Here is a 72,089-nt window from a genome sequence, read left to right on the forward strand (position 1 = left end):
AGAATGATGCTTTTAAACAACACTAAACCGCCATTAGGTGTCGCCAGGCATCCATCTTAATAAGCGAGTCATTGATTCATTCGTTCAAACGATTTGTTCGAATGAGTCGATCATGATTAAGACAGATGTTTATGGATTGATCATTCAATCTTTGAGTCAACCGATTCGTTAAAAATGCTGAATCGTTCAGTTATGAGAAAACACGTGATGCGTGATGGTTCTGCCGTGATCTTTGTTTAACTATTTTCGCTGCTGAAACAGAACAAAAACAGTCAACATTGCATCTAAAATGTAAGTGACTTAATTGTAACTGTTTATTAACCTGTTGTATGAAATCTAGGGGTGGGAGAAAAAATGTATTCTTAGATGCATCGCGATGCGGACGTGGACGATTCTGAATCGATTCACAAATGTCAAAAAATCTATTCTCTAAAAAAATATTTTTCTAATAACGTAATATTGACGGAAGGCAAAAGGCGGAACTCTAAGCGGACGTGCGTGCAGTCTGTGGCGCGCACATAACAGAGAAGTTTCTTCTGCTCACCAAGGCTGCATTTATTTGATTAAAAATACAAACAAAAACAGTAATATTGTAAAATATTATTCCAATTTAAAACAGCTGCTTTCTATTTTAATATATTTTAAACTGTTATTTATTCCTGTGATCAAAGCTGAGTTTTCAGCATCATTACTCCAGTCGTCACTGTCACATGATCCTTCAGAAATTATTCTAATATGATGATTGATACTCAAGAAACATTCATTATTATTTTAAATGTCGAAAACAGTTGTGTACAGTCTTTGATGAATAGAAAGTTCAAAAGAACAGCATTTATCTGAAATCTAAAGCTTTTGTAACGTTAAACACTACCGCTCAAAAGTTTTGGGTTAGTAATAATTAAAATTTTATTTTTTGGGGAAATAAATAAAATAAATCAGTACTTTTATTTATGAAGGATTAGTTAAACTGATCAACAGTTACAGTAAAGACATTTATAATGTTAAAAATATATATATTTGAAATATATGCTGTTCTTTTGAACTTTACATTCATCAAGGCATTTTGAAAAAAAAAAATTCTGTACACAACTGTTTTCAACATTGAAAATAATAATGAATATTTATTGAGCATCAATCATCATATTAGTATGATTTCTGAAGGATCATGTGACACTGAAGACTGGAGTAATGATGCTGAAAACTCAACTTTGATCACAGAAATGAATTACTATGTAAAATATTTAAAAATTGAAAACAGCTGTTTTAAATTGGAATAATATTTCACAATATTACTGTTTTTGTTTGTATTTTTAATCAATAAATGCAGCCTTGGTGAGCAGAAGAGACTTCTCCTAAAAACATTAAAAATCTTACTGACCCCAAACTTTTGAACAATATATATATATATATATATATATATATATATATATATATATATATATATATATATATATATATATATATATACATATATATGTATGTGTGTGTATGTATGTATGTATATATATATATATATATATATATATATATATATATATATATATAAATATAGCTGCGAGCAGCGATGGAGGGCCAAAGCCGGCGGTACCGCCACCCCGGTGCCTTTAGGTAACTAAAGGCACCGGGGTTGCGGTGCCACCGGCTTGGGCCCGTAATCGCTGCTCGCAGCTATATTTATTATTATTATTATTATTTTGTCAACCTTTTGGGCACTTTTGGGGCCCTTAACATGCTCAAAAACTCTTGAAATTTTGCACACACGTCAGAACCTGCGGCCATTAGGGCCGGACTGAAGCTGGTACCCGGGCGTGGCACGGGGGCTCGACAGCGCCCCCTGGAATGGTGTCTGAAAACTTGGTCCATAAATCAAACACGCTTGCATGTAATAATATGAAACTCAGTACACATATAGATCTCATCGGTCCGAACAACTTTCGTGCTCTAAGTTTTACACCAGCCCAACAGGAAGTCGGTTATTATACGTTGTTTGGAAAACGCATACAATGGAATGTGAAATACTCCTCCTAGGGAATTCATCCGATCGCCACCAAACTCGGTGTGAATGAAGTCAAGACATTGAGGATGCTAAATTGCGAACGGATTTTTTATATCTCGAACGGTTTGGCCGTGGCGAGGAAACGAATTTATGGCGAATAATGGGACACAGGAAGTGTGTTATAACTTTTGCATACATTAACTGATCTTGATGAAACTTCAGCAATGTGTTCGTGGTAAAAGGCCGATCAGATGGATGTAATTATTGTGAGTCAAAGTTATAGCGCCACCAACTGGCAGCAGGAAGTTTGTCACTTTCAAAATGCTTTGAAATCACCCTCTTAGTTTTACCCGATTTGCTTCAAACTTTATGTGTATAATGTAGACACATGGCAGATGTAGACCTGTGAAAGGATTATTGATATCTTAGATACTGTTGCCGTGGCAACGCATCAAACTTTAATATTCTTTTCGGATGCGTTTGAGACTCTTAGCATGCTTGAAATTGGATGAAACTCGACAGACACATAACACTTATTAGCCAGTAGACATGTGAAAAGTTTCAGAAACGGGCGTGGCAGGGGGGCTCAACAGCGCCCCCTTGAACGGGGTCTGAAAACTTGGTCCATATATCAAACACGCTTGCATGAATTAATATGAAACTCGGTACACATATAGATGTCATCGGGCCGAACAACTTTCCCTCTGTCAAGTTTCACGCCAGCCCAACAGGAAGTCGGCTATTATGGGTTGTTTGGAAAACGCTTGCTGTGGAATGTGATGTACTCCTCCTAGAGAATTCATTCAATCACCTTCAAACTCAGTCAGCATGTAGTCAAGACTTTGAGGATGCTAAATTGCGGACGGATTTTTGATATCTCGAACGGTTTGGCCGTGGCGAGGAATCGAATTTATGGCGAGAAAAGAGAAACACGAAGTGGAATAACTTCTGCATACATTAACTGATCTTGATGAAACTTCAGCAGTGTGTTCGTGGTAAGAGGCCGATCAGATGGATGTAGCTATTGTGAGTCAAAGTTATAGCGCCACCAACTGGCAGCAGGAAGTGTGTCACTTTCAACATGTTTTTGACAAAAGTGGGGGGGTTAGTTTTAACTACAGTAAAAAAAAAATTGTTTGTATATTGTTCTCATCAAGCCGGACAACTTTCTAATTTACATTCATTAGCTCCAGCCATCAGGAAGTCAGATATTTTGGTCTGAATGTGGATTTTTTTTGCTAAATCAGCCTCTGAATTTTTAGCCACTCCTCTTAAACTATTTATTTTATTCCCACCAAACTTTTTCAACATGATGAAAATACATTACATATGCTAAATTGTGAATGGATAATAAATATCTTAAACGGTTTTGCTATGGCGAGGGATTAAAGTAATGTCCAAAAAGGAAACACTAAAAATCTTCTAAAAATGTAATTATATACCATTTATTTCTATATAAAAGTAAACAAATATCACAACTAAACCCATTTTATTCTGTTTTTGCAATTCAAGAAGAATGAAAAAGTTAAAAACAGGCTATTTAGTGCTATTTGGTTAAACAAAAAAGCAAACATAGGGCTATACTGCCCTCTTGTGTCCAAAAGGACATCAAAATAATATATAAAACTTTTTACCAGCTAGGCCAATAATGTATTTAAATATACATTTATTAGGTATGTGTCTGAGGATATTTTCCCACCGATTAATCGACGTGTGACACCGCTGGGGGCTTTTGAATTGCCAACTTAAAAACGAAAGTAAAATATGTTAGTCCGCACTGACATTGATAGTGGTTGAGCGAGCGTTTCAAATGAATTCCTATAGAAGTAGGAATTAACTGAAAAACGTTCACTCTGTTCTGCTCGTTCCTCACCGTGGATGTGCACCGTTTTAAATAGCTAATATGAGCATTTTAGTTTCATTTTAAAATTAGCACCTTTTGGGGGGAGGATTGCTTGAAATTATTTTACAAAAGCACAATGTTGTGTTTTATTGCAACTGTACACAAATATAAGTTAACACTTTGCAGTTTGAATGTCGTCCTGTATAATGACGGAGTATGTTTTTTTTTTTCAATCGCACCCACGCCACACACACACACACACGGTTTACTATCTTTGTTGGGACTCTCCATAGACTTAATGGTTTTATACTGTACAAACTGTATATTCTATCTCCTCACACTAACCCTAGCCCTAAACCTACCTATCCCAGAAAACTTTCTGCATTTTTACATTTCCAAAAAAACTCATTCTGTATGATTTATAAGCTTGTTTACCCATGGGGACCTCTATTTAGGTCCCTACTGTGACACGAGTCCCCATGAGTCGGTGTGCATTCAGGTTGAAGTCCCCACCGGGATAGAAAAACATGAACACACACACACACACACACACACACACACACACACACACACACACACACACACACACACACATTACAGCATTGTAATCTTGACATCGCAGCCTGTTCATTATAGCCTTCATAAAATATAATAATAAAATAGTCAACCTAACATATAAAAATTACACTGCTCTAAATAGTCAGTAGTACAATTCATACATTCACAGTAAGCACCGCTCCACTGTGATGTTTCCAAGCACATTTTTGCGCTTGTGAAGAGGATGATTTTTTCCATCGATATTGGAACATGAGTGAAGAACAAAGCCTATAATAAAGAATAGTTTAGCATCCAAATACATCGCAAATGTTGAAACAAGAGGGTTACGTGAGCCCAACACTGCTTTCTTTCATTTTTATTTTTACATTAAATTTAAAGGATTTGTTGTGGAATATTTTGAGTGTATCATAAAATCAGAATAAGGTAAGTCAAGTAATATTTTTGGTCTTTTATATATATATATATAAATATAGCTGCGAGCAGTGATGAAGGGCCAAAGCCGGCGGTACCGCCACCCCGGTGCCTTTAGGTAACTAAAGGCACCGGGGTTGCGGTGCCACCGGCTTGGGCCCGTAATCGCTGCTCGCAGCTATATTTAAACATTAAAATTCCGAATAAACTTCGACTATTCCCACTAAGCAAAATGATGTCCAAAACATGTCTTTTCAACGTCTTTGTCACAAAGAAAGTTATGAAAGTTTTTATGATGTCTTTTTTTGACGTGTTCTGCACGTCCGATATCTAGACGTTCATCGAACACGTCAAAAAAAGACGTCATAACAACTTTCATTCTGGCTCCTCAGTGGACGTCTTTTCAACGTCCGACTTTTGTGACAAAGACGTTGAAAAGACGTGTTTTAGACATCATTTTGCTTAGTAGGTTGGTTCTTGCTCTGCTGAGTAAAACTGTGTGCGCTCTTTGGCCACGCTGAGCAGCCAATAGCAGCGTTGCTGATCAATGTTTAACCAGCGCATGAACGCGCAATTATCTCAGATAACTCAATCCAGCGATACTAATCATATCCAGCAAGTGTGTTCGAAGAACCGAGTTAGCCAGATCATGATTTGCACAATGATATCATCTTGGATGTGTCATTTGATCTCGGATGTAATAAGCAACGTACGAAGAACGGACCCCAGAGGCCATATTTTGAATGGATGTCAATGGAGGAGAAGCTTCATAACACTGAATTAACCGCTTTTGTGAGGAAATAGCTTTTAATGAATCGACAGCCCATCGGCTAATCTTCAATATGTTTGCTCTAAAACATAAGTTTAGGACGGATCTATTTTTAGACTTTAGAGTAATACCTGTATGATATTACACTGTTGCCACATATTATAGGCTTCATGAAACTTCATGAAAATTAAAACACCTTGAACTCTGCCATGGAAACTATCATGTATAAACCTTAATTTAACAACTTATTAATCAATAAAAAGGGAATTTATACCTGTTTTATATTATTGCTGTAGAGACATTGGACCAGTGGTTTGGAAAATGCATGGATGGATGATTCAGTTGCGGCGCCATCTTCTGTTCAGATGCAGGAATTAAAGCTGCTGTCGCGTATATATTGATGGAAACGCAACAAGTGTCTGTCGTTGTTTTAATATTTCTATCTTCCCCTTTTCAGTGGGAGACTACACAGTCACGTATGTAGTTCTGCAGTCAGACACATCTCGTCTCATATGTGCTCGTTCAATCCCTCAAACTGCCACCAGAGGTCACCATCTCCTGCGACTGACATCAACCTTGATGAGCTTCACCTGTAAATCACTATCATTCATCTTCATTCATCTTCATTCTTCTACACAATTATTCATCTTTAACTTACAGAAAAAGATCATAGTTTTTCTTTAAGTAGGTTTAGTTCAGTAATGTTGTTCTCTTGTTGAGGGAGGGACATTTCCGTCGCTGGTCAACCACACAAGTGTAAACCACACAAAGTCCTTCCCAGTAAAGCTAAAGTGCTTGTGTTAAAACAGTCAGTCATTTGGTTGCTGTTGATCTGATGAGCTTCAACACGGTAAGACAAACACTCTTGCTTAAATGAAACTGAAGATTATTGCTCATATAACATACGTGTCTTTACATGAGAAATGTTAAGAATAGGGTGATGTGCATGTACTTGTTAAAGTGATGATCATATTAATGCTGTATTATAGATATATGTTATGCTGATGTGGGTCAGAATGGCTCCTCCTCTTCCTCTGATCTTCTTTCTGCTCATGATTCACGGTGAGTCTCTCTTACATTCACATTAGAAACACTCTGATGTTTTATTTAAGGCCTCATGAGCGGCTGATCTGCACTTTCTTCTGTCCTGTTCTCACATATTTCTCTCTGAAACAGGAAGTTTGTGTTGAACATGTCAAACGCTCGTCCCTTTTAGAAATGTCCAATAGTCTTTTGCTACTTTAGTCAGTGTCACGTGGTTTAGGGGGAGGGACTTTCTCAATGTTCAGAGCATTTGATTGGACAAAAATCACTTCACTCTGTCTGTACATTTACTTCAGCTTTTTCTTGGCTCATGTTCTCGGAAGTGAATGTGTACATGTTAAATATTTATCATGTCAAAGGAGTTCACTAGCGTAAATGAGCTCTGAGCTGATAGATAAGAACTAAAAGCCAATATTTTGATGTCATTGGGTTTTTAATAAATCAACTTTGATTATTTTATTCATCTTATTTTTCATATATTTCATTATTTGAGAGTGCGTCATGTTGTTCGTGGCTGATTTCTTGGTTCTCTCTTCACTCCTCTGTCTCTGTACATTTACTTCTGCTTTTCTGCAACACCGTCCATCAAAGCTCATCAAAAGATCACTGTAGGACAGGGCTGCCAACTTTTGAGTTTAGTTTAAAGGGAGAATTATGAAAGGGGGATTGATGGGGTGTAAAAAAAAAAAAACTTGCATCACAATAAGTATATTGTAATTGGCAAAACATTTCAGAATTGTATTATTTAGCCATAACTCAGCCTGGGACGTCAGTTTGCCCAAATAAAATTGGTGAAAAGCTTCTTCATATTACAGAAAAAAATTATGTGGTGGGAGCAGAGGAATTGATTGAAATAAATATAAGAATTTGGGGAGAACATTCATTTTTAATATACTGAAACATCCAATCTGAGAAATTGGTAGGGATGACCATTTATTAATTGATTCAGTGATTAATTTAGTTGTATAATTATAATTGCTGGTGGCCAAATTATTTATGCCTGCGGTGATATTAATACCAAGATATTTAAAACCTTCATGAGCATTTTTAAAGGGGGTCTGGAAGGAGGGTGTGAGACGCTCTTATTCTTTTAGAAATAGGATCATAGATTTGGACTCATTCACTTTATAACCTGAAAAAGACCCAAATGATTTAATTAGGCCCAATAAAGAAGTCACAGATGTACTTAAATTGGACAGAAACAATATAATGTCATCAGCATATAAAGCTATTTTATTTTCAAGACCGGCAATTGTAATCCCTGATATATCTCCATTTCTTCGTACTGCAATAGCGGAAAGCGGAAATGATTTAGAGATTATATTATCAGTCAATATCTCTGCTGTGGGATTTGAATATAAAAATTTTATCCATTTTATAAAATACGGACCGATACCAAAACAAGAGAGGGTATCGAAAAGATAGTCCCACTCCACCCTATCAAAAGTCTTCTCGGCATCTAAAGAAAGTAAAGCTGTATCCGAGACTTCTTTTGTAGAGTGTATGACATTTAACACACAGCGTATATTATGAAAAGCTTGTCTACCTTTTATAAAGCCATTTTGATCAGGATCAATCAGTAAAGGTAAATACTTATCAAGTTTACTGGCTAAAAGTTTAGCAATTATCTGAGCATCTGAATTTAAAAGACTAATGGGTCTGTAAGAGCCATATCTCGTAGGATCTTTCCCTGGCTTAAGAATTAAAGATATGAGGGCTGAACGCAAGGAAAAAGGAAGTTCTCCATTACTGAATGATTCATTCGTCATGTCAATCATTGGGGTTATGGATTTGTTGTGAAAGATCTTATAGATGTCTATAGGTAGACCATCGGGACCTGGTGCTTTTCCACTATTCATACTGCATTCAGGTCTGCTTCTTCAATTGGTTGATCCAATACTTTGGAGTCTTCCTCAGACAGTGACAGAATCTGAATCTCATCCATAAATGTTTTATAATGATGGGTATTTTCCGGAGGTGTTGATTTATAAAGATCTTCATAATATTTTCTAAAAGCATTATTAATTTCGGTTGGGACCGTGGTCATTTGTCCATCTATAGTTTCTATTTTATTAATCCCCCCTTCATTTTGTTGAGCCATAATTCGCCATGCTAATAACCTTCCAGCCTTTTCTCCTTGGCCATAATATGTTTTTATAAGCCTATTTATAAGCCGCAGCTATTTATATTAGTCGCAGCTTTATTAGTAGGGATGTCATTCAATTCTGCTTTAAGTAGCAAAAGTTTATGTCTCAGTTCAGGAGTATCTTGTTTGAAAATGTCTTCTTCTTAATCCTTGATACTCTGTTACAATTCAGTCATTTTAAAGGCAGATCTGTTTGTCTTAGAACTAGTAAAGCTGATCATTTGCCCCCTAATATAGGCCTTAAATGCCTCCCATCGTATTGAAGCAGACGTCTGGTTTGTATTAAACTCAAAAAATATGTCAATTTGGTTTCCGACAAAATCCACGTCACATTTACAAGCGCCAAAACAATATTTATGCTTTTAATTTTGTAACAAAATGTACAGAATCTGAGGGCTGAGAATTTGTTTCTTATCAAAAGTAACCAGCTCTGTCTTGTCTGTCAGTGTCAGAGGTGGAAAGTCCAGGATCAGAAAGTAAAAGTCCTCCTCAGTATTTTGTTCACCTGGATTTGTTAATTCAACAGGAGAGAGATCTAATTAGTGAAATCAGCTGACTGAGTTCATGGGTGGAATAAACATATGGCAGGACTTTTACTCTCTGACCCCTGGACTATACACCTCTGATCAGTGTTGGTGCGATTTTTCTCTGCGTGAGGAAATGTGTGTGTGGCGTGAGAGTGTGTGAAACGTGTCGATTAGAGTCTTAGGCTGAAAGTGTGACAGTTCACAGCCCTGCCCTAGCACTAGATCGTGAATATCTTTTGCTCTTGTTCTCAGAAGTGAATGTGTTAAATATGTATTTAGTCATATTGCTAAAACACTAAACCCACTTCTCTGAACCAAATTCTCAATAGCCTAAACCAATTTGTCAAATAAATCACTCTTTCTGTAAAACATTAAACAAGTTCAGGAAGTTAAAACACTGTTTCTCACATTGTTAAAACACATTCTCACTCACTAAAACACATTTCTCACTGTGATGCACTTATGTTTCAAAACGCTAAACACAGGCAGGCTAAAGTCAAACACAACTACAACACAGTGTCATCGTTTACACACAACGACTCAAAATTGTTCAGACTTATTTCTAATGATGAGAGGAAACCAACTGTACAAAATACAAGACAGTTTAAAGTGCCTAGAAATTAAATTAAATTAAATTGACTCAAAATGTTGCACTGAATGTTGATAGCAATAATGGATGGAAACAATATAAGAGGGAGAGGAGGAAGAGTGTGAGTATAAGAGGAGGAAGAGTATGAGTATAAGAGGAGGAAGAGTATGTGTATAAGAGGAGGAAGAGTGCGTGAGTATAAGAGGAGGAAGAGTGTGAGTATAAGAGGAGGAAGAGTATGAGTGTAAGAAGAGGAATAGTATGTGTATAAGAGGAGGAAGAGTGTGTGAGTATAAGAGGAGGAAGAGTGTGAGTATAAGAGGAGGAAGAGTGTGTGAGTATAAGAGGAGGAAGAGTGTGTGAGTATAAGAGGAGGAAGAGTGTGTGAGTATAAGAGGAGGAAGAGTGTGTGAGTATAAGAGGAGGAAGAGTGTGTGAGTATAAGAGGAGGAAGAGTGTGTGAGTATAAGAGGAGGAAGAGTGTGTGAGTATAAGAGGAGGAAGAGTGTGTGAGTATAAGAGGAGGAAGAGTGTGAGTATAAGAGGAGGAAGAGTATGAGTATAAGAGGAGGAAGAGTATGTGTATAAGAGGAGGAAGAGTGCGTGAGTATAAGAGGAGGAAGAGTATGAGTGTAAGAAGAGGAATAGTATGTGTATAAGAGGAGGAAGAGTGTGTGAGTATAAGAGGAGGAAGAGTATGAGTGTAAGAGGAATAGTATGAGTATAAGAGGAGGAAGAGTGTGAGTATAAGAGGAGGAAGAGTATGAGTATAAGAGGAGGAAGAGTGTGTGAGTATAAGAGGAGGAAGAGTGTGAGTATAAGAGGAGGAAGAGTGTGAGTATTAGAGGAAGAAGAGTGTGTGTATAAGAGGAGGAAGAGTGTGAGTATAAGAGGAGGAAGAGTGTGAGTATTAGAGGAAGAAGAGTGTGTGTATAAGAGGAGGAAGAGTGTGTGTATAAGAGGAGGAAGAGTGTGAGTATTAGAGGAGGAAGAGTGTGTGTATAAGAGGAGGAAGAGTGTGAGTATAAGAGGAGGAAGAGTGTGAGTATAAGAGGAGGAAGAGTGTGAGTATAAGAGGAAGAAGAGTATGATTATAAGAGGAGGAAGAGTGTGAGTATAAGAGGAGGAAGAGTATGTGTATAAGAGGAGGAAGAGTGTGAGTATAAGAGGAGGACGAGTGTGTATAAGAGGATGAAGAGTGTGTGTATAAGAAGAGGAAGAGTATGAGTATAAGAGGAGGAAGAGTGTGTGTAAGAGGAGGAAGAGTGTGAGTATAAGAGGAGGAAGAGTGTGTGTAAGAGGAGGAAGAGTGTGAGTATAAGAGGAGGAAGAGTGTGTATAAGAGGAGGAAGAGTGTGAGTATAAGAGGAGGAAGAGTGTGTGAAAGAGGTGATGAACGAGGAGGAAGAGGAAGAGGAAGGTGTGGAGAATGTTGTCAAGGCTGGATCTGCTTCAGGGTTTTTCTCTTCTCCTGCAGAGATGATATTCTCCGGCCGGACCGACATGAAGACGTGAAGCTGAAGCAGAATAAATCTCTCTCACTGACCTTGATTCTGCAGTTGCTCAACTCTTCTGACTGTACTTTACACTAACATGCTTTTCATTTACAGTTTTTTACTGTAACCTTTTGGGCTTCTGCAGTTGGTCACTGTATTTCACAGTATGCAAATGCTGAATATACATTCAATACTATACAATATTCAGTACAATCCACCTTATTCTGCTCAGTCTAAACAATGCGCGCTGCCATGACGACGACTCCGGTTGCCTACTTCCGTTCGTAGCGCTTGACCTGTACTAGCAGCGAGAGAATAAGTTCAAGCTCCTCATGTGCAGTTGTTGGTTGTTTTAACAATTCAAAGAAGATTTCAAACTTTTTAGAAACTGAGTGTTTCGAGCATAAGATAAGGAGATAATAATTTATTTTTAAAAGAGCCGTGAGTCAAAAGAACCGGCTCTTTTCAGTGAGCTGAGTCAAACGAGCCGAAATGTTTACTTTTCACATCACATCGTTTTAAAAATAAAAACAGTACAGTATACAGTAGTCATAACTTAGAATTTTATTATAATTGTATTTCATATAATATACAATAATGTATTTTTTACTTGTCCATAACAACCCAAATACTTGCTCGCCTTGCACATCTAATTAATGGGCAAAGTTTTCCGACTTTTTTTTCTTATGCTTCAATCTTAACGCTAACCACTCTAAACGTTTACTTTATTGAATGAATCTGATACGGAACCGGACATGGGCATTATCTCCTTCTTATCTTATGCTCGAAACACTCAGTTTCTAAAAAGTTTGAAATCTTCTTTGAATTGTTAAAACAACCAACAACTGCACATGAGGAGCTTGAACTTATTCTCTCGCTGCTAGTACAGGTCAAGCGCTACGAACCGGAAGTAAGCAACCGGAGTCGTCGTCATGGCAGCGCGCATTGTTTAGACTGAGCAGAATAGGGTGGATACTATACAGTACTTGCAGTGCATACAGTATTTATTCACTCACCACTGTCAGGTGTCAGTACTACTTTATTACAGAATTGCAAAATTTGTTTACTTTCTTACAATAAATAAATGAATATTTCTCCTGTAACTGCATGCTTTGGATTCTGTGTTCTCCATTCTTCATGTAGTGTCTAACGAATGATCTGTAGTGTTTCTACACTCTAAAAAGAGATGTGTTGAAAAACAACACACAAGATGTGTTGATGGTATTTTGACACATGTTGTGTATATTTTTAACACACAATGTGTGTTAAAATGTAACTCTGGATAGAATAGCACTGGGTGGAGGAGAGTTTGTTTTTATGAAAGAAATTATAGGTATATTTTATATGGCATCCCATAAAATGCTCTAAAATAAATAAAGCAATACATTCAAATAAATAAATTAAATCTTAATTCATGAAAACTTAAAGATTAACAGGTGTTTTTTTGCAGCCAATCACATCATGCCTCTTTTTCAATGTCTTTTTCAAATGCTGCTTTCACTTGTTATTAATAACCAGATTAACTTTATTTCTGTCAGACTCTACAGAAGCTCTTATTGAGAATTACCAGGTTTTGGTGTTGAAGATTCATTGAATGTTTCATTTAAAGTCACCAGAATCGTGATTAGTGTCAGCTTTATATGAGCTATTGACTCTTTAACATTAGTTTCTCTGATTGCTGTAAATGTGTATTTAATCTGCACATTTGAAACAGCAGAAATAATCATGAGAAAAATATGCTCAGATGACAATATTCAGCGAACATGAACATGTAAGATTGTTCAGCAAGAGCTCAGAAAGAGTTTAATATTTGATAGATAAGTGTAATACATAAAAGATTAGCATAATGCAATTAACTTACAACTAATTAATAAATACACAGTTCGAACAGAATCTTACAGTCTGGTATCAAACAGACATCAAGAATCAGCACATGAATCTCAACAATGGTGACAAACAAAAAGCTTCATGCCGCAATGCATGCTGGGTGCCACCATAGTGCAAATCTCATCCATGACTCCCAGCATGCATTGCGGAATGAAGCTTTTCGTTTGTCACCATTGTTGAGATTCATGCGCTGATTCTTGATGTCTGTGTTTGACTAGTTTCTGCCGCAGATTAAAATTTTCAGAAAACATTCATTTTATTATTCTGCTCTGCTGGATAGCATGATGTAGTGTCACAAGATTGTTATAACTAATAGCACATAAATAAATTAAAAGCACACCATCCATTTACTCATAAACTTGACCAGATCAGCACTTGCTGATTATGACATCATCAAGAAACATCTGATCATATTTTCTCTCACCTTAACAAAAGTATTTTATTAAATACAGTTAAAGCAGCCAGAGAAACACTAAAAGAAGAATAAAGGGTCAAGAGCTCAAATAAAGGAGCCATTAATCACGATTCTGGTGACTTCAAATAAAACATTCAGTGAAACATCAACATCTAAACCTCAGTTAATTCTCAATAAGAGCTTGTCTATGTAGATTCATGATGTCTAAACCATCCAAATGTTCAAACAAACTCTTTATTAAACGTCACTGGACTCCATAAACACAAGTTAACAATACGTTTCAGTTTTCATCCAAACACTCAGTTGTAAAAACACAGGAAGTAACTCTGGCAAATACACACCGACTACAGTCACATGTGACACATATCTGACACAAGTTGTGTAACTATAACACATTAGTGTGTAAAAGGTTTCAACACACTTCTGTGTAAGAGGAATAACACATTAGTTGTGTTAAAGATAATACAAAATGTGTAGTCCTTATAAACACAGAGATGTGTTAAGAATCGACACAGGTTGTGTGTTAAATTTGACACAACATGTGTTGTCCCTGAGCACACACACTACATGTGTTAAAATCTACACAACATGTGTTAAAATCTACACAACATGTGTCATTTTTAACACATCTCTTTTTAGAGTGTAATATTGACTGATGTGTGTAAGATCTGAAAGCATTGTTTGATTTTGCCAGAAGAGTCAGAGATTCTCTGAATGAGTTTTGAACATTTGCTTTTGTGTTTAAGGTTTTGAGAAAGTGAGTGATGGTTTCAAGAAATGTGTTTTAGCAATTCAGAAAAACTGTAATTGTGCAGCTTGTTGTTTTTGGCTGATTTCTTGGTTCTCTCTTCACTCCTCTGTCTTAAAGTAATTCACACTGAGATTATTTATTCACATTTATCTTATATTTCCTGTAATGAGTCGCTGTTTTCATATAGTAATAAAGTATTGTCATGTTTTCATGGCCCAATATAACAGATAAAACAACATTTACAGTTTGATGAATTCTGTGTTTCAGGGGTTTCTAGTGCTGGTTGGGGTGTGAGTTACAGTCCTTCACACATCTGTGCACTAAAGGACTCAACAGTGATAATGAGATGCACTTATAAATACCCTACTGGACATCAGATCATGAAAGTGTTCTGGACCAATAAGTATATGAAGGGTGTAGATCCTCTAGATCTGTCTGAGGACCCTGAATACAGTCAGAGGCTTCAGTATCTGGGAGATAAACAGCAGAACTGCACCGTCAGACTGAGTCATGTGACACTGAAGGATTCACACATGTACTATTTCAGATTCATCACTGATAAACCTGATGGAAAATATACTGGTGATCCAGGAGTGACTCTTACTGTCACAGGTGAGTTTGATGAGGTTTATCTCTTCTTCTGTGCATTATGTTGAATAATAATCAGTGTATGACAGCAGCACTAGATATAATGTGTGTGTTGTGTTCAGATCTTCAGGTGGAGTCTCCTGAGAGAGTGACAGAGGGAGATTCAGTCACTCTGAGATGTAAAAGCAGCTGCGCTCTGACTGACAGAGCAACATTCATCTGGTACAGAAACTCACAGCCATTAACTGAGAGAAGAGACAGAAACAATGAACTCCTGCTGCAGTCAGTCAGAAGAGAGGATTCAGGCAGATATAGCTGTGCTGTAGACGGACACACTCACATCTCTCCTGATGTTCAGCTCAATGTCATGTGTGAGTACAGATTGACTTTTCAAACATTACAAAGAATAAATATCTGAATTTATGATTTATAAAAATGTTTTAACCACTATTTTTAAGACTGCCCCTCCCCGACACCCGTGGGACATTTACTATTGTTATACATTTATAACAATAATATCTTAGTCTAACTAAAGTAATCTTGACAAACTATATAGCATTTGAAAGCGTTCAGACTGTAGTTAAGATCACTTAATCCATATATGGAAATCGAAGAGTCCTTATATGGTCACCAGGGGAGTCTGGATGTCATCTAGTGGAAAAGTTTGGTACTGCACTCAAATTTTTTACTCATTTCTACTTTAATTTTTTTAGATATTAACCTAAAATTTGTCACTTTTCACTTTTGCAAAATTCACTTTTACATGGTGTTTGAACATAAATGTATCAGCAGTGTGTGTACAACCACCCTATAATGATAAAAATCTTCCCATTCTTCTTTTTTAATCCCCATAAATCATAAGCAGTGTCTCAGAACAAGCTGTATGCTTTCTCACGCACCCCTGCCAAACTGTGGAGCCAGGTAGTGTTGCACTGCACACTCAGACTCCACTCTGGGACGGGTAGCTGGATATAGTATATATGGTAGCCATGTACTTTCATGTCTCAATTCTCCCTCGACACAGACCGTTCCTAAGCTTTGCAATCGAGGGACGAGCATACCAGTACCAAGTCCTCCCTGTCACCCGGCGTCTTTACGAAGGTCGCGGAGGCCGCCCTTTCCCTGTTACGGGAGGTGGGTGTTCGCATCCTCAACTATCTCAACGACTGGCTCATCTTGGCCACTCGCGAGATCAGTTGTGTGAACACAGGGACCTGGTGCTCAGACACCTCAGCCATCTGGAGCTTCAGGTCAACTGGGAAAGAGCAAACTCGACTCCAGTGGCATATCAATTGCCTCAAGTTGCTCACAGTATTCCTTGCTCTCCGCTGGTTTCTATATATATATATGTTTATTTTAGATTTTATTTGGCTGCTGTATCTGAGTTATAACTGACAGATAAACAAAGAAAAAAAAAGTGATCTGATGGTGTTGGTTATATTATGACAATCATCATTTGAACTTGATCACTGAACTCATTAAAATCCTTCTTTCTGACTTCGATTTATGTTGTTGGTTAGTGAATCTGCATAAATGCCCAGCATTTTTTATATAATATAAAGGATTTCTTAAAAGTTGCTTAAAAAAAAAAATCATTCTTTTAGGCACACACAGATGTCAAGATTCAGTCTATGCATCTCAACAATGGTGAGGAGCAGAATATTCAATTAGGAAAAGTAAATTACATAGACAATTCAGATCATAATTTATTCATACCGCAATGCATGATGGGAGCCATTAATGAGTTGTGATTGGTGGCAGCCACTGCAACATGCTTTATTATTGTCACCATTGTTGAGATTCACAGGCTGATTATTGATGTCTGTGTTATAAATTAATTTATCTGAATGTCTTTTGATCAGAACAATGTTTATTAAATATTTTGAATTGTAAGTAAAGTACTGATAATCATAGGCTGAAGATTCACTAAACTGCTGCTAACAAGTTAAACCAAACTGTCTCAATAAGTTTCCTTTTTCAGATCACAGCATGATTATGTCAAAACATAACCAACACTAAGATAGATAACATTTTACTTTGTTCATTTAACTGTTATAAATCAATAACAGCAGACAAACAACAGTAAATATTAAAGTAAACATATAATGGTCTAGAGCCCAACTAAAGCAAACACCCATCACCTTAATGGTAACTTACAATTTGTGATTTTCTTCTTCAGTGATTCTGCTTGTTAACATCAGGTGTCTTCAATAATGCTCAATCATCACTAAATTAATCACTTAATTATCTCCTCAGCCCTAAATGCCGCTCCATCTGAAAGCAGGTGATGGCGATTTACTACTAATCAAGGAACCGGCTTTACTGATGAGATGCGCATAACAATATCGCGATTTAAATCGCCCAGCCCTAATGCAAATATCCTCTTATAGTTCAGCATGAAATAATTGTAACTACATCTCTGCTATATTCCCTATAAACACTCGTGTAAATGGCCATATGAACTCATATTAACACCCATGCCAACTCACTAATCAACGCATAGCACAGTTAATATAACATATGATTCACAGTCTATGCAAACACTTCGGGAATATCCACATAACCATTAATACACAAGTCTTACAAACTATTCACCAGCTTACCTGCAAAACAGGAGTTAAACGTTTTAGTTGCAGCTCTCGTGTTTATCACACACTAGGCTTGTTTGAGATGAGCAAAATCTGCGCAGAACCGTTCACCGGTGATCAGCGCGAGATGCATGCCGGTTAGAAATGTGTCCGAGTGCGGTCCGCCTTGCTCTGATGTCATGCTGACGTATGTCAAAAATCTCTCGCGAGCGCAAGGCGCACCTGTCGGATTCTGCAGTCGAGCGCAGTTGCTCTCCACCGACTGCGCTGATCAAAAGGTGTGTTGGACATCGGCTGCGGATGGATGTAACCGATCAGCGAGAGTAGCCGCGTGCAGGCGGGGAGGAGCTGCAAACGGAGACGTGAAGTCGGACACTTTCTGGTTTCCATAGTAACCGGCCGCTCACGTGGTGTTTGCATACTTTACCACAGCTGAAGTGAAATAAATGCAATATTTGCCAAATAATACACAGATGTTTCAGAGACGTACATTTTCATTCAATACTTTATGTATTGCTTCATACAGCGTCTGTTTCAACAAGAATAAAGTTCAACATAAGCTACTATCAATGAAGTGGAGTCTACGTTTTTTAATCAGTTTTAATTTGACAAACATGACACAATATAACATCGTAACTACATGAAAAGAGTGTTTACTGTTATAAAAAACTGATTTGTGAGCTTTAGAGGAACTAAAGGTGGTCGAATAAACACAAAACACACGTGATCGTTGTCATGCGGTGAATCCGGCCAATCGTGGAACAGCTGTGTCGTCATCAGCCCTCGTGCAGCCGCTCTTGAGAAGCTGCGCTGGCTGAGTTCTCCGGCTACTCTCAAATCGCTCTCGCGGTACTTTGATGGCATACGTCACAGTCACGTGGCGCCGGCGCCGCATCAAGTCGGACAAAATTTCTAACCGGCATGCACTGCTTCAAGTCAGCCGCCGATCGGTCTGCGCAGAGCTGAATGAAGTCGAACAAGCCTATTAGCACGATGGGAAACGACTTGCTGACGACACAGCTTAATGCTCATTGGTTTAAACAACTGTGATGTATTTTTCTCTTTAAAAATGTTTAATTTTAAAACTCTAATATCATGTTTTATGTGTATATGTGTAAATATTCCCAAACTATCTGACAGTGCGATCTCTTTGGGTTATGCAATTTAATTTTTATTAAAAAACAAAAACACATGTCTGTATTAAAGAAAAAAGACTGATAAACATGTATTTGGAATGGAATTAAATAAGTAGGCTACTTTGGGTGTCTTGTTCATTATATTTATTTTCACATAAAAGCAACAGAACTTAAATTCCATCCAGTTTATTAGCAACACTGTGCACGAGCGTGAATCCGGTGAATCCCGCGATATCCGCCTTTGATCTCGCAGGTGTCAGATCCACTGCGAGAAGAGAGAACTGTCCGGCTTGCCTGCGCTTGTTTCACTCCTCTCACTGCAGCCGCCTACTCACGCATACATTTCAGGCGAGGCAAGGCGCATCTCAAACAAGCCTACTATCACTCACAGGGAAGTCTCTCTCTCTCTAACTCACGCGAGACTTCACGAGAGATTGGTTCCATAACCTACATTACGCAACATCGCCGCCACCTGCTGGTGCACAATGAGACTAACATTTGTCACTATATTTAACATTATTATGTTTAACTAGGGCTGTGCGATATATATCGTGAGATTGTTATGCGCATCTCGTCAGTAAAGCCGGTTCCTTGATTAGTAGTAAATCGCCATCACCTGCTTTCAGATGAAGCGGCATTTAGGGCTGAGGAGATAATTAAGTGATTAATTTAGTGATGATTGAGCATTATTGAAGACACCTGATGTTAACAAGCAGAATCACTGAAGAAGAAAATCACAAATTGTAAGTTACCATTAAGGTGATGGGTGTTTGCTTTAGTTGGGCTCTAGACCATTATATGTTTACTTAATATTTACTGTTGTTTGTCTGCTGTTATTGATTTATAACAGTTAAATGAACAAAGTAAAATGTTATCTATCTTATAGTGTTGGTTATGTTTTGACATAATCATGCTGTGATCTGAAAATGGAAACTTATTGAGATAGTTTGGTTTAACATGTTAGCTGCAGTTTAGTGATTCTTCAGCCTATGATTATCAGTACTTTACTTACAATTCAAAATATTTAATAAACATTGTTCTGATCAAAAGACATTCAGATAAATTCATTTAAAACACAGACATCAATAATCAGCCTGTGAATCTCAACAATGGTGACAATAATAAAGCATGTTGCAGTGGCTGCCACCAATCACAGCTCATTAATGGCTCCCATCATGCATTGCGGTATGAATAAATTATGATCTGAATTGTCTATGTAATTTACTTTTCCTAATTGAATATTCTGCTCCTCACCATTGTTGAGATGCATAGACTGAATCTTGACATCTGTGTGTGCCTAAAAGAATGATTTTTTTTTTAAGCAACTTTTAAGAAATCCTTTATATTATATCAAAAATGCTGGGCATTTATGCAGATTCACTAACCAACAACATAAATCGAAGTCAGAAAGAAGGATTTTAATGAGTTCAGTGATCAAGTTCAAATGATGATTGTCATAATATAACCTACACCATCAGATCACTTTTTTTTCTTTGTTTATCTGTCAGTTATAACTCAGATACAGCAGCCAAATAAAATCTAATGTAAACATATAATGGTCTAGAGCCCAACTAAAGCAAACACCCATCGCCTTAATGGTAACTTACAATTTGTGATTTTCTCCTTCAGTGATTCTGCTTGTTAACATCAGGTGTCTTCAATAATGTTCAATCATCACTAAATTAATCACTTAATTATCTCATTAACTTAAACACTCTTGAGTGTGGACTCATACACTCCCAGGAGTGTTAATTTAACACTGGAGTTTTTGCTGTGAAAGAGCCGTAGTTAACTGACAAGCTGAGCCATATCGCATTAAGTATCGCTGGCGATACATCCGCGATATTAATGCGATATGGCTCAGCTTGTCAGTTAATTACGGCTCTTTGTAGTAAATGCCGCTTCATCTGAAAGCAGGTGATGGTGATTAACTACTAATCAAGGAACCGGCTTTACTGACGAGATGCGCATAACAATCTCACGATATATATCGCACAGCCCTATGTTTAACTACCCATTATGACATTCTTGAAGTGCAATACTCAGTCATTGCGCTACACTCGCTGAAATTGTCCAATAATAACCAACTGCAACTTTCCTAGAACATTTTCCACCAGCCGTCTCTGATAAATACCTTTACCTGACACCTGTAGATCCTCCAGTGAAACCTGTGATATCCATCAGTCCATCTGGTGTAATAGTGGAGGGAGATTCAGTGACTCTGAACTGCATCAGTGACTCAAACCCTCCTGCAGAAATCAGCTGGATTAAAGGAGGAACGATTGTAGGATCTGGAAGAATCTTCAACATCTCAAATATCAGCTCTGATGACAGTGGAGAATACAAGTGCAAGTACAGAAATGAACATGGAGAGAAATACTCTGATGCTGTGACTTTAAACGTCATGTGTGAGTTAATGAATCATATTTTCATTTTTCATACCTTCTACTTGACATAGATCCTCCAATAAATCCTGTGATTGCATCAGTCCATCTGGGGAAATAATGGAGGGTGATTCATAAGTCTGATGTCAAATTTAATTAGATTGTTAATGTTTTTTTTTTCTGTGTTAGATCCTCCCAGGAGAGTCTCAGTGTCCATCAGACCATCTGGTGTAATAGTGGAGGGAGATTCAGTGACTCTGAACTGCATCAGTGACTCAAACCCTCCTGCAGAAATCAGCTGGATTAAAGGAGGAACGATTGTAGGATCTGGAAGAATCTTCAACATCTCAAAGATCAGCTCTGATGACAGTGGAGAATACAAGTGCAAGTCCATCAATAAACATGGAGAGAAATACTCTGATAATGTGACTTTAAACGTCATGTGTGAGTTTTATGAATCATATTCTGTATTTTAACCACATACTCCTGCTTACTTCCTTATCTGTCATTATATTTTGTCTGATCTAGTCCTGTTAAACATTGGTGTGTGTTTGTCTGTATTTCAGCAGTCAGATGTTTCTCGTCTGTAACTGTCGGTGTTGCTGTTGGTGTTTTACTCGGTGGAGCATCAGGGGCTTTTGTGATGTACATTTGGTAAGAAGTTCATTTAAAAATCTACTTCTGTATATATGAAGAATTACTGTATTACATTTAGATTACGTGTTACATTTAAAGCGGTAGTGCGTAAGCTTTGCCTCTTTGTCGCCATCTCTGTTTGAATCCTGAAATTGCAGTTATTTGAGGCGTTAAATGTGTTGTTTATTCATCTTTCTTCTGACAGTCTTACTAAAAGGATGAACATAAGATCTGCTATGAAGGAGGTGAGATGATCTCAATTATTCACAGTGTTTTCCTGCATGCAGAGATGTTTCCTACAGCCGCTATGAGCCGTACACAGATATTAGAGTATAAGACACACGAGTCTCGTGTCCAAACACCCGATTCTTCAGTTCTAGATCCAGTAAAACTGATTTCCATCAAGATCCTCTAAACATTACATTTAAAAAAAAATCTTGTTCTTTGTCCAAATGGCATGAAACTTTGTACGGCTCTCAACCCTTTCTAGATCTACAAAAAAAAAAAAAAAAAATTGTAATGATATCTGTTTTTATTTAAATGAAAAAACTAGTCACACTCATGGTCTTTGGGGTCTCCAGAGACCCAGGCAATAACATGTCATTTTGTAACAGAATAATATATATATATATATATATATATATATATATATTAGGGGTGTAACGATACGCATATTCGTATCGAACCGTTCGGTACGAGGCTTTCGGTTCGGTATTCGGTACGCATTTTCAAACCGAACGGTTCGTTGGACCATTTTCCCTGCCGACCAAAATTTGCTTATTTCAAATGTAGGCGCGCATGGCAAGCGCGCTCATAATGTAAGAGACGCCGGCGCGACCACAACATTGTCCAACATCAAATGGCAAACGTAATGCAAAAGGAACGAAACTGCTCATTATTGCGTGGTTGAAGGACCGTTTATCAGTTTGGACCAGTGCAGCGCGAGCATACTGTCTATGAGCGCGAGCCGATCATGATCAAGCAACACTGTTACTTACTACCACTGATGGGCAGTAACACGTTAGAAGTAACGCGTTACTGTAATCCGATTACTTTTTTCAAGTAACGAGTAAAGTAAGGGATTACAATTGCAAAAACAGTAATTAGATTACTGTTACTTCCCCGTAAGCAGGCTGCGTTACTGCGTTATACTGCGAGACTGTCTCGCGACGTGAGCCGTGACTCGTGAGTGACAATGACATGAGCGCCGCGAAGTCAGTGGTAAACACTATGGCAAGCGATGGCGTTCAAAAGTCTGTAAACGAAACGCGTGAATTTTGAGGCGTCAACACGCACCGTTTGTCCGTGTTCAGACGTCATGTTTATTCATGAACGATGTCATAATGGTAAATAGGGCTGTGCGATATATATCGTGAGATTGTTATGCGCATCTCGTCAGTAAAGCCGGTTCCTTGATTAGTAGTAAATCGCCATCACCTGCTTTCAGATGAAGCGGCATTCACTACAAAGAGCCGTAGTTAACTGACAAGCTGAGCCATATCGCATTAATATCGCGGACGTATCGCCAGCGATACTTAATGCGATATGGCTCAGCTTGTCAGTTAACTACGGCTCTTTCACAGCAAAAACTCCAGTGTTAAATTAACACTCCTGGGAGTGTATGAGTCCACACTCAAGAGTGTTTAAGTTAATGAGATAATTAAGTGATTAATTTAGTGATGATTGAACATTATTGAAGACACCTGATGTTAACAAGCAGAATCACTGAAGGAGAAAATCACAAATTGTAAGTTACCATTAAGGTGATGGGTGTTTGCTTTAGTTGGGCTCTAGACCATTATATGTGTACTTTAGATTTTATTTGGCTGCTGTATCTGAGTTATAACTGACAGATAAACAAAGAAAAAAAAGTGATCTGATGGTGTAGGTTATATTATGACAATCATCATTTGAACTTGATCACTGAACTCATTAAAATCCTTCTTTCTGACTTCGATTTATGTTGTTGGTTAGTGAATCTGCATAAATGCCCAGCATTTTTGATATAATATAAAGGATTTCTTAAAAGTTGCTTAAAAAAAAAATCATTCTTTTAGGCACACACAGATGTCAAGATTCAGTCTATGCATCTCAACAATGGTGAGGAGCAGAATATTCAATTAGGAAAAGTAAATTACATAGACAATTCAGATCATAATTTATTCATACCGCAATGCATGATGGGAGCCATTAATGAGTTGTGATTGGTGGCAGCCACTGCAACATGCTTTATTATTGTCACCATTGTTGAGATTCACAGGCTGATTATTGATGTCTGTGTTTTAAATGAATTTATCTAAATGTCTTTTGATCAGAACAATGTTTATTAAATATTTAGAATTGTAAGTAAAATACTGATAATCATAGGCTGAAGAATCATTAAACTGCAGTTAACAAGTTAAACCAAACTATCTCAATAAGTTTCCTTTTTCAGATCACAGCATGATTATGTCAAAACATAACCAACACTATAAGATAACATTTTACTTTGTTCATTTAACTGTTATAAATCAATAACAGCAGACAAACAACAGTAAATATTAAAGTAAACATATAATGGTCTAGAGTCCAACTAAAGCAAACACCCATCACCTTAATGGTAACTTACAATTTGTGATTTTCTTCTTCAGTGAGTCTGCTTGTTAACATCAATTGTGTCTTCAATAATGCTCAATCATCACTAAATTAATCACTTAATTATCTCCTCAGCCCTAAATGCCGCTTCATCTGAAAGCAGGTGATGGCGATTTACTACTAATCAAGGAACCGGCTTTACTGACGAGATGCGCATAACAATCTCACGATATATATCGCACAGCCCTAATGGTAAACTGTATGCACGTGCAAACATCAGACGTTATATTTGTTCATGAGGGATAATGCATTGGTACGTTGTGAGTGATGTCAGTTAGGCTATGTCTTGATTTGTCATGCCTTTTTAAGTTGTTCGTTTAACGTTCTTTCCCAAGGTAGAAAAGTCAACAGCTCTTAGAATGGGTCTTTTATTTTAGCAAACTGCCAAAAAACCTTTTCAAACTGTGTGCAGCTAAACCAAGAAAAACTTAAGATTGCATGGAGCTGATAAGCATGAATGGCAGAAGAAAAAGACTGCAATTAAAAAACAAAAAAAGAGAAAATTATTTTAATGCAAGCAATAAAAAACTGCACACATCAGCTGTGGAATAAAAGAAAAGAAATGCATGATCAACTAGATTAAGGCAAACTCCTGTCTTAATGTAAACCCTGTCCACCCCCCCCCCCCTTTCAAGGTGTGGCAAAAGTGGCAAGGTTTCACAAAGTTATTCTTGCCACTGTAACTTACAGTATGGCTTCCCAAAGACAGGTTTATGGGTAAATAAATGAATAATAATAAAAAAATATATACCAGGGCTCAACATTTAAGCCTTTTCATTTGTCCTTCGGTCGGTCATTCACTTGTCCGAGTAAAAACATTTGTTAGAACAGGAATTTTTTTTTTTTTTTTTGTGTGTGTGTTGTAAATATAATTTATTCCGAATCAGTATTCTCATCAGTTCAGTCAGCTTTAACATATATAAATCGGCATATTTATGATATTTTAACCTTTATAAAGGGCATCTTTCATTTAAAATTCTTAAATTTGATCAATAAATTACAATAGAATAATAAGATGCTAAACGGCTGTTACCAATCAAATAAACTGCATTAAATAATGTAATGAGATTATTTAAAATATTTTTTTGAATATACAAATAAGAAATATTATTTGTGCATAGAAATAATATTTATAAACCGCCAGTAGGAGGCGGCAGGCGGCCATCTTAATGAGTGAGTCATTGATGCAATGTGCATAAAGTTAAAATACTGAAACTAATAAAACAAGTTTTAAAAAAGAATGTTTCATTTGATTCAATTTTAGATGATGGAATATGCAGAAAGAATAGAATTAAGCAGACAGGTCTATTGCTTTATAGCGTATTCATTTTGTGTATCATGTTTTTGAAAAGTAACTAGTAAAGTAACTAATTACTTTTGAAAATAAGTAATCAGTAAAGTAACTGGATTACTTTCTTGGAGAAGTAATCAGTAATCAGTAACTAATTACTTTTTCCAAGTAACTTGACCAACACTGCTTACTACACACCGCTAATAAGAGATCCGGTAAAGAAAGCATTTTAATTCTCCACAGAAGTAATAACATTGCTGCATGATCAAGTAAACATTTACATTTCTCCGTTATTAACGGATCAAACAGCGCTGACGTGGAAACCAGGAAGAAACATTGTGCCTTGAATGAACTTGTCCACAGATCAGCAACATTCACCATGGATGGATATCTGAACTAAAATAAAGCTTTGTTTATAACTACTACAATATTACATTTAATTTTTTCCACGGAGCTGTTTGTTTTATATGCTCCTAAGAAGAGTCAATCATAGCTTCAGAATTGCTCAAAGTAATAAAAAAAAAAAACATACTTTATGATGTTAGTTTTAATTAAAAAAAAAAAAAAATTAAATCAAGGAAATTTCTCTGGCATTTCTTTCTTTTTGCTGTATCAAAAACGTACCAAACCGTATCGAACCGAACCGTGAATTTTGTGAACCGTTACACCCCTAATATATATATATATATATATATATATATATATATATATATATATATATATATATATATATATATATTTAACAAATGTAATTTTACTCTGTTTATTAATGTTTTTACTCCACATCTGTGCAGTTTTTGGAGGATTTATGATATATTTAAAATTTATATAAATAAATGTAAAAAAACAAACAAAAAAATAAATAAATAGGTTTTTATACAAAAAATCTCCATCAATGAAATTTAGAATTTTGGGTCTTTTATAAAGTGAATTTTACATAAAAAGCTGTTTTTGTATATAAAAAAAAAAAAAAAAAAAAAAAATATATATATATATATATATATATATATTTATATAAATTTTAAATATATCATAAATCATCCACAAATGTGGAGTAAAAACATTAATAAACAGAGTAAAATGACATTTGTTAAAAAAAAACAACAAAAAAACCCCCGATTATTCTGTAACAAAAACATGTTATTGTCTGGAGACCACGAGTGTCACTCCAAACGAAGACCATCAGAGGGTTAAAAGATGAACTCACAATGTGTGTGTCCTTCTGTCTCTTCTGTAGATCTCTGATCCCAATGAAGACACATATACAGCTCTTGAGCTCAAGTCCACGACCTCTGACCTGTACGACACAATCACAGTAAGTGAGAATTCAAAGTCAGATACTCCATCACTGATGATCACATGACCGATCTCTCGCTCTCTTTCACACAGACCGTTGATCGCAGACCTCCTGAAGACTCTTGATCCTCAGAGCTTTTCTAAACATGAGAATCCATCAGTAAGTGTCAGAACCTGCAGCTCTTCTCAATATAATCAATAAAACTCTCTTCAGTTTAGTGTGATTGTTTTATGTATATTGTGAAAGGTTTTATAATGTTGTTGATGAACTTCAGTCAGTCTTTCTTCATCTTATTGTTTGTTCAGATCAACAGGAAGATTCTGCAGTGAGAGGCGGAGCACAAATGAACCAATCCTGAGCTCTGTGGGCGGAGCCACTGATGATTGACAGAAATCATCAGTGATGAGTCACAAAAGTTTAATTTCTGTATAGTTTAAAGGGGTCATGAACTGGATTGTTTTATTATTTTATAATGTTGCCTGGGGTGCCCTTATAATGTCAGTATGATTTTTACATAAAAAATTGTCATAATTTATAAATAAAAGCCATTTTTCCAAGCCTGATTTCTGCCTCAGGTTTGAACGCTCCGTTTTAAGGGGCGTGTCTGCTGTGAGACTTCAGTGTAAACGCCCACTGCTGTGATTGGCTGACATGCTTGCATATGAAATAGCTAGTATTACATGAACTCTCTCGAAAACTTTTACTACGTTTTTACTATTACAGCTATCGAGATTAACAAATCGTGAAAAGTATCGTTTAAAGCATTATATTTAAATCTATTCCATCACATGAAAGGTTGCAGCATGATGAGCACTGAGCAGATGACAGACAGTCTGTTGATCGCGTGAATAAAGATCTTATCATTGCAACGCAATTTTTGCACTCTCACAAATGCTTACACCAAATCACAATGCAAACACGATGTGAATACACAGTAAGAGCTTCGTTGTGTAGTGTAACACTGTCATTATTTCATCACGAGTTTGGTAAGTGTCCAGATAAGCTCTCGCGGCTCGCGCTGTGCTGTTTGATTGACAGCTTGGGCGAAAGGGATCGTTCTTTGATCGCTTTCTGTAGGCTATATAATTTAATAACAGTTTAAAAAAAAGATTATTTTCATAATACTACGAGAAATTATGTGAAGTTGATCGTTTAGTCACTGATGCATAAACAGTATTGAACGATTTTAAGAGAAATATCTGAACTTGAATAATTACACTGAAATCACTGATCGCAGATCAGGCATTAGAATACACATGGTTACTTACATGTTGCTGGCAGATCCGTGTCGGGAAATTGTGATTGACTGATTTAATAAAGTTTAACCATGCTGGAATCCGAAGGAAGCTTATGCAGACTGTCTTCTTCCACAAACAGGCGCTGCACAATATTTAGTAAACAGCATGTTTATTGCTTGGAAGTAGCTCGATCCGGTAAGCAATCATCATGTCGTCCTATGTTATTTAGCATGTTTGGGCGAATCGGTGGGCGGGGCTAAACAGGCCGTGTTGAAGTAGGCGTTGATCTTCTTTTGTGGAGGCGGTGTTTTATCCTCTTTGACGTCATAGTTCCCCACTTTGAAAAACGAGTCGTTTGCTGAGCCTGATGTCTATAAAAGCTTTTATTGGACTAACAAGGTAGTTTTCAGTTCTGAAACTTACAGGATATTATTGTAGTATGATGATCTCTTATATGTCAAAAGCTCAAGGAAACTTTGATTTCTCAGTTCATCACCCCTTTAAGAAACATGATGTAACAGTGGAATTAAATGAAAGTTAAAAGCTGGTGAATTGTTATTGTCTAAATATATGTTAAAATTAAGTTAAAACACCTAAAGTGATGTTCAGTTGTGGCAAACAGTCTATGCTTTCTCATTTTACAACATTTTCCTGCTTTTAAATCATAATTGATCATTTTAATCTGATAATGGAATTCATTGACAATGGAAAATGTATCTTTTTTTTTTTTTTTTTGCTCTCAAAGTGCTCAATATTATCAGCTTCAGTTATTCTGTCTTTTGTGTTCCTGTAACTCTCGCTTTAAATGTTTTTAAGTTTTTAAATTGTATTTGTGATCGTCTCATATTTGCTTGTGCAAACCTTAAGGGCTCATAGATCCTGCAGTATTGATATATATCGATTCTCACAAGCTACTTATTTGGTATTGATTCCATTAAAAAATATCAATATTAAAATTGTTAATGACAAAACATGGGTTTCTGCATCACTTTTATTTGTTTTCAATACTTTTTTCATGTTTGCTCCAAAACACCCCTGACATTTAGCTGGAGTTTGTTGGTGTGATATGCCTTTAAGTGTAAGTTCATTTTTTCTTCTAAAAATAATTTAGAAAATCACATACCAATTTAAGAAATAACTGGTTTTGACATTGTCATTGTTAAACCTGTAACAAAAAGTATTGGTATCGGATCAAAATAAAAAAGTTTGCAATCGCCCATCCCTAACAATCCCTCAAACTGCCACCAGAGGTCACATCTCCTGCGTCTGACATCAACCTCGATGATCCTCACCTGTAAATCACTATCATTCATCTTCATTCTTCAACAAAGAAAAAGATCATAATTTTTCTTTATTTTAGTTATTTATTGTTGTCTTGTTGAAGGAGAGGAATTTACAGTTAAAGACCAGGACCAGATATAATGAATGAAGACCAGGAGTCAGAAGTGCAGTCAATTGATGAAAGTTTTCCTGAAGAAAGTTTGCAGTTTCATCAGCAGAATCAGCTTCAATACTCAAGACAGGAGTTCGTAGGCCGTTCTGCCGTACATTCCCAGTTTCACACCAATACATGACATCATTTACTCAAAAATGACTCTAAAATTAAGTAATGCTTTCCTGACCGAGACACACAGTGGTGTGTGAGTGTTTTCCAACAGGAAAACACTGAAACCGCACTGTATGGGGGTGATCCTAGTAAAGGGTCCCAAAGACTGCTCTGTCACCTAGCCTTAAATAACCCAGACCAGAACAAAAGGGTTATACCAATATTGTTGTTTGGGTCAATAGAGTTGTTTGGGTCAATCCATGTCCCCCAGGGGGTAGCACCTGGTTTCGGGAGATATAACAGGATTCTCCTAAGTTCTCAATCTTTCTCATTAAACCAATGACTGCAATGAAATTAAGACCATTTTACCAATCGCACTGAGACACTTAAAATTATACCAAACATGAAAAGGAAAAACAATATATTAACAAGATACATCATATGTGCAGTGGTGGAAAGAGTACTGAAAAAACATGCTCAAGTAAAAGTACCATTACATTCCAAAAAATGTAGTGTGAGTAGAGTAAAAAGTATTTGTCCAAAAAACTACTTAAGTAAGAGTAAAAAAGTAGCTTATTTAACTCATGAGTAGTGAGTAGTGAGTACTGAGCTGCGGATTCTACCCCCTTATAATAAACACTGTGGACTACAATTTATAAATTTAAAAAAATTGCACATACTGTAATTCACATTATATTTTGTTCTTTGTCAGAAAGATTGAAGAATATATATCATCCATCTTTTTAAAATGCATCAAATCAGTACACTCATCACCATTTAAATCATATTATTTGAAAATAAAAAAGCATTTAAAATTAGGCGAAAGGCCACTGAGCCTGAGCCTGATATTGTTGCACATAAAATATCAATATTCATAACTGTGCAAAGAATTCAAAAACCTTTAGAAACTTGTATGATAGTTTAGCATCACACACCATGAGATGGGTTAAATAGAGAGATTAAAAAATACCCAATTTCTCTCCAAAACGGTACCAATTTTAATGTTTTGATAAATGAGAATAACTAATATTACACAGCAAAATCCCCAGTGTTAAATTAACACTCCTCAGTGTTTATATGTGTCCACACTACAGGGTGTTAAAAATTAACACTGAACAGTGTTGAAGTTAATGAGTTAATTAAGTTAACACTGAAGCAGTGTTGAAGTTAATGAGTTAATTAAGTTAACACTGAAGCAGTGGTGAAGTTAATGAGATAATTAAGTGATTAATTAAGTGATGATTGGCCATTAGTGGTGACACCTGATGATAACAAGCAGACTCACTGAAGGAAAGAGAAACAAGAACAGAAAAAAAAGAAACACAAGAACTACTGACTTCGAGCCATTATTGCACTTATTATTTTACCAGTTTGACTTTATTTCTGTCATACATCTACACACTGTCTTATTTAGATTTAACAGAAGTTTAGATGGTAATGTTTTATGGAATGCTTCGTTTCATGTCACCATTATGGTGGTCAGTGGTTGCTTTAGTTGGGCTCTTGACACTTTATTATTAAACATTAGTAGTTCTCTGGCTGCTCCGACTCTGTGCTTATAAAGCATATGTGTTGTGGCAAGAGAAACTATGATTTGGGCTGTGTTTCCTGAAAGCATCACAAGCCTAATTTGATCGTATAGACCATTTGTTGCAGTTGGTCTTCAATCAAGTTAAGTTTAAGATGCTTTTGGAAATTCAGCCCTGGTTATGTTTCAATGATGAAATTACTAGTGACCTGTTTCAATGATGTCACCCATCATTATAAACTGATTTATCCAATTGTTTTATTAATTTTTCACTACAGTAGTTACTTCCAGCAATGTTTTAAAGATCTGAATGATTTAAAATCACACACAGACATCAAGAATCTACATATGAATCTCAACAATGGTGACAATCAAACAAATGCTTAATGTTGCAATGCATGATGGGAGCCACCAATCAGAACGCATCAATGGCTGACATCATGCATTGCAGCATGAATAAATTATGCAGCTGAATTGTCCTGTAATTTTCATTGTTTTTTCTGTTTGCTTTTATTTTGCTATTGTTTTGTTCTGACTTTAGTAGCTTGTTTTGTGATGTTCAGAATTGATCTGTTTGTCACTAGTTTGTTTATTGTCACCATTGTTGAGACTCATATGCTGATTCTTGATGTCTGTGTGTTTAAACACAGCAACTTCTTTGCTCAAAGTATTTTCAAAAATTTTGATATTGCTGTTGGATCTCAAACTGTAGAATCTCAGAGCTACAACCACCAATACTAAAACAAGACATCAAGCATATAGTCAAAGATTTAGACTCTGAATGACAACAGTGAATCAGGTCACTACATGATAATGTTTTTATCATCAAAACATATTGTGAGCAAGTCATGTTTTCTCTTGCAGTAACAAATGTGCTTTATAAACACAGAGTTGCAGCAACCAGAGAAAAACTAATATTGAAATATGAAAAGTGTCAAGAGCCCAACTAAAGCAAACACTGACCACCATAATGGTGACTTGAAAAGAAAAATTCCATAAAACAATACCGTCTAAACTTCTGTTAAATCTCAACAACTTTTGTCGATGTAGAAAAGAAAATAAAGTAATAAAAGTCAGTTTGACAGAAATAAAGTCAAACTGGTAATAATAAGTGCAACAATGTGTAATGACTCGAAGTCAGTAGTTCTTGTGTTTCTCTTTTTTCTGTTCTTGTTTCTCTTTCCTTCAGTGAGTCTGCTTATTAACATCAGGTGTCACCACTAATAGCCAATCATCACTTAATTAATCACTTAATTATCTCATTAACTTCAACACTGCTTCAGTGTTAACTTAATTATCTCATTAACTTCAACACTGTTCAGTGTTAATTTTTAACACCCTGTAGTGTGGACACATATAAACACTGAGGAGTGTTAATTTAACACTGGGGATTTTGCTGTGTATGCACTGAATGCACCTGATGCACTGAAAAAGGCTAAGATAGTGAGCTAACACTAATTACACTGTAATTCCATTACATTAAATATGTTACAATTTAAACGTAAATGCACATTGTTGTAGAAGGGTGGCATTATCCATTACACTTTACATGGCTACATTTACTCATATTGTAATGCTGATAATATAATTTGTAAGGAAAATTGTGCATTAAATAGGGAAGTTATATCCGGGAAACTTTTACAAAAGAAACAAACACACACACACACACACACACACACACAAATGCATGTATCTTTGTAGTCTCGGCGAAGCTGTTTTATCAGCAGCATCCACACACAAAAAAACAAAAGTTGAACATGAAAAATGTTTTTGCACAAGTGCACTTGCCAAATGAACACGGATTGTGTGAAATTGATCAATCAAAAAACGTTGTTTATTAACGAGCTGTAGTTACGCACTGACAGAAATGCAGTTTAAGTTAACGCCATGGTTCATAAGGTGCACTGCATACTGAATCTGGCTGCATGGCGAGCGCGAGACGCAGCAGTGCACAGATCGTGACGTGCGTCTCTCTATAATGTGATTGTGAAATGGGAGCGGGAATTCACCGCATTATGAACTCGTCACGCAATACCCCCAACCTCACACCAAATGTTAGGCCCTGTAGACAGGCCAGCCTATATAAATATCATATTAAGCAGAAATGTGAAATGTACCTTAGCATATTAGAGGAAGACGCTGATATCTGGATTGAATTGATGCTTGAAGAATGCACTTCCACAGCAGCCACGAGTAACAGCAGGAATAGGCGGTTAAAGTTTTCTATGCTTAATTTGATTTGATGACAGTCACGAGCAGGGTTCTAAATTAACACCCGCCAACCCGCCAAATGCGGGTTAAAATTCATTTTGGCGGGTGTTAATAAAAACTTACTAGCCAGTTTGGCCGGTGATGCATGAGCCACTGCAGGGCTGTAGTGGAGGCTAAACGCACGTAAACGCCGTTTACGCACCTCCCAAAATTCGGAAATAGCATTTACCCACCTCCTAAGTGTGTAAATTGCGTTTATCCACCTCTAAATTTCACGCTTTTCCAGTGCGTGATCGCCGAGCGGTACATGATTCGAGCATTTGGCCCGTTAACGACAGAGCAGAACATTGAGCAGAGAGCGCAGCGCTGACACACACACACACACACACTCACACACGGAAGAGAACGGAGCGGAAAAGACACGCTCGTGAAGTTACCAGTCTATGGAAGTTACTAGCTGCGAGAGAACGAAACCTGATCGCCGAACACGGAGGGGCGGAACGGAACATTTATTATTTTATTTTTTTTCTGTTAATGTCGGCAGCATTACACTTGTGGAAACTACAGTGCAACTTATATTGTCTTTCTTCTGTTAATTACAGAAACTTTTTTCTGAGTTTTCTTTAGCCTACACTCTAAAAAGAGATGTTGTGTCAGTTTTAACACATGTAGTGAGTGTGCTCAGGGACAACACATGTTGTGTCAAATTTAACACAATAAATGTGTAAGTCATTTTAACACACAAATTGTGTCATTTTAAAAAATAAAGCGAAAGGGCCAGATGCAACAATATTAACCGTTTAATCAATAGTCCAGTACAGAATGCATGTGCACACAAAGTACAATGTTTCAAGCTCAATGACTGGACAGACTCACTGTACTGGACATTATTCAGTTATTCACACTTCAACCCCTAATTGATAATGCTGCTTTTGACAAAAGTTCATGAAGAAATAAAGGTTAACCGAGTTTGCACTTTGAATTTTATTCAAATGTAGCAACTGACAAAATATATGTATATAAATAACTTGTATTTCCACAGGCCTGTTTGTTTGAGAACATAGCAAACACTGCACACCATTCACAGTGATGGTGAGTGTTGGCGCTCAAAATGATGAGTTGAAAACAACACAACCTGTAGAAAGAGATGTTAAAAATGACACATGTTGTGTCAGTTTTAACACATGTAGTGTGTGTGCTCAGGGACAACACATGTTGTGTAGATTTTAACACATGTTGTGTAGATTTTAACACATATTGTGTCAGTTTTAACACATGTAGTGAGTGTGCTCAGGGACAACACATGTTGTGTCAAATTTAACACACAACCTGTGTCAATTCTTAACACATCTCTGTGTTTATAAGGACTACACATTTTGTGTTACCTTTAACACAACTAATGTGTTATTCCTCTTACACAGAAGTGTGTTGAAACCTTTTACACACTAATGTGTTATAGTTACACAACTTGTGTCAGATATGTGTCACATGTGACTGTAGTCGGTGTGTATTTGCCAGAGTTACTTCCTGTGTTTTTACAACTGAGTGTTTGGATGAAAACTGAAACGTATTGTTAACTTGTGTTTATGGAGTCCAGTAACGTTTAATAAAGAGTTTGTTTGAACATTTGGATGTTTTAGACATCATGAATCTACATAGACAAGCTCTTATTGAGAATTAACTGAGGTTTAGATGTTGATGTTTCACTGAATGTTTTATTTGAAGTCACCAGAATCGTGATTAATGGCTCCTTTATTTGAGCTCTTGACCCTTTATTCTTCTTTTAGTCTTTCTCTGGCTGCTTTAACTGTATTTTAATAAAATACATTAGTTATGGTGAGAGAAAATATGATCAGATGTTTCTTGATGATGTCATAATCAACAAGTGCTGATCTGATCAGGTTTATGAGTAAATGGATGGTGTGCATTTAGTTTATTTATGTGCTGTTAGTTATAACAATCTTGTGACACTACATCATGCTATCCAGCAGAGCAGAATAATAAAATAAATGTTTTCTGAATATTTTAATCTGCAGCAGAAACTAGTCAAACACAGACATAAAGAATCAGCGTATGAATCTCAACAATGGTGACAAACGAAAAGCTTCATGCCGCAATGCATGCTGGGAGTCATGGATGAGATTTGCACTATGGTGGCACCCAGCATGCATTGCTGCATGAAGCTTTTTGTTTGTCACCATTGTTGAGATTCATACGCTGATTCTTGATGTCTGTTTGATACCTTTGACTGTAAGATTCTGTACGAACTGTGTATTTATTAATTAATTTTAAGCTAATTGCATTATGCTAATCTATTATGTATTACACTCATCTTTCAAATATTAAACTCTTTCTGAGCTTCAGCTGAACAATTTTACATATTCATGATGATAATATTATCATCGGAGCATATTTTTCTCATGATTATTTCTGCTGTTTCAAATGTGTTAAATTAAATACACATTTACAGCAATCAGAGAAAACTAATGTTAAAGAGTCAAGGGTAAAGAGCCCAAATAAAGCTGACACTAATCACGATTCTGGTGACTTTAAATGAAACATTCAATGAATCATCAACACCAAAACCTGTTAATTCTCAATAAAAGCTTCTGTAGAGTCTGACAGAAATAAAGTCAATCTGGTTATTAATAACAAGTGAAAGCAGCATTTGAAAAAGACATTGAAAAAGAGGCATGATGTGATTGGCTGCAAAAAAACAACCGTTAATCTTTAAGTTTTCATGAATTAAGATTTAATTTATTTATTTGAATATATTGCTTTATTTATTTTAGAGCATTTTATGGGATACCAAATAAAATATACCTATATTTTTTTTTCATAAAAACTGCCCTCCACCCAGTGCTATTCTATCCAGAGTTACATTGTAACACACATTGTGTCAAAATGCCATCAACACATCTTGTGTGTTGTTTTTTAACACATCTCTTTTTAGAGTGTTTCCAGTGTTACATTTTAACACACATTGTGTGTTAAAAATCTACACAACATGTGTCAAAATGCCATCAACACATCTTGTGTGTTGTTTTTTAACACATCTCTTTTTAGAGTGTTTCCAGTGTTACATTTTAACACACATTGTGTGTTAAAAATCTACACAACATGTGTCAAAATGCCATCAACACATCTTGTGTGTTGTTTTTTAACACATCTCTTTTTAGAGTGTAAAGTTTGCGAGAAACCATGGAAACGAACGGACACAGAAAACACAAGAAATAAGACAAACGGAGTTGGCTAGTAAACTAGGTTAATATTAAACGAAATGCGGCAGTGGTTGGGACAGACTTCTGGGGGCGAGAAGAGGAACGAGGCAGGGGATGAGGAGGGTATCGACAGAGAAACTAAGAAAATGTAATGCCAAATGGCAGTGACGGGTCGTGAATGGCTAGTGTTTGATCACAATAATGTCGTCATGTATTGTCAGGATTGCCACATGTATAGCCTACTCAAAAAAAAAAAAAAAAAAAAAAAAAAAAAAAAAAAAATTGGCTAGTGGATATTCTGATTGGCTGGTAACTTTAGAAAGTTACCAGCCACATTGGCTGGTGATCAAAAAAGTTAATTTAGAACCCTGGTCACGAGACCGATTACTCGATCCAATCACGTTGATGGATAAAAATAAAATTAAAACAAGCATGTTAGGAGTAACGACCACAAACAGAAGGAAAATAGCGGAGTAAAAGTACTGATACATCACTTAAAATGTACTCAAGTAAAAGTAAAATTACACAATTTTTAAACTACTCAAAAAAGTAAAATTTCTGAAAAAAAAAAAACTACTTAATTACAGTAACGTGAGTATTTGTAATTCGTTACTTCACACCCCTGCATCATATGTGATATATAGATATTCTTAGTGAACTTTTGGTGACTTGACTCGCGAGAAGAGGAGGGGGGGAGAGAGAGGGGGTAGCAGAGATAAGGTAGGAGATAAGTTTGGACAGGTCAATCCTATCCTGTGCTCTGTCTTTGCTATCTTCTGTGGGTGCGTTTTATGGCTTTATTGCAGGGTGAGTTTTTGTCTTAGCAGGAAAATCAGTTCTTACAGGTGCGCCCCTGCCTTCGTCTTCAGGCAGGAAATGCAGAGTCTGGACCCTCGGATTGCGAGCTACGGACGGGGCCTACGCCAAAGAACGTTATATCATAATATTGCTTTCTGGGCTGTTAATAAATGTATAATTGTTACAGTATGTATTCTCCTGCGTCTTTCTGGTAGAACTGTGTTTCATGGAGCCAGTTTGTAGACAGGGGCACAACTACCCAGTGTCAGAGGGGTATGCAGCAACAATTTTGCCCCACCATATATATATATATATAAACACAGTGGGGAGAACAAGTATTTGTGATTTAGCAGGTTTTCCCACTTACAAAGCATGTAGAAGTCTGTAATTTTTATCATAGGTACTCTTCAACTGTGAGTGACGGAATCTAAAACAAAAATCACCAGAAAACAAAAACCAGAAAATCACATTGTATGATTTTTAAGTAATTAATTTGCATTTTATTGCATGACATAAGTATTTGATACATCAGAAAAGCAGAACTTATATTGCTCGTATAATACTCGTACTCGGCAAAAGTGCTTTATCCGTACCGGATACTCGTTTCAGCCGAGTTTCCGGCTCAACTCTAATATTTGGTACAGAAACATTTGTTTGCAATTACAGAGATCATACGTTTCCTGTAGTTCTTGACCAGGTTTGCACACACTGCAGCAGGAATTTTGGCCCACTCCTCCATACAGACCTTCTCCAGATCCTTCAGGTTTCGGGGCTGTCGCTGGGCAATACGGACTTTCAGCTCCCTCCAAAGATCTTCTATTGGGTTCAGGTCTGGAGACTGGCTAGGCCACTCCAGGACCTTGAGATGCTTCTTACGGAGCCACTCCTTAGTTGCCCTGGCTGTGTGTTTCGGGTCGTTGTCCTGCTGGAAGACCCAGCCACGACCCATCTTCAATACTCTTACTGAGGGAAGGAGGTTGTTGGCCAAGATCTCACGCTACATGGCCCCATCCATCCTCCCCTCAATACGGTGCAGTCGGCCTGTCCCCTTTGCAGAAAAGCATCCCCAAAGAATGATGTTTCCACCTCCATGCTTCACAGTAGGGATGGAGTTCTTGGGGTTGTACTCATCCTTCTTCTTCCTCCAAACACGGGAGTGGAGTGGAGTTTAGACCAAAAAGCTCTATTTTTGTCTCATCAGACCACATGACCTTCTCCCATTCCTCCTCTAGATCATCCAGATGGTCATTGGCAAACTTCAGACGGGCCTGGACATGTGCTGGCTTGAGCAGGGGGACCTTGCATGCGCTTCAGGATTTTAATCCATGACGTCATAGTGTGTTACTAATGGTTTTCTTTGAGACTGTGGTCCCAGCTCTCTCTTCAGGTCATTGACCAGGTCCTGCCGTGTAGTTCTGGGCTGATCCCTCACCTTCCTCATGATCGTTGATGCCCCACGAGGTGAGATCTTGCATGGTGCCCCAGACCGAGGGAGATCTTGAACCGTCATCTTGAACTTCTTCCATTTTCTAATAATTGCACCAACATTTGTTGCCTTCTCACCAAGCCGCTTGCCTATTGTCCTGTAGCCCATCCCAGCCTTGTGAAGGTCTACAATTTTATCCCTGATGTCCTTACACAGCTCTCTGGTCTTGGCCATTATGGAGAGGTTTCGAGTCTGTTTGACTGAGTGTGTGGACAGGTGTCTTTTATACAGGTAACAAGTTCAAACAGGTGCAGTTAATACAGGTAATGAGAGGAGAACAGGAGGGCTTCTTAAAGAAAAACTAACAGGTCTGTGAGAGCCGGAATTCTTACTGGTTGGTAGGTGATCAAATACTTATGTCATGCAATAAAATGCAAATTAATTATTTAAAAAGCATACAATGTGATTTTCTGGATTTTTTTTTTAGATTCCGTCTCTCACAGTTGAAGTGTACCCAGGGCCGGCGCTAGCTATAGGCAGAGCAGGTGTTTGCCTAGGGCCTCGGGCTTTGAGGAGGGGCCTCCATAACCGTAACATCCCCTATAGGCTATATATAGTCCACCAGTCAAGACAGGCCGAAATACTAGCCTCATTGTTCATTGGATATTGTTGAATTGTCACTCATCTGCAGTTAAACCAATTAATGTTTCCGTTTCAAAGCGGGTGCCGGCTTCTGAAAGTTTGTGTAACGAACGCATCCATCAGATGCTGCGAAGAAAAAGCCTAAATAGGCACGCAAAGAAGCACAGGTCGTAATGCAGGTGTGTGAGCTGTTGTCATCTATTTTGGAGTGATTGCAATGTATTCTAAATATAAACTTGTACTGTAGATCAGCGTCATTTCTGGAAAAATCATTCACCGCTTTATTACGAGTTAAAAAGAGCGCGAGCGTCATTAACGTGCCCAGACGCGACGCTTTGAATTTGCGCGTACAGTGAATAACATCGGGTCGGGAGCTGACTAGTAAAAAAGCTACAAAAGTAAAAGACAAGACGTTTGTATTCAAAGTTAAAATGCCAACACACTACAACATTTTTGAATGTTTCAAATAAAGGATCTCATATCTATGGGTCTATCTTCTAAATTATGCTGATGATTAGATTATACCCTGACATCATAGCCTACTTACGCCAATAATATCAGTTTAGAAATTTTTTTCTGCTCAGTCGCGATCGTGTCTTTCTCTTCCACTTGATTTGTGTATAGCATATTTAAGGTAACCTAAAAACACATTACATAATATCATATTACTGATATTAATAATATGACAATATCTGCCATCAATATTGATTAAATGGGAGGGAAAAATCCTGCCCATACCGCAGCTATGAAAAAATGATAAAAGCACTTATGTTCATCATCTGAAATGGTATTCTGGAACTGTGAATAAATTGAATAAAACAGCAAAATAACAACAACAACAATAACATCTTCATTAAACAAAAAAGAGATTACCTTAGATAAAGTCTGATTAATATGTACATACAGTATAGGCTACCGGTAAAAAGTCTGGACCCATTACTAATGTTTTTGAAAGAAGTTTCCTATTATGCTCTACAAGCCTGATCAAAAATACAGAAAAAAAAAGAAAAAAAAAAGGAATATTCAACAAGGATGTGTTAAATATATAAAACGTGATAGTGAAGACTTTTTTAAAACAACTTTTTAATAATCAAAAAATCCTGAAAAAAAGTATCACAGGTTATAAAATAAATATTAAGCACAATTTCTAACATTTGATAATAAATCAGAATATTATAAAGTTTTCTGAAGGATCACGTGACACTAAATTCAGCTTTGCATCACAGAAATATACTTTAAAGTATAGTAAAATGGAAAACCATTATTTTAATTTTAATAATATTTCACTATATTATTTTTCTGTATTTTTGATCAAATAAATCCAGGCTTGATGAGCATAAGAGACTTCTTTCAAAAACATTAAAAATAGTAATGTGTCCAAACTTATGTACTGTGTAAGTAAAAATATACTAAATTTAAAATGAAATGTTGTATAAATAAAAAGGTTAGGAATCATATTTGTTTCAAGTGTTTTTATTGGGGGTGGGGGGCCTCCAACATGAATTTTGCCTAGGGCCTCCTAATATCTAGAACCGGCCCTGAGTGTACCTATGATAAAAATTACAGACCTCTACATGCTTTGTAAGTAGGAAAACCTGCAAAATCGGCAGTGTATCAAATACTTGTTCTCCCCACTGTATAATATTATTAACAATGTTAACAAATAATAAATAGTTACAAATTGACAAACATTAACATTATCATTATAACCAATGCAACATATTGCCTTAAAATGCAAAAGTAAGCCTACAAAGATCCTTTAGAACCTTCTCTGTTAACTATAATGTAGTTTATGTAACAATTAGGGTTGGGCATCGTTTTGATTGTAACAATTCTAATTCAAATTCAGATTATTCCTTTTGATTCCGGTTCTTATCGATTCTCGATTCCGATTCTTTGAGTGATGGAGTTGAAACAGGTCACATGCTTATTTCACAAGTAAAATTTAATTTTGATTCAATGGTTATTTAAAGTTTTACCGGGCTTTTTCAGCCACACTTTAGAGCGCTGCTTACTGTGCTCCATGGCTGTAACACAACAAGTGCCTGGATGCCACGGAAACCAAAGCTTCCGCGTGTTAAATTTGACATGAATATTTGCAAGCCTCCAAGCACAGATGTCACACTTTAAATCCTACCTGTTGCCTTTCACCATCCACTTACTTAGCTGCTGTCACCCTCTTTCTTTTTCTAGATTTAGCCCCCGACAGCTTTTTTGCTTTATCCATCTTTTTCGACGACAACTCACTACTCGTACCTGCTCGCTCAGCACTCACCATAATCTTATGAGGGCGCCTACTCTAGTCTGTTAGTCCTCTAAAATGTTTTATAACATTGAGGAAATGCAGAAATTATTTAGAAACGCATAACAGCAGCTACATATAGAAAATACCAAAAAAAATAATTTTAATATATATATATATATATATATATATATATATATATATATATATATATATATATATATATATTAACCATCACTTTGGCACCCCTATGCGCCGCATACCCACTTTTTTGCGCCACTGCCATTTTGTTATTGGTTTCTGTGTTTCTCCCCTCTGTTGTTGGTTTCTTTCTGTCTTTGTTCTTAAAAGATTAGTAAAAGACTTTGAATAGTTCATCCAAAAATAAAAATTCAGTTATTTACTCAACCTGGTTTTCGGACCACGAAAGCATTGGTCCGAATAAACTCCAGCTTATACATATAAAACACTGAATAGTTTCAAGCTTTAAAAACAAAATAGGTAAAATTGTTAGATTAGAATATCTCAAAACCACTGGCACAGTGTTATACATTTTGTTCAATTGTGTAGGCTACTTACATTATCTCAAATGTTTCCAATAATGTTTAAAGGGTAACTAAACCCTAAACCAACCTTTTTTAGTTAATGATCTGTAAGAACAGGGCTTTATTAGTGCTGTTCATTGATTCGAATAAACTTTTTTGACATTTGGGTATAAAGTGTTTTAATTCTACAATATATGGTGTAAAAACATCTGAGTGCTGCCCTCTTCAGGTTGAACGGTGGCTACTGCAGTTGGATTTTCCTATTGGATGTTTGCGGTACTGCTTGACGTAAGCGGTACTACATGACGTAAGCAGGTTCCTGTTCACCATGCCCTCCCGTGGTACGAGCTACCACACATAGTATTGCATCAGTTAGGATAGCTTCAAGTTAGCGTAGATTTATTTGTATTTAGTACAGTGGTCAGGAGGGTACGTACTGTAGGTGTAGGTTTTCTGGTTGCAACAGCACTGTTGGACTGCATAGCTTTCCAGCAGACTTGGAAATTAGGCGCCAGTGGTTGCATAAACTTGGCCTGGAAGACCGTGAGTGTGAAACCTGCATTTTACGCGGGGTTGCTTCTCCAACGCAATAGAGGTGGAAATGGGCTTCTCCACACAGCTCGCGCTGCAAAGCAACGCAGTCGCAGTGCCAAACGCTGCTCCTCCTGCATGGACTCCACCACCGCAGCGGCGTCTTGATGTGAGTGATCTTATATATGATCACAATTTATGGTTAGGCTAAAGTTAATCCTCTGGGGTTGACAAACCCGCCGGCCCATATTGCTGGATTTTTTCACATAGCGGCAACATATGAATATGCCTACAGAGAGCGCGCGCTATTGACTATCAACTCGATAAAACTGATCAGATGCATGTACTTTACGTCGTCTTGCGACCCTGTGAGTCACTCTCCATTTTAGAGTCTGACAGCAGCTGTCAATTAATCCGTCACTGCGGGTCTCAGGTGCACGCCCTCGGTTCATCCCCTCTATCTCCACTGGGGTCTGCCCACTTTTCCAGCATTTTTCAAATATTGCCAGTGGGTGGAGTCAGGAGCTGACCAGGGTGGGGGAAGCTATCCCGCATTAAGCTTTTATTTAACATAAAATATAAATTATATTAATTAGCCAACTCACGCTGATTTTTATCAACTGGAACTTTGAATATGACATTTCCAATATTTCCAATTCCAAGTAGGTATGTTTTTCCATGCAATCGGCCAATATTAATGGAGCAATGAAAAAAAACAAAAATCACCAAGTGACAATAGAAGAGCCATTCCACCAAATGGGTGACATTTGCTACACTGAATCTAATACTACACTTAACTATTCAAAATGTGTATTGGTCAGGTAACTTTCTTTTTTTTTTTTTACAAGGATTCTAAGCAGAAGATGGACGCATTTTTTCTTAGCCCTGTTTCCAAAACTCATATGCCACGTTTGATTAGGGTTGGAGATGAACTGTGCAGGACAGTCGATCGGCACGAGCAGGATTGGGCACCCCTGGTACAAATGATGGACCAAGCAAAACTGATAAAAACAGTGGTTTAACTTTTTTTTTTTTTAGAAAAACAAATAGTAACAGGAATGAACACTTTGTAACAGGAGTGTCCATATGTGTGCGTGTGTGTATGAGAGAGAGTGTACATGACTGTGTGTGCATACGATTTCTGTGTTAAAATAATGTACTATGTGCTAGTAGTACTTCACAGCGAAGGAGGTGGAAAAAGAAAGAAGGAGAGAGAGGAAGGGAGAAAGAGGGAAGTTAAGACAAAAAAGGGAGATAAGAGAGGGTTGCGGGTGTGTTTCGCTCCTTCCATTGCAATATGCCATTACTGGCACCTGCATAGTATGGGTTTTCTCCATCTTCTACAAAATATAAGAAAGACAAAGACAAAATGTTAAGTCACTTCGTGGTGGACTAGCTTCCTGGTAGTATGGTGTTCACATTGTATACTACTAATGTCTACAATTTAAGTAATTGCCACCTTAAAACTCATAATTCAGGTGAATAGTATTATATCAACTATTTACAGTATTAAATCAACAAAACAGAGGACTCTACTCACTCCTGTTACTTAAACTCACTCCTGTTCTTGTTCATGAGTAACATGACTGAAAGGAACAGGATTCGGTTTTTAAGCAAAAAGTTATCAAATACTGTACATGACATATGGCCATATAGCATACATGCTAATAGCATGAGGACATGAGGGAGGTGGGGGATGTGTTAGGGTAACAGGACAGAATGAAAACCCGGGGACATGACTAAAATGTGTTTTTTTATCAAAAATATTAGATAAAATTGTTTTTTCCCGTGAAAAAAAAAAAAGTTTTAAAGCAGATTAGATATAAAATCACACAACAATGCAAAAAAATTCTGAAGGATTTTAATCATGGTAAATGTAGATGTGGAGAGTGGGGACATGCAACAAATGCTATTCTTTTAGTGTTCTATGTACACTCTACAAATAATTCTGTGGCTTAGTAAATATTACAGTAATATTTAACTTTAGTAACTTAATAAAATCTCTGAATATCATTTACTTGATTGTTTGAGTTAAACATACCAAAATAATTGACTAAAAATCCAGCAGTTAATTTTATCTAAACTTTAGTTATATTTAAGTTTTGTTTTCACTAAAAGAATTTAGTATTTGACTAACCAATTATTTATTTATAATACACTTAGGCTGAATCCAAATTCTCTGTCTTACCCCTTTCCCTTAGATTTGCACGTTCATGTGAGAGTAAGGGCTATCCCAATTCTCATTTTGATCTAGGGGTAGGGCTAAGGGGAAGGGGTAGATACCCCTTAAAACCAAGAATTTCCACGAGCTTACTTGAAACCAAGGAGTACCCAGAATGCACTGCGCAACCGGCAACAATGGCAGGCATACCATCAAGAGAGTCCCATAAATGTAAGTATTTTCGGCTTAAATGACTGATTGAAAAATTATGACAGTCTTGTTTTGTGCTCTACACAGTCATGTACATATATATTTGCAACCATGTTGTTAACTGAAACGTTTTTAAATATCGCTAGTCTGCTACGCTAGGCTATGCTAACGATACATTGCTGGTTTGCACAATCAGTCCTGCATTTCTCTGACTAGCCTTGCATGGACTCCATGCATGTCTACAGTTTTAACTAAACTCCATAAGCAGTGAATTTCCTTTTCCCCGGACATGTCCGGCCAGGATTTCGAGATCACCCAAAATGTCCGGGATTCGGTTTTTGCTTTCTACAGTCGCCATTCATTATGTGTGCATTATTTGACACTGACACGTATGTGCCAGCTTTGCAGGTCATGCATTCAACAAGTGATAGGTTTATGTGCGTTTTAGCATTGCTTAAATTCCTTTGTTTTCGTATCAGTCGGGATCAGTTTGAAGCTGAATGCATGACCTGCAAAGCTGGCACATACGTGTCAGTGTCAAATAATGTACACATAATGAATTTATACATTTTACTGTTTTTCAGTGCCCAGACACAGTGGAAGAGTGGCAAAGAGTTGCCATTGGATTCCAGGCTCAGTGGAACTTCCCAAACTGCCTGGGTGCTCTGGATGGGAAGCACATCAACATTCGTCCCCCACCAGGAACTGGATCGACATTTTACAACTACAAGCGTACATTTTCCATTGTTCTAATGGCACTGGTTGACAGCAATTACAGATTCCTTTATGTTGATGTGGGCTGCAATGGGCGTGTTTCAGATGGTGGAGTGTTTGGTGGATGCTCTTTACAGGGTGCTTTGGAGAAAAGAACATCGAACATACCTGCACCTGCACCACTTCCTGTATCTGACCAGCTGGCCCCTTACTGCATTGTGGCAGATGAGGCATTTCCCTTGAAGGAATACCTCATGAAGCCATATCCGAACCGCAGGCTATCTGTTGAGCAACGCATATTCAACTACAGGCTTTCGCGAGCTCGGAGGGTGGTTGAAAAGGCATTTGGCATCCTGGCAAATCGCTTTCGAGTTTTTCTAACTACCATTAATATTCAAAACACTGCCAAAGTGGAGGACATTGTGTTGGCTTGCTGTGCTCTGCACAACTTTCTGCGTACAGAGTGCTGTGAAGCATACATGGCAGGAATCAACCAGGAAGTACTAGATCAAGACCCCGGCCTACAGCAGGCCTCTCTGCCACACACAACCAACAGTACAACACACACCAAACAGCTCAGGGATTAAACTATGCCAGTACTTTAATTCAGACATTGGTGCAGTCCCCTTTCAGTGGGGCAAAATATAAGTCACTGAGTCACTGCAGTGTGTTCCAAAAGTGGGAATGAAAACTGTTGTGTGTGTGTGTAACTTTCACAAAAAAAATCTTTAATTTTCTAATTCAAAATATAATTTTGTATATATTTGTTCTTGGATTAAAATGCATGTTGTTTGTGTGCGAGATTCTCAACTTTCTCTTTTTTTAAACTTCAGTTGCTTAGTCATGATTTGAGCACAGAATAGCCTCCACACACACACACATACACACACACACACACACACACACACACACACACGTCTAACACTTCTCTATGTATTTGCAAAGTTCTTTATATTTTTTGGAGCTGATATTTGATATCATATTTTATCATATGCAGTAATATGCTCGGAGCTGAAATTTTTTGTTTTGTTTTATGACAGTGGTGTGAATTTGCTAAATAAAAGTCAGGATTTTACATCATTATGTGTTTTGGGATCTCTTTTTACATAAAGAATTGTGAATGCAAATACCTTTTTACACAAAGTAAAAGTGTTTTATTTTGCAATGTTCAGAACAATGGCCAAAACATTTGCTAGATGGTAAATGATATAAAATGACCAAAAATAGAAGAGACTTTAAATTCTAAATAGAATTGTGCAAGCACTATAATATAACTATATGCAACGTAACACATTACAGGTGTGTATACTGATTGACAGATGCATCCAGTGAATGGTTGTGGACCACTGAATATTTGAAAATGCAATCATCCACCTCATGCTGGAAATGTGGCAGTACATGTGGTGGCAAATTCCGCATTCTGTGTTCTAGATTTTTGCAGAAAGCTGAGATGGCATCATTGGTGTTTTCCTGTGATGCCAACTTTTCCAGAGTTTTGCCGATGGTGCGCATCAAGTGTGGACTCCTCACTGGAGAATTCATCCTGCATCCTCCTGCGCTTCCCCGGAGGCTTTGGAGTATTTGGTTTCTTTCTAATGGCTGTGGACTCAGCTCCACAGATCGTGGATTCAGGCAAGGGTGTACTGGGCCGTAGCTCCGCCTCAATGAAGCTGGGCTCTTCATGGGTACCAGTCCAGGTGTCACTGTTGGTACCATCTGAGGGTGAACAGGAATCACTATCAGCCGAAGGTTCCTAAAAAAAAAAAAAAAAAAAAAAAGATAAAAATCAAAATGCAAATGATGTGCTACCATAGATTCTTACAACTGTTCACCAATCACCCATAACAATAACAGGGCAAAGCAAAAACAATACCCTGCAAATTGGTGAAATTGCTACCTGCCAGTCTTCTGAGATCCAGAACTTCCTGAGGGTCCTTGTTTCTTATAAGGCATATACTGGGTTCGCAATAAATCCCACCACTTCTTGAGCTCTTTCTCTGAGGGATAAAGTCAAATTTTGTGAGCATTATGCCTAGTTATTTGTCAGTTTCATATTTGTAATGCCAAAATTTTTTACTTTTTGCTCTACTGGACGTACACTAGATGCTAGCACATAATATTAATAACTGCCTGTTTCCATAAACCAAATTATTTTTGGTACACACACACAAATCTAACACGTCATTATTTTTACTATGGACCATTTAAAAATAACAAACAAGTTTTCTAAAGACCTCGATTGCCAAAAAGAAAATCTTACCTGATATAACAAGTTTATTTTCGATCTCACGCCACATTTCAGCTTTCACCACACGGTTGGCATACGATTTTTCTGTAATGTCATACAAGGCCGGCCTTTCCTGGATCATGCTGATCAATGCGTCTTCACTTGCCTCGTTCCAGACAGCCATATCTTTTTTAAATAATCACGAATGATAATCACGAGAAATAATCAAGAGAAATGACTTCGTTGTTTACTTGCTTCGTCACATCCGTTTTTTTCGAGCACTGGTTCGCTGGCTGAACAGCCAATCAGAATGATCAGATGACTCGACTGACTGACACAAAATCTTTGGAGGAGTAGTGACGTCACTCACGCAAGCTGCCACTCTCCATCCATCTCGTCTACAAACCTGTCCGGTTCGTTTGTGCTCGCACAGGGCCGCAGCTGTCATTGTTCTGTTCTTTAGATATGGGAATGTTTTAGTTTAGATTTGTGCTATTGACATTTGGTCTTTATATAATCACCAATGCACTACGATATGTAATGTATACTGTTACTACTCTGGCTGTAAGCTACGTGTGACTGATGCTTAGTTTTGTATAAAAATTAAATTAAATAACCACTAAAAAAAAATAATATTTAAAAAATTGTGTAGTGTCTTAAGTTTTCTGAATAGGCCTACTTTTAACAGCTTACAGTGCCTGTTTGTGCTGTAAAAAGTTTTGTTTGTGCTGCTTCGATTTTTTATTCTCAATAAACCTTCTGTAGACGTCTGACAGAAATAAAGTCAGTCTGGTTAGTAATAAGTGAAGCTGGTAATGCTGTTTGTGGAGTTGTTTAATCCTCCTCTGCTGAGATCTTCACAGATTTAATGTCTTCTTTTCTCTTCAGTTGATTTCATCTGAGGCTGTGGCTGAAATGACTCCATATTTAATATACACAGATTTTGTGGCTACGATAAGGTCCAGTTCTGGTTTATTTCTTTACTCTTGGCTGACATGTGGCATTGCTATGCAGAGGTGTAAAGTCCAGGTTCAGAAAGTAAAAGTCCTCCTCAGTATTTTGTTCCAATCACCTGGATTTGCTAATTCAGCAGGAGAGAGAACTAATTAGTGAAATCAGATGACTGAGTTTATGGGTGGAATAAACATATGGCAGGACTTTTACTCTTTGGCCCCTGGATTACCCACCTCTGCTAATATACATATTAGACATTAGACAACAGTCTATACCTTTGAGGGACTAATATGTACTCTTTAGGTACAAAAGTGTACCTTTTGAAAAGGTACCGCCAGAGCGACAGCTTTTGTACCTTTTTTTCTGAGAGTGAACATGAGGGGAACGTGGAAGATAGAAACATCTCAGTGATCGACACACCTGGACTGTATAACACGTCCATCTCACATGAAACACGAAGGCTGAGATTGAGAAGAGTTTGCAGATGTCTGATCCTGGTCCTCATGTGATTCTGCTGGTCATCAAACTGGACCGATTCACAAAAGAGGAGATGGAGACAGTGAAATGGATTCAGAAGAACTTTGGAGGAGATGCTATTAGATTCACCATGCTGCTGTTCACTGGAGCTGATATGTTAAATAAACCTTTAGAAACATTTCTGCAGGAAAGCCCAGAGCTGATGAAGGTAGTGGATGAATGTAAGGGAAAGTATCATGCCTTCAGTAATGTGGAGAAGAAAGATGGAGCTCAAGTCACTGAACTACTGGAGAAGATCAAGACAATAGTGCAGGAGAATGAAGGAGAACACTACACCATTGAGATGTTCAAGAAAACTCAGAGAAAGATTGTCATTTTAAAAATGTTATGTTATGTAACTCCTGTTGTTGCATGTTGTGTTGTATTATATCTATCAAGAAGGTTCTGGTACGACTTGCTTCGTTAGATGTGAACATTGTAATCAAACTATAATCATGATAATAATGATTTTTTTATTTATTTTACTATTATTGATTTCATTATATTCATTGTATTCATACATCTAAACGTATTTGAATCGTGTTTAGCAGTGGAAAATTATTTGTAAAGGTAACAGTCTAGAAAATAGACTTGCCAACAAGTAAAGAAAAATAAAACTTTTAAGTAATTAAAACAAATCGTTGTGTTTTTTTTATGGTTCTCCATCACACACAGTAACTATTCCATAGATCAGTTTTGCACATTGCTGTTAGTAATGCTGCTATCAAATTAGTGGGTACTTTTTGAAAATTGTATTAACTTTTAGATTTTTATTCTTTATCATGACAGAGAAAGAAAAATATAAATTGTTCAAACTGAAGCAAGATGCAGAGAAACAGCGAAGAACAACCTCTAAGTACTGAATATTTAATTCATCCATCCATCAATCCATGCACCTTTTATTAATCCATATATCCGTCAATCTTTTTTACAGTGTCAGATCTGAATATTGTGCTGTTGGGTAAGACTGGAGCAGGAAATAGTGAGTCAGGAAACACCATCATCGGAGTTAGAGGAACATTTGAAGACGTTTTTTCTCCTGAGTCTGTGACCACAATCTGTAAATCAGAATCAACAGAGGTGGATGGGCAAACAATCACAGTCATCGACACTGTAGGACTCCCTGATACCTCAAAGAAGATTACAGATGTTCAGAACAAAATTGAGCAGATATTTGACTGTGCACGTCATGGTGTGGATGTGTTTCTGCTGGTGATCAAATTGGGTGAGAAATTCACAGAGGAGAGCAGGAAAGTTGTGAAATGGATCCAGGACAATTTGGGTAAAAAGTTCTCGAATCACACAATAATGCTCTTTACTCATAAAGATCAACTACCTAAAGGTGAGTGTCACGATCCACACTCGGGAAAGAAGGGAAGATCCAAGAATGCGGTAAGTAATATTTATTGGGGAAATCCATAATCGAAATCAGTCCAGGCAAAGGTCAAACTCAAAATCAGCAATCCAAAACACAAGAACAGAATAAGACACGGATGAAAAACAGACCTCAAAGGTGGTGTGATGAATAACAAGGACTCCGTGACACAGACTAAAACAGACAGGGTTATATACACAGGGAATAGACAATGCTAATGGGGAATAGACTGAGTGCAATGATTAGTGATAGGGAACAGCTGAGTGCAATGATGAGACAAGGATTGTGGGGAATGTAGTTCAACTAGTGACTGACACCGTGGGGAAGGAGGACATCTAGTGGACACCTGGAGAACACAAACCTGACACCGTGACAGTGAGACAATAGAGAATTATCTGAAAAAAATCTTCAGTACTGGAATCAGTAGTTAATCAATTTCCAGAATGTTATACTGTTCTTAATAACAAAGATAATGATCAATCTCAGGTCAAAAACCTCCTGAAAAAGATAAACACACTGAGAGAGAAGAACAAAAACAGGAGATATACTGAGCAGGATTATATGGAGACTCAGGATGAAATACTACAGAGAAAATGTCTCACTAGAGCAGCTGTAGGAATTATGAATTCAACATAAATGAATTATGTTGAATATCTGTCAGCTGTTAAATTTAACTACACAATTAGATTTGATAATACCAGTTTAGCAAATGACACATGGACTTGTCATTCTGATGGCACTGGTATGTTCATTGATATACACTGAACTAAGGATTTTGAGTTACAGGCTTGTGCAGGTTGTGTGCTGCTGTTTGTTTGAATTGTTTTGCGAAATGAACTTACTGGTTTGCAAATGTTTAGGACGATTCAAGAAATGTACTAAAGCGACTGATAAAAACTGTAAGACCTGCCTCCAAAAAAAAAAAAAAAAAAAAAAAAAAATCCTGCCTCATAGCCATATCAAAAACTGGCTAACTATAAACTAGATAAAAGTAGACCTACTCTGTTTACATTCATTGTACAATATAAGCCTGTTGAATCCTCAGTTTTTCCACTGAAGATGACAGATAACACGCCTGGACTCATATCTGCTGATATCATCATCACTTTGCAGTTGTGTTTGCATTTTTAGAGATCGTTTTTCCTAAAAATAATTCCGGCTTGAACTTCCAGCCTGGTTTGATCCTCTATATGTCTGTCTTCTTCCATCAGATGGCACAAAGCGTTTTGCTACATGTAATGTTTTGTATGTCTGTGTTTATTGTTTTATCTGATAGGTTATTAAAGTCATAATTCTGAACTAATTAACTCTGTCCTGTGTCTAAAGGTCTGTCACCTCAGAAAGACATACAGGACATGAATAATGCAAATGATTATTCATAACAGATGTTTGTTATCCAGATCTGTGTAAAGAGCAGCTATTGGAGAGTTTCTCATGTCACTTTGTATAAATTCATATGCATAAATGTAAACATAAAAAGAAAGCCATAAAGTTAAGTAAAAAAAAGTGTAATAATTATGTTAAAAGAAATCATGTTTTAAATCAACATTTCACTTACTTTTTTTATTGCTGGTAATATAATTTGTAACTTACACAATACACTCAGTACAACAAACATACAAAGGTTGCACATGTATTTAGATATCAAATTATATGTGGTCATAACTGTGATTATGGATTTATAGATCAGGCCAGATAGGAGCAGCACGTTTGTCTGTAATCAGATGTGATTTAGTTTTGGTTTCATTATGAATGGAGGGCAACTGTCTATCACACATGACCAAGGGCAAAACAGCATTAGAGGCACATATTCACATATTCTATACTGCCAGAAAGGAAATAACAAGCCCCCCCCCCCCCCCCCCTTCTTTTTTTAAAGACCTCTTCTTGTAAATTAGGGCTGTTTTTGTAAGACAGAGCAGCTTCACCAGATGTTGTGGGCTAACGGCATTAGTGCCACATATTAAATACTACCAGAAGGAAATAACAAGAACCCAAGCTCTTCTTTTAAATCAGGGCTGTTTCTGTCAGACAGAGCTCTGTGTACAATCACTTTCACTTTTCACTGCAGAAAGACTTGATTCACTTAAACAGCATTAAGATTCTTTAATATTAGGGGGCATTAACAGTATGGTTGCTTATTTTGATTATAAGATATGTGTTATGATTTTACTGGGGTATACTCATATCCAGAACAAATGACGGATGACCTTTTCTGGCTGAGTTAAATATTTTAATTACATTTTTAATCCAACGTTTGGGTGTGTCCATATTTGACCCAAAGTTGGGTTAAAACAACCCAGCATTTTTTAGAGTGTAGCTTGGAGATCTTGTGTAAGATATGTTGAAGATAATTAAACTATCTAAAGTTAAATCAAATGGTTGCACTTTTACAAGTTGATTGTACTGAAATGTGTGTTGGCAGTGCCTGTACACAACCATCATAAAATGATAAAAATCCATCCAGTGTTTTTTTTTTTTTTATCTTATATGTTTTCCCCTGTCCTAAATCAACACGGTCGACGCCCCTCCCACGATTGATGATTGACAGCAGCGTTTCAACACAGACCCGCCCTCGCTCGTGAGCGAGCTGTCAATCATAGTCTGCGCGTCATTGTTGATTTTTGATACATTGTTGTCGCTGTTTTGATGTTCCTAAATCCGAACCGCTGAAGACGCAGTGGCTGAGTTTTGTTTTCGAAGGGAATTCCCCACGATCAACGTTAATGCTTTCATGTTTGCGCAAATCATTTCACACACCAGACTGCTTTACAAACGAGGGTCAGTATAAAATGGTTTTGCTAAGAAGCTGCTCCTAAAAAAAGGATCGGTACCAACTATTCGTGTTCCTGCTGAACCTCCAGAAGAACTGAAGTGAGTGTAACGTTTTATTAACCTTTATATTTATATTTATATTAATCTTTGCAAATCGCTTGCACGCTTCATGATGAATGCGTCTAAGGTTTACACTCGGTACATTACGGCATGTTTTCTATGTACGACGTTCTCAATATAATTCTGAATCTGAATCTGAATAATGAACAACACGTTATGGTTATTGTGTTATTATTTCAAACTGTGTCCGCCCAGAACAGAGGGGCGGGGTGAGCAAAGCTCATTATCATTTAAAGACACATGCACTTAAACGGCGTGCTGAAAAGAGTGTCAGGTTTGTGCAGGTTGCTGAAGACGAGGGAACAGAATTTCAATGCAGTTCGTTTATTCACAAACTCAGGTTACAGGAAAATACAGGAACATACAAAGACGAGAACCGACAAACACTGAGGGAAAACACAGGGTTTAAATACACTGGGGCTAACAGGATAATTAACGAGGTGATTGATAGGACACAGGTGAAAGACATGACTAATTAGAACATACTGGGGAAAACTAGGTTACAGGGACTAAACCAAAAACACAGAAATAAAGACAGTCCAAAACACAGAAACGTGACACAGAGCTGTTTTTGACCAGGTAAAATTAGTGTTTTCTTACAATACTAATGAGAATTTTTAATTAAAGTATATTACAAACTTTTAATTTAGACCCTAAAGAATCATATTAGCTTGTACAAAAATGGCATTATATGACCCCTTTAAAAAACGCCGAATTAAGATCATGTAATGAAGTCTGCCTTCCTAATCCTTCAAAATGAGATGACCTTCAATGGCCTGACTTAATACCGATTGCAATTAAACATATTACTTAAAATTTTATTAAAGTGTTTAAATAAAGCATTGATTTAACATTGATTTCATTCTGTCAGGTTGTATTTTTAATGTTTTTGTAATGAAAGGGATGCAGAATCGACTTTCAATGACATTACGATTGATTGATTTTTTTTATTATTATTATTGAAATTAAAATTATATTATTTAACTAAAATTAAACGTGACCTTTGGTCTTAAAAGAATAGTCAAAGACTGAGGAATAGCTCATCCAAAAATGAAAATGTACAAATTTACTCAACCTGGGTCATGTGCATATAATGGCAGTCAACAGCATCAAGCTTTAAAGGCACAATATGTAAGAGTTTTAGATTAAAATATCCCAAAACTACTTAAACAATGTTGTATATTTTGTTGACTTGTGTACTTGCATTATCCCAAATGTTTCCAATAGTGTTTAAATCCAGAGAAATCAACCATTTTAACCAGGACACGGCCCGTGTCTGTGCTTCGCCTGTCAGTGACGTCATATCCGGGTTACCTTCAATTTCGATTGGTTTTTACTTCCGTAGGAACCATGGAAACACCAAAGATGCTTTAATATATTCTGTGTTTTATTAGACAGGGGAGCAACTGTTTGTATACATTTATCAACAGAAAACGAATCATTGTTATATAGCTCATCACCGTTAGTCTTATTGTTTGAATCTCTAGTTTTCTTGATTTACTGCGAGTAGGGATCGACCGATATGGATTTTTTAGTGCCGATGCCGATACCGATTTTTTTTTCATCAGCCTTAGCCGATGACCGATACGGGCTGCCGATTTTCTTGGGCCGATATTTGGAGCCGTTACTGCTTTTGCTCACTCAATTTACATCATAAAAATGACACAATGATGATAACAAATGTTACAAGTCTCAATTTAAAAAAGGAACATTTATTGAACTTAAAAAAAAAAAAACAATATTTGACAAATATTAAAAACATGTGAGGTAGAACAAGTAAAAAAAAAAAGTTCTGTGCTGAAAATACTGAAAATAAATATTTAAGCATAATTCAAATTCTGAAAATAAATATTTAAGCATAAATAAAATAATTACACTATTGCACACAGTAGCAACAAGCAAGCAGCATAATAAACGTCTGTCGTTGCTATGCAACCATGAACTGCGCTCTCCATGATGACGAGGAAGTAAGGATTAATTTATTTCTAGCCCTTTACGACTACATATATTTATGGAGATGAGAAATAATAACCAGCCCTGTCCAGCTATGATCAGCTGTGCGGCCAAGCTTTCGATGTTGTCATGGAAAGGTCAGTTGTTTTTTGTCACATGACCTGCGTGCACTTGCGGCATTCTGAAAAGTTTAGATGTTTTCATCTCACCACGGCATAGGAGTGCCTGGACAAACGAGCGCGCTGCATCGCATGCTTGTCACAACCGCGTCGCTTCTTTTATGAGCACACGTCCAAACCTCAGCCAGGTGGTCGCTGAATAAAACTCCCACGAATATCACGGAAAACATCGGCATTATTTAATCCTATGACCAATGTTCGTAACAGCTGCCGTATGCATATAGATAGCCTCAAAACTTAGCTATTTGCAGCTCCCTAAATACAATGACAAGCAGTTTTATAGATGAGGCATTCGGCATTCGCGTTTTCCATTTGGACCCACAAACTTGCTTAGTTGCACGCACATATAGAGCAACGTGTTTCCACTTTCAAAGTGTATGGCAATGTTTCAGCTAAGACAAACAGTTGAAAGATGCTTTGAAAGTTTAAAACGTGCTGTTGTCTTGAAGAGGCTTCCAGCACTCTGCTAGTGTGGGAGGGGCAGTGCATGGGCTGCACTGCAGCGTCTCCAGCAACACAGAGCTGCCTGCGGACGCCTGTCTGTAAATAATGCCGGGAAAAAACTATCGGCGAACGCAGCAGCCGCGTATCGGCCGATGCCGATACACGTGAAACCCGCAAATATCGGCCCGATTTATCGGCCGACCGATTTATCGGCCGACCGATATATCGGTCGATCACTAACCGCGAGTAACATGTTTGTATCATGCCTCAGAGACAATGGTTATTTTGTCAAGTGGGTAACATAACATAATCAGAAAGAAGAGATTTATTTGTAGTAACAGTAATAAAGTATTTTCTCCACCACAAAACATTTTTAAATGAATTGCATGCCATTTAGCAACACAAGTCATCCAGATTTTATTAAAGGGGTCATATAATGCCATTTTTGTAAAAGCTAATATGATTCTTTAAGGTCTAAATTAAAAGTTTGTAATATACTTTAATTAAAAATTCTCATTAGTATTGTAAGAAAACACTTATTTTACCTGGTAAAAAACAGCTGTTTTCAGCACGCCGTTTAAGTGCATGTGTCTTTAAATGATAATGAGCTTTGCTCACCCCGCCCCTCTGTTCTGTGCGTACACACAATAACACAATAACCATAACGCGTTGTTCATTATAAACGTGGGATTATGAATTATATTGAGAACGTTGTACATAGAAAACATGCCGTAATGTACCCTGAGTGTAAACAGCAAAATTCATCGTGAAGCGTGCAGCAAGCGATTTGCAAAGATTAATATAAATATTAATATAAAGGTTAATAAAAAGTTACACTCACTTCAGTTCTTCTGGAGGTGCAGCAGGAACACGAATAGTTGGTACTGATCCTTTTTTCAGGAGCAGCTTCTTAGCAAATAACCAGCTTTATACTGATCCTCATTTGTAAAGCAGTCTGGTGTGTGAAATGATTTGCGCAAACATGAAAGCATTAACGTTGATCGTGGGGAATATTCCCTTCGAAAACAAAACTCAGCCACTGCGTCTTCAGCGGTTCGGATTTAGGAACATCAAAATGACTGCTGTGTTCCTTATTACACCCAAGAACAAAACAAGTCGCTTAGACGCCATTCTGCTCATAGACAGTGCTCCAGAGTATCAACAATGCACTATGATTGACAGCTTGCTCACGAGCGAGGGCGGGTCTGTGTTGAAACGCTGCTGTCAATCAACAATCGTGGGAGGGGCGTCCGACCGTGTGACGTCACAAAATCGAACGGCTTGATTTGAGATGGGAGAAAACATATAAGAAGATTTTTATCATTTTATGATGGTTGTGTACAGGCACTGCCAACACACATTTCAGTACAATCAACTTGTAAAAGTGCATGTACCATTATGACCCCTTTAAAGGCACAGTATGTAAGTTTTGCCCCTAGAGGTTGCATATTCAAAACAATAAAAAAGGCGTAGGTTGATGACTCCATGAATGAGCATGAAATGATGGGAGTTGTCGTCTTCATCTCCACTGCTGATGGAAATCAATCCGACGGGACTCACAAATCATGGTTACGGATGAGCTAATGAAATAAAGCTTTATAACATTTCGTTTGATTACGATTTTATTTCATTCTAATGATTTAGCCACACATAATGTAATGTTTAATGCTACATCGATATCGTGTAAGACAGCATATCTACATATCAGATGTTAAGTGTCATGTGAACGCAGAGACCTCAATACTTGGTAGACAATACACAATGACGGTAACATTTGATGGATCGTTTTTGTGTTTGAATGTGTAATTTTGAGTAATCCAAATGACACAAAATGGCACGTTACTAATCCTAACAACAAAAGCAATGATAAAACAGTGTAAATACAGTTTGAAAACAGTGAAAAATCAACCTCATTAATTATTCAAGGCCCAGTGCATGATGGGAACACCAGCATCAGAAAAGTTGAGTCATTTTACTTAATTTTATAGCGTTGATATTTACGCTTTCATTTCTACACGCTTGAATTGAGTAATAATATAGAATTTACTTTTTTTTTTTTTTTCTTGCCTGAACTAACTTTTTCATGTAAATTACATTGTTTTTTCTGTAGTATTTACTTCACCACAAAATCATTTTTATCAGTGTACTCATTCATTCACTTTATTTGTTGAATTAATTGGTGGTAAACATGATGAGCTACATAACAATAATTTATGTTGATAAAGGTATCCAAACAGTTACTCACCTGTCTAATAAAACACATGCAAAATCAGCGTCTCTGTCTAGTTGAAGTTTGTTGCGAAGCTCTCTCCATCTAGGAAATATCGGTCCTCAGAGCGGCGTGCTAGACACTACAACTACTACTTCTGCGTTGTTTACATTAGACTCACTGTATTGCCATGGTATCTACAATGTAAAAAGTGAATCTCTTGCAGTTAACGACATGCATGAATTTAATTATGAATCAGTGAATTATTAACTACACAATCACCGCTAGCATATTCTCAATGATTCTTGGGTCTTCTCCTGGACTGCACAGGCTCTACTCTTCAACACAATGGTGACCCACAAAACTCAACCGAAACACTTTAAATCCCAACAGAACATTAAACACTAACACATCTCTCAAGATCTCAGCAGAGGAGGATTAAACAACTCCACAAACAGCATTACCAGCTTCACTTATTACTAACCATTTCTGTCAGACGTCTACAGAAGATCTTATTGAGAATTAACAGAGGTTTAGATGTTGTCTTTATTGAAAAAAAAAAGTTTGATGTTACCATTATGATGATCAGTGTTTGCTTTAGTTGGTCTCTTTACTATTTAACAATAGTTCTTTAGTTGCTTTAACTGTGTGGTTCAGATACATGTTTGTTATAGCAAAAAATGCAATAGAAACTGATCTGATGATGTTGATCACTCTTCAGTATAGGATATAGTCATTATATAGGGATCTCCCAGTCACGTGACCCCTAGCCGCGTGTCAGCCATTTTGACGGTATACTTCAGCGCACCTACACACTGCTATATACTTGAGAATGCGGATTATCACATGTTTTATGGCTGCGAATTGATTAAAATAATGAATAATGGTCTCTGTATTAATTATCTTGAGCCTGCTGAAATGTTCCTATAAATATATTTTCTTTCCAACTGTGCAATCTGAATAAAAAATAGGCTAACTATATTTATCCACTACAGTTTTTTTTCTCTCTTTCTGACATTTCATACCTGTTGGGTTTACATTTTTTAATTAAATTGACTATAAAAAAGATTGCTTGTGTGTGCTGGTGTTTATTACAGTCTTTTAAAATAGTTGAATGAATGAATGCTCGTGAGGTACCTGTAACGATGTTTAATAGGCTAACTTTTGGCTACTTTGAATATCATAGCATTTTGGCCATAAACATGTAAATGGTGAAAAGATTGACATTGAAAAATGACACAGAATGATTAAAATTTAATATTTAAATATTTAATCCAAATAAATAAATGTTCGTGGTTCGCACTGATGTTATTCATTTGTTCTCACACACTTCAGCGTCGCCGTCACTGGTTTAGACGAACACTGACCACTATCTAGCGCAGCGGCCGTCAGCTAGGCAACTCTTCACGTCATGTCATCACAAAAAGAAAAATACAAGAGTAAGATAAAGGAATTAGGAATCATAGATCCTTATGAAGCACCACAAGTTCTTTTTACAGGCATTAAATTTGTAGAAAAACTTCCTGACATTGAGTTCGGTGACATTTACAGCTACCTTATTCACTTCCCATCACGCTACACCGGAGCTTCATTAAAAGCATACAAAAGCTTAGCAGGCTATCGGTATCACGAGTCCGGATGGGTCAGCAACTCTTTGATTTGGACGCCAGCGGGGAAGGATTTTTCAATCATCACCGCAAAGGTTGGTCAATGTATTTTTATCACCAAATTATAGTAGGCTACCTGTAATAATTTTTAAACAGAGTTTACAGGGAAAAACACAAAACAAAATCACCAACAAGATTAAGTGTATCTTAAATGAATTTGTTGAATCTAGTTTGATCCAAGAAAAACGAAATAATATGCTTAGGCCTATATACTTTCTATACTTGTAACTATACTACAGTATGACTATGATAAACTGTCATTGAGACTGTTGTCTCAACCTGTGTTTCTAACGATTTATAAGAACTGTCAAATAAAATACAAGATCAGCTTTTGGTATTTGAAAACGAAAGAATTGAATGTGATAATACGCCTAACGAATTAACTGATCTAGGAATGCATGTATGGGTTTAGGCCCAATGCTGCGCAGTGTGCACAGTCATGCTAATCAGGTCCAAGCAACTGTTTACTGCAAACTAGATATAATATGTCTTATTTTATTTTTAGGTTAAACACTCCATGAAAGTGAATGAACCCCCTCTGCATCCCTGGGTAGCTGTTAATCGAGATGGATCTGTGCAAGTTGCTCACTGTAACTGCATGGCCGGATTGGGAGAAGCCTGCTCACATGTGTCTGCAACTCTCTTCCATCTTTTGGCTCAAGCTGAGATGAAACGATCTGTTTCTGTCACCTCCAAAAAGTGCAAGTGGTCAGGTGTGCAGTCGATCACCAAAATTGAGCCGAAACGAGGCAAGGATATTCAGTTCACAAAATGCAAGAGACTCAAGCCTGATATGTTGTCTGATATTCCTCCTCTTTCTCCAGATGAGGAACAAATGTTTTATCATGAATTGTCTGAAACATGCAAGTCTGAGTCCAAACCTGTTAAGCCCGCTATTTTGTCAATCATACCAGGCTATGCTGACTCATATGTCCCACGCATTTGCAACTCAAATATTCCAAAACCACTCACAGATCTGTTTGATGCAAGTAATCGCAAACTCACAAATGAGGAACTACTGGCAAAAAGTGACAATGTTTTTGCGAAAATTGAAATAACTAAGAGTCAGTCAGACCTTGTTGAGTTTGAAACAAGGAAGCAAACAAATTGTAGGCTTTGGTACCAACAAAGGGCAGGTCGTATTACTGCTTCTTCTGTCAAAGCCGTTTTAAGCACATCTGTTCACAACCCTTCCAAATCACTAGTCAATAAAATTTGTGACCCTGAGTCTGCAAAATTTTCAAGTGAGGCAACCAACTGGGGATGTAATCAAGAAAAAAATGCAAGGAAATTATATGAAATCAATATGAGAACCAGCCATGATGATTTCATTACAAATGATGCTGGATTTCGGATTAGCCCTCAATATCCTTTTATCGGTGCATCCCCCGATGCCTGTGTTTCATGTTCCTGTTGTGGAGAAGGTATTTGTGAGATTAAATGCCCTTTTACAGCAAAAGGCAAGACAATCACAGAGGCTGCCACAGATAGCAAATTTTGCTTAACATCAGATGCAAACGGTGACCTGCAATTAAGTAGGAAGCATGAATATTACTATCAGGTTCAGACACAACTGTTGACAACAGAAAGCAATTACTGTGATTTCATTGTGTTCACGGCTAATGACAATGACAATGATTTATTTGTGGAAAGAATTTACGTGGACCATGATTTTATTCTCAATGTTGTTTCAGAACTGCAGACATTTTATGTGTCTGTTATTCTGCCAAATCTTTTAGCGAAGGTAATTACATGCCGAATTAAGAGGGTAGAAAATACTGATGAAGAAAAGGTGTGTTATTGTCAAGAGCCCCCCACTGAGTCTATGCTGACCTGCATGTCAGTTTCATGTCCTATCAAAATGTTTCATGCGGACTGTTTAAAGATAATGAAAATACCTAAAAGATGGTACTGTCCTGGATGTAGGACAAAACTAAACAAGGAAAAAAGAATGTCACAGAAAATGGCATCTACTTCTACCTCCACTGACCAAGTTAATTGAACAAATGATAAAGATTGTATTACATTTATTGTTTCTAATTAATAATACAGGTATTTTTTTTTCTTTTTTAAAATCTCTCTAATAAAGTACATTTATCGGTCTTACAGTCGGTGACTGTCGGTGACTTTTATGCATTTAAAGTTGGTACACTATGCACTTATTTAACACTAGATGTTGTCATGTTACAAAACTGAATAGATGTAAAAAGTCAAGTAACCTTGTATAATTTCATCAATTTTATTGTATATATATCACAAACAACTGACATGAATGTAAAATTGACTACAAAGTTATTTAGCAATAAAACATGTTATATATTTCAACCCATTGTTATTTACTGTCATTGTTACAATAGATATATTCTGAAATCTGAATAATAAGCGTTAAGCAGCAACCTGGAATGTCCCACCACAGGATTCAAACACAAGCGTGATAGAATCTGTTGTTATGAGGCAGTTTTCATTCAAATGGGACAACTGATTCAGAAAGATTCGTAATGGCACAACAAATATGTACTATTTTGTCCAATGGCATTTCTCCATTCGAAGACTCTAACAAAGACAATGGAATGGGTCCATCAAGAATTGTAAATTTTTGTCTTGTAAGGCCAATGACGCGCTCCACGTGGATCCGCACAGATGCTAACCCTCGAGTTTTTTCTATGTCTATTGGATCCAGTTGTTTCTTTCCTCTTGTAAAAGCAGGTATCCTCAATTCAGCATTGAATAGAGCAACTGAATCAGCAACATCAAAGCCTCTGTCCGCCAATACCAGATCCCCTGGAAGTAAATTATTCAAAAAACCACTGTTCTCCACAATGTGTTTATCAGATGTCCGGCCCCCCCACCCTTTTGAAATAAAAGATATAGTGCCTTGGGGAGTAATGCCAATCATATATTTCATTGTATTGTGTGATTTATAAGAAGAATATGTTTGGGATCTTGCTAAATAGAGCTGAGGTTTCTCTGTAAATATCTCAAAGCAGTCGATAATGCATGTACATCGACTAAATCCATTTCGAAATGAGAATGGCAAAGTTAACCTTAGCTCATCTCTTCCTGGCCATTTAACTAACAAAGGTACAATTCTTTTATACAAAATATTAGTGCAGTTCTGAAATATTCTTGAACCTGCAGAATTACTTATGTGAAACAGGTAACACAAAAATGTCAAAGTCACATTCAATCGTAAACGCAACATTGTGAAGATGAATTGCTGAAACGGAGGGATGGAAGCATTGGACATTAGCCATGGATGTACATGACCATAGATCAATTTGAGTTTTTGGAATGAAGGAAAACCAGTTAATGTTCGAACTTTGTCATCATTATTTTCAAATCCCTTTTCATCGAATTTGAGATTGTGCAGTTTCTGTTTTAGTTCCATGTTTTCTGTCCTTAAATGTTGACATTCATCCTCCAAAATCTTTATATACCTCTTGCATTGGTCACTATTGCAGTGTGTTAAATCGTTTGGTGTTGATCCAGCATCCGCTTGTTCGCCAAATTCTTCATGATTATCAGTTTGTGACAGATGTAGCAATCCTTGAACTGCATCATCAACTTTCCCAGCTTGCAGTCGTTTACGTTTCAAATTTTGCCTCCTGTCAAAATTTGCCACTGCATTCATGGTTTTCCTTTTCTTTGGTGTTGACACATGCTTAAATATAGTTGGCACATAGTCCGGGTGGTAGGGATGATCACTTTTCGCACCTGCAACCAAAGATATTACATTGGGTCATTCATTTGTTCAATGGTATTAAAAGTCAATTTGCTGGAGGAAGTACACAGAATCACAGATGTAACTGTTTCTCTGATATTAGAGTTCAGGATTGTGATGTCATGTTGCTAAGCATTGTGGTATTAGTGGCAGGCTTTTTCCATAATAAATTAATGGCGGTTTTAAAAGGTAAAATCCTAGTGTTAACGTTCACATAAAAAAGTTTTGACATTGAGCTACAGTGTGTTAGCTAAATGCATTTACCAGTAGTGACTCTGAAGCTAACTGAGCAGTTACGGCTCTCTTCTCTACTCTTTACTAACGTTACTACAGTACTTTAATACTGTTTATAGCTAATGTTGGTAAGTTTTTTTTTCACTGCAAAAAAAAAAAAAAAAAAAAAAACATAGAAAATGTAATCAACCCATACACCGTTAGAACCCTGAAAAAAGCACAATATTTTTTATCATAAAGGGCGACAGCTAAACGTTTGATTAACAATTGATTTTCTGTTTAAAGCAAATTTATATATATATCGTAAAATTGGGAGACTGGTGTGTCCGGCTAAGACGACAAGCTCACGTTATGTTGAATGCTTGGTAACTTAGTGCACACAAACATTGCGGATTTCTATGGCAACAGTGAAATTATAACATTTGATCCCGAACTCAGAGAAATCATTTATTAGCCTTCGAGGGGACAACTTACCTGATCCAAAATGAAGACTGCAAAGCCGCGTGTGTTGAGTTGGAAGCCAAACACCGCCGTCATCGGTTTGCCTGTTTATTGCCGCCAACCACTTGTTTCTCCGTTTTATTTCTTTTGGGATACGGTATAAAGATATTGCTTTTGTGTGATCCCGTACCTCATCGCATCCAACTGCACAGCATCGCTCAGGCATGACATAAAAATAGGTGATTATTTCGCGACGACCTGTATTACCACCGGCGGTTTAGCGTTTTCTATACCGTCAAAATGGCTGCTCCAAATGGCGTGACGTCACGCGGGACGTCCCTATAGGGATGTAGTGAAATCTGCACGGGGAGCTTTTTCGCTCTCATGTGAAACTCTCATGAAATTTCTACATGAGGTTATCTATTGGGTTTACTGGATTTTGGCTATGAAATTGCATCAAGCAATTGTAAAAGTTTATAGTAAAAGAGCAAACAAACACAACTTGTGCACTTTTTAATTTATTTATTTTATTTATTTTAATTTATTTTAATTAGGATAAACCCCTTGAGATGCATCATCTCGTTTTCAAGGGGGTCCTAAAATACATCACAACCATCACAAACGAACAATAATAAAATAGACAAGAAAACAATTATACATATTTAGACAAACAAATACATACAGAACCACAAACACACAAAAAAAAAAAAAAAAAAAAAAAAAAAAATTCACATTGTGTCAGCATCATACATTACAAGAGCAGTCAATCACAAAGTAAGAAGACAAGGTATGCTTAAACATCCCAAATGAAGTGATTGATCTAATATCGGAAGGTAAATTATTCCAGTCTAAAGTGGCTTTGAACATAAAAGCTCTTTTGCCAACTGTCTTCTTGGCTCGGGGGACAGAAAAATAAAGCTGAACAGAGTGCCTCAAATGATAATTTGAAGTAATAGGAACAAAATACTGTTTTAAATAAAGCGGGTAATTGAAATGGATACATTTGAATATTAGTTGAAGCCAGTGCGTTTGTCTTCTTATATTTAAAGATTGCCAATTAAGGGCATTATACATTGTGCAATGATGGGTGAGAAAAGGGCATCCAAGGACAAATCTGCACAGTCTGTTATAAGCGGTTTTAAGACGGGAAAGGTTTGATTTTACAGAGTTTTGGTAAACAACATCACAATAGTCAAAAATCGGAAGTATAAGTTGAGAAGCGAGTGTCCTGCGCACACTATAAGTGAAGCAGTTACGAGATCGATATAAAACATTAATTCCATAATTGACTTTACGTAAGATATGACCAATATGAATTTTGAAAGAAAGCTCAGAATCTAGCCATACACCAAGATATTTAAATTTATCAACTTGAGGCAGAGGAGTACGGTCAGAACAAGTTATTATACAGGAATTGGTTTCAGATTTGAGTTTTTGTCTGGTACCAAAAATCATGAGATATGTTTTAGTTTTGTTGAGCAATAATTTGTTATGAGAAAGCCAATCCTGTAAAATTTTGAAATCATACTGAAGACACGCTTGAATTTGTGGAAGATCATATTTAGATGTATATAGGACAGTGTCATCGGCATAAAGTTGAGCACAACAGTTATTAAAAATTGATGGTAAGTTATTAACGTAAATAGAAAAAAGTAGTGGTCCCAAAATTGAGCCCTGTGGCACACCTCTTTGCTGAGTTAGCAAATTAGATTTATTTCCATGTAGGATAACACATTGTTTTCTATTATGGAGGTATGCACTAAACCACAATACAGCATTTTTAGACAGACCAGTAGCATAGAGCTTATCTAAAAGTAAATAGTGATCAACAAGGTCAAAAGCTTTAGTCAAGTCAATAAATATTGCACCTGTAAGTTCCCCATTATCTGCAGCAGAAAAGACATCATTGGTGAATTTAAGAAGGGCAGTAGATGTGGAGTGGTTAGACCTAAAGCCAGATTGAAATGGTGATAATATATTGTTTGCACTAAGAAAGTGTGAGAGTTGATTATAAATTAATTTTTCAAACACTTTAGCAATAGAACATATAATAGATATGGGTCTGTAATTGTTAAGATCTAGTACATCTCCTCCTTTATGTATTGGAGTAATGCGTGCGCACTTCCAGATAGCTGGTAACTCACATGAAGACAAAGAGAGGTTGAATAAATCAGTAAGTGGATACATAAGTACATGGGATGCTAGTTTGATCAACTTATTATCTAAACCATCCAGTCCAGCACCACTGTTCCCTTTTAGTTCATTTATGGCATTCTGCACTTCATCTGTTTGAATTTTCCTAAAATAAAAAGAACTGTGATTGGGCAAAGTATTCTTTAAAAAACCAGTACACTTCCTGTTTCACTTCACCGGATGTTGTGGGCTTACACCTTTAGAGCCACATTCATTTCAATCAACTGCCGAAAGGAAATAACAAGAACCCAAGCTCTTCTTGTAAATCAGGGCTGTTTCTGTCAGACAGAGCACTGTGTACAATCACTTTCACTTTTCACTGCAGAAAGACTTGATTCACTTAAACAGCATTAAGATTCTTTAATATTAGGGGGCATGAACAGTATGGTTGCTTATTTGGATTATAAGATATGTGTTATGATTTTACTGGGGTATACTCATATCCAGAACTTATGACGGATGACCTTTTCTGGCTGAGTTAAATATGCCCATGCCCATGTAAGTTGGGTTAAAACAACCCAGCATTTTTTAGAGATCTTGTATAAAATATGAGGAAGAAAAATTAAACTATCTAAAGTTAAATCAAATGGTTGCAGTGACCGCTAACAACTGCGGGGAGTCTTGAAAATCTTCCTAAAACAGCTTTTCGTGATTTTGCCATATTTCTGTGAAAATTGTGATTTGCATTGTAAAAAGGCTCAGTCTAGTGCAGAGATTGCAGAACACAAAGGAGACTCTAGATGCATCCTTTAAATATGCCGAATTAAGATCATGTAATGAAGGCTGCCGTAATCCTTCAAAATGAGATGACCTTCAATGGCCTGACTTGCAATTGCAATTAAACATATTACTTAAAATGTTATTAAAGTGTTTAAATAAAGCATTGATTTAACATTGATTTCATTCTGTCAGGTTGTATTTTTAATGTTTTTGTAACGAAAGGGATGCAGAATTGACTTTCAATGACATTACGATTGATTGATTTTTAAAAAAAATATATATTATTGAAATTTTAACATTAGGGTGCGTAACTGAGGGTGCAAACATGATGTTGAAACAACATTATGTCGCAGTATTAATCTATTGGTGACACATCAATGTTGACTTGTAAATGTAACTTGTTATCTGGGATAAACTTCAGCACATTTGACTGTCTTCATGTCAGCCTTAACTGGGTGAAAGAGCAGCACTGAAACAGAAAATGAAAGTGAATACAAGGTCAGTTATTTTTCTCACAATATATTCACAGTCATTTTTTCATTTAAACTGAGCTTATTCTTCACGGAGAAGCTGATGTGCATTTTAAAAAGTTGAGTAGATAAACTAAAGTTAATGTAGGTGTCCCTCTCAACAAAGAAAAAATAAATCCTCATTATTGAGTGTTTTGATGTTTCACCATTGGTCTTATTTCCTGAGGGGTTTTGACTGGCATGTAATTGTCTCCTGAGAATGAATTGATCCAGTCAGAGCTGCTGCTGTTTCTTCTCTGTAAAACATTAACAGAGACGATACAGGTTCAGACCGGGTTAATAGTTCACAGCATCATCCAAAACTGAACTCCAAAAAAAGCATTGTAACACATGCCCACGCCCACCATCTGTTTTACGTTCCCCCAGTGTGTATAAACACCATTGAGATGATATAGTCAGTCCACACTGATCTGAAGAACCTCATCTGACATCAACACCATCTGTGGCCTCGGGTCAGTATTCACAAGCTATATTTGATGATATGATATTATTCAGCACATTGAGAATGCATAGAAACCTTATTTTCATTTACATTACAGGTGTAAACAACTTTAAACTTCACCGACTCTTCCAGCTCCTCAGAAGTTGACAGTAAGAAATCTATTATATTTTATAATAATGAAACCAAAGCTGTTTGCTCATGTCAGTATTGTGGCATGGATGTATGTCCTAATATAAATAACTATGATTCCGAATGATTAAATAATTGTATATATATTGATGACATTCTTAATCCAATCATGCAAATTACATGACAAAAAATGTAGTTAGTAATGTAATTCATTACATTACACATTTTAGGTAATATAAGAGTACTTTTAGATTACTTTTGACCTAACTTGTTTATCACATTGAAAGACAATCAGAGAGAATCAATAAATTATGAATAATTTATTTCCATTGCGTGAATATTAACCCTTGTGCATCAATTAAAAAAAGTTACACATAGGTCCATAGTGGACAAAAATGTCTGTCAAAAAACTGTAAATTTTTTTTTTTTTTTTTTAGTAAAAATAAAAATTTAGATTTTAGATTTAGGTCTAAAACGGCTGGAAATTCAAAGCCATAAATCTTGTATTAAAAAGGGTGAAATAGTAAAATTCCAATAAAAATACACACCTGTGCCAAAATGTATGCTGTTGACATTAACACAGGCAAAATGATGATAAAATAAATATTTTTAAAAAAACTGAAAAAGACAAAAAAATTCCATAAGGATGCACCAGGGTTAATATGTTACCATTTAATCAATAAAAAGTAACTGTAGTCTGAATTCAAGTTTTTTAAAATGTAATATATTCTAATTACAAGTACTTCATTTTTTGGAATCTGATTACATAATCCAGATTACATGTAGTTCGCCACTTACTATAACCCAGCACTGTTTATATATAGGCTTATTGAAACATTTAAACATAATTATGACCGCCGCTAGCGTAGCTAGCGAAAGCGGTCATATAGGGATTGTCAAAGTTTTTTTTTTTTTTTTCCCCCGTCAATCTACTGAATTTTTCGTCAACGATACCAGGGACACCGAAACACCGGGGAACATGAAATTTGGTGGGCATGTAGCCCCACTAGACTTTTACGGAAAAATTTCGTTTGTTCCCCGGGGGCCACTCCCCCCCCCCCCCCCCCCCCCCCCGCGCTGGGCCCCCCCAAACCCAAAAAATGCAGTTTTTCCTAAATAACTACCTGAACCGTGGCACCGAGGATGAAGAAATTTTTATGGTATGTTGGTCTTAAGGGCCCACATCAACCTAGCCCATAATCACTCATTTGTGATTTGCGCCCCTCCCATAAAAAATGAAAATGCAATATTATTCTGCTTTAATCGCCCCTATCTTCAGTGGAGATGTTCAGAACTGCACCATATTTCATGTGTATGATTAACTTGACATCCTCTGGGGGTATGCTAAGTTTCGTAGAATTTCATCCATGGGGGGGTATAAAATAAATTCATTTATGTACACATTTAGTGACTGTACACTCATCGGCCTGTAGATGGTGCTGTTGAGCGAAGGGTTGCTGGTTCAGGATGATACTGTCACACACACACATGCAGGAATACAAACAAACGCAAGCATGCACACACACTGACATCCACACGCACAGACACACACCCATACACACACATACAAATCCACATGCACAGACACACACACACGCACACACACATGTACACACGCATACATACACGCACAGACACACACACACACAGACACACACATACACAAACACACACACATACACACACACACAGACAGACATGCACATACTACTACTTTTTTTAGGTATCAGCCATATACCCGATTTATCAATACCCAATGTGTTATGCTTGGGCAGTATACTAATGAAGTGGGTGGGACATGTTTCATGTCATGTTAGATCACATCCTGAGAGTCTACGCTTTCAGAAAATATATAGTTTATATAGTTGAATCAGTTTTCTCTTCATGGTACAGACCAAAATGTATTATGTGTACACTTTCTTCACCTAAATCCATAAAATCCCATTAATTTCAATGGGACATTTACTTAAGTGTTCTACTAGGTACAGTGGGAATGAGTTTAATTTTGTTAACATTGTTTTTTTAAAACTCTGGGACCAGGGCTACAAGATAAAACCACTTTTTTGGGGAAAAAATGTTTTTTATTTCAGTAAAACACAACAAACCCATGCCAAAGTCAGATAACTGACTTTTACCATCAACAGGCACCTCAACCGTTTGGTAGAGGTTTGTAGAAATTGAATGGGAGGGTCCTTTGAAAAAAAAATCACAGATTTTTCATACTTAGTATGTATAAGTATAAGTATATATACTATTTTGATCCCGTGAGGGAAATTTGGTCTCTGCATTTATCCCAATCCGTGAATTAGTGAAACACACTCAGCACACAGTGAACACACAGTGAGGTGAAGCACACACTAATCTCGGCGCAGTGAGCTGCCTGCAACAACAGCGGCGCTCGGGGAGCAGTGAGGGGTTAGGTGCCTTGCTCAAGGGCACTTCAGTCGCTTTTTACTGTTAACCACTGTTATGGATGTGACGTTTTCACATTATGGATGTTAAGTGTCTAAACTAATGACTTTTGATATAAAACTTAAATAGTAATGGCAAATAATTACAAAACTCTAAATTATCCATGATCCACAGGAATACTCCAGACAGTCTTTTAAAATATACAACTTATATACATAAACACGCAATACAGCCAAATTGCTCCACGTCATTTATTTTTGTGGAAAGCCAGTGCAGGCCTGAGCGGCGGTCATATTTTGTACCGCCATGCGGTACATCTAGTTATTTACAGTAATGTAGAAATATATGTATTTATTACTGTAAATGTACAGAAACCTTAATTTTAGGCCTTTCCAGAAATCAAACTATTAAAGTGACCTGATATTCCCAAGTTTTCATTGATTGTGAGTACAAAAGAGTGAACAGAATAGGTTCTAGTTCTAGCAAACAAGGAAATGATTATGTAAATATACTTATGCTGTGTCATATTCCGCTGGCAGGAATCCCGTGAGGTCATGGACTTCTTCAAAGTGGTGGGCGCCGTGGCGTCGGGTCTGGCGGAGGGGACGGTGGGTGTGGTCCGAGCCGTGGTGGACGTCCCGGTGGGGATGGTGCAGGGAGCCGCTGAGAGCATAATGGAAGCCAGCAGTAAGATGGACAACGTCAGCACACCCGGAGATGGAGTGAACGCTGTGATCGGTCTGATAGCGTCTCCGCTGACCGGCGCGGTGTCCGGAGGAACTAAACAGATTATCAAGGCACCAGGAAAAGTTGTGCAGGGTGTTGCAGATGGTGTTGAGAGAGTTTTAG

General features: G+C 37.0%; 2 protein-coding genes across 2 annotated transcripts in view; both read left to right on the plus strand.

Moving 5' to 3' along the window:
• Positions 1 to 6,409: 6,409 nt before the first annotated feature.
• Positions 6,410 to 21,549, plus strand: LOC307149017 (B-cell receptor CD22-like; the record flags this gene model as incomplete). Its single annotated transcript, XM_079855028.1, has 7 exons — positions 6,410 to 6,427; positions 6,567 to 6,639; positions 14,700 to 15,044; positions 15,143 to 15,391; positions 20,898 to 21,152; positions 21,318 to 21,497; positions 21,539 to 21,549. Exons 1-7 carry the CDS (start codon positions 6,413 to 6,415, stop codon positions 21,547 to 21,549), a joined length of 1,128 nt encoding a protein of 375 aa, XP_079711154.1. The 5' UTR covers positions 6,410 to 6,412.
• A 47,057-nt stretch (positions 21,550 to 68,606) lies between these two features.
• LOC307153469 (uncharacterized protein) overlaps positions 68,607 to 72,089 on the plus strand; it is a 4,540-nt gene continuing 1,057 nt past the window's right edge. The window contains exons 1-3 of the mRNA XM_079862925.1: positions 68,607 to 68,709; positions 68,797 to 68,848; positions 71,780 to 72,089. The exon at positions 71,780 to 72,089 is cut by the window's right edge and continues 1,057 nt beyond it. Of these exons, the coding sequence (XP_079719051.1) occupies positions 71,795 to 72,089 (295 nt within the window). The 5' untranslated portion in view covers positions 68,607 to 68,709; positions 68,797 to 68,848; positions 71,780 to 71,794. The remainder of the gene's footprint in view (positions 68,710 to 68,796; positions 68,849 to 71,779) is intronic.

This window comes from Squalius cephalus (genome assembly GCF_949319135.1).
Source record: "Squalius cephalus genome assembly, chromosome: 2".
Taxonomy (NCBI): Eukaryota; Metazoa; Chordata; class Actinopteri; order Cypriniformes; family Leuciscidae; genus Squalius; species Squalius cephalus.